Source organism: Schistocerca gregaria, chromosome 8 (assembly GCF_023897955.1).
Source record: "Schistocerca gregaria isolate iqSchGreg1 chromosome 8, iqSchGreg1.2, whole genome shotgun sequence".
In the NCBI taxonomy this organism is placed as follows: domain Eukaryota; kingdom Metazoa; phylum Arthropoda; class Insecta; order Orthoptera; family Acrididae; genus Schistocerca; species Schistocerca gregaria.
This window is the reverse complement of record NC_064927.1, coordinates 368,213,710-368,274,657: the sequence shown is the minus strand read 5'-3', so window position 1 is coordinate 368,274,657 and position 60,948 is coordinate 368,213,710. Positions and strand designations below refer to the sequence as shown.

General features: G+C 43.4%; 1 protein-coding gene across 1 annotated transcript; it reads right to left on the bottom strand.

The window, feature by feature from the left end:
* Positions 1–1,503: 1,503 nt before the first annotated feature.
* LOC126285426 (uncharacterized) lies at positions 1,504–29,641 on the bottom strand. The gene is made up of 5 exons (XM_049984794.1): positions 29,575–29,641; positions 26,203–26,275; positions 14,589–14,662; positions 8,293–8,455; positions 1,504–1,637 (listed from the first exon to the last, which is right to left on the bottom strand). The coding sequence occupies exons 1-5, from the start codon at positions 29,629–29,631 to the stop codon at positions 1,567–1,569; spliced, it is 438 nt and encodes a 145-aa protein (XP_049840751.1). The 5' UTR covers positions 29,632–29,641; the 3' UTR covers positions 1,504–1,566.
* Positions 29,642–60,948: the final 31,307 nt, after the last annotated feature.

Genomic DNA, 60,948 nt, shown 5'->3' with positions numbered 1-60,948 from the left:
TTTGTGTAGCACCGTACATAGAGTAGTGTAATTAGGACCGATCTTCATAACTGATTACGTAATTAGGACTGATCTTAACTTCAGTTTCGGATCCAAAATAAATAAAATACACTAACTGAAACTCCTTCTCCTGCATCTGGACAGTTTCCATGTGGTGGACGGTACACTTGGGCTTTCTCTTCAGAAGAGCCGGGGTTCAAGTCCCAGAAAGAGCGACGCCATTTTTATTTCCCATCAATTCTCGTTTGGGTTGGGGGGAAGAACGTCAGCACATCCGTGGGGCAAAGAAAGGGGTGGGGTTGAGATTGGTTCAAATGGCTCTGAGCACTATGGGACTTAACTTCTGAGGTCATCAGTCCCCTAGAACTTAGAACTACTTAAACCTAACAAACTAACCTAAGGACATCACAACACATCCATGCCCGAGGCAGGATTCGAACCTGCGACCGTAGCGGTCGCGCGATTCCAGACTGTAGCGCCTAGAACCGCTCGGACACCCCGGCCGGTATTGAGATTTGGGGTGAGGGGTAATTAATTGATCGATTTAATTAATCTGTGTATAATTTGATACTAAAATTGGGGTAGGAGTCCCAGTACTGTACTAGTGACAGCGAGAGGAGGAAAAATGAAATTATGACATACACTGACGAAAAGGAAATCGCAAGATCAAAAATTTATTAATGTATAGTAACAAAATTTAGGGAATAAATTTGTCTATGTAACAGATTTAAGTTAGTAACGTTGCAAACTCACAGGTTAATGTCAGCCCGAGGTATGCCGTTAGAAGTGTGAAATGCTGCTAGATTAATAACCAACCGGTGTAACGGCCAAAATGTTGAATGCAAGTATGTAGACGTGCATGCTTTGTGTTGTACAAATGACGGGTGTATGTTTGTGGGATGGGGTTCCATGCCTGTTGCATTTGGTCGGTCAATACAGGGACGCAGTCACACGCCAGCAGTAAATGTAATGTAACTGCAAATAGCTGTCGATAGGTTTACAATGTTTGGAAGTAAGTGCATCACCGACATCATCCATAAAAGCTGTTTCGGTTGTCAGGCTGCAGCATTTAGAGTTTGTTACGACGAAGTACGGATTGTGGTTTTATGTAAGTGATACAAAAGAATGTGGTGAGAACTATATGTAGTACAAGACATTACAAATGTAAGTAATGTTATTGCACTGTAAATCTGGTCACGTTAATGTGAATCATGGAATGCTTTATTTATGCATGACGATCTATGCAGACAAGTGATGCTCTTCTACGATGGTGCATTTCAGGTGCTTGATTATGGCTCGCGGCCGAAATTAGCTAATAGCACCATTTTAACGAAGCACAATACAGCCTACAACGGACAATATATTCTTTCATTAAACTCTTACAGGCTATGGAACTCTACGGAAGCACCTTCTTCAGTTGTTTGTTTGTGTGATTAGTAGATTATAGAGATATATCCAGATGAATATGACAAAGAAAATAAACAATGCAGTAGGCCACGAGTATTTATTGAGATTTTATGCGGAGAAGCAGCAGACGTCGTCGTAGCGAGGCTCGCAGGTGTCCAGTCATCCACCCACGCTGGCACTCAAGAGGTACCAGTACTTAACGACGAGGTACTCGGAGAGCAGCCTCAGCCCTGCGGACACACCGGGACGCAAGTATCGCCGTTCCTGTTCGCCAATCATTCTCACGACAAGTTTCGCAACTAACAGCGGAAACGATTTGTTGAAAGTCCTTGTAACTTAACAACACATCACATACGTATACACGGTGAGTAAAGTAAGGCGCAACACGTGTTTCATTCTGAACGGTTCAAGATACAGAGAACATGTATCGGAAAAATCACAGTATGCAGAGTCGTGTTAATTTTGATGCATTTTTAATCTTTTAAATTCTTTTATCAACCGAAACAGTGAAACAAGATTTTTTTTTTATGGAACAATATACTTCGTTCACCGTTTTATGAATTGATCCAACGTTTGTTAGTGTTGGCGTTGAAGTGTTTCGCCAAGGTTTCCGAGAAATGTGCTCGAATTGGAAGGCAAGCCGGCCTAAATTGGCTAAGGCGGTGTGGACTCCGCCAAATGGGATTCTCATGCCAGGCTCCGTCGCTATACGAAGTCTTTCTATTCGTTACTTGTTTCCACAAAAGCTTTTCACGTGAGTACGTACACGCACTTGATATAATTTCCTAAGAGCTTTTTGATACAATAGAAATTACCACACAGCTCCATTTACGAACATCGTAACTGACCTGCTTCAGCGTCGTGTAAAGTAGCGCCAAAAGGAAATGCGTTATGTCTTAGTTAGTAGGGTAGTCCTGTTATATGCAACGAAGTTAAATGTCATGTGGCTAGGGCCTCCCGTCGGGTAGACCGGTTGCCTGGTGCAAGTGTTTTGAGTGAAGCCACTTCGGCGACTTGCGCGTCAATTGCGGATGAGATGATGATAGCACAACACCCAGTCCATGAACGTAGAAAATCTCCTACTCAGCCGGGACTCGAACCCAGGGCTCTTTGTACGGCATTCCGTCACGCTAACCACTCAGATACGGGGGTGGACATCGTTATATTACTGCATAAAACGACCGGCTTGCCTTTCAGTTTGAGCACCTCCGTGGAACATTCCAACGCCAACATTATAAAGCGTCGTATCATTATACTCGTCTTTAGGAGCTTTTGATTGCCCTAAAAAGTATATCATTCAGTTAAAAAAAATTACAGCAGTATCCTCGGTTGATAAGAGTTAAGAAGACTGAACACACGACAAAATCACAAAATCACGTTCCCCTCTGCATACCATAATTCGCCAAAACCTTTGTTTCGGTATATTGAATATAAAAGAAATGACCAAGGGTTTTAAATTATACGTACTCAGCCTATATATCAGAGTTGTCTATTTCTATTAATTATACTGTGTTTAAACGTTATGTTCATGTGATTATTTACTATAGATTACACTATGTGTTCAAAAGTATCCGGACACCTGGCTGAAAATGACTTAAAAGCTCGTGGCGCACTCCATCTTAGCCTTGATGACAGCTCCCATTCTCGCATTCACACGTTCAATCAGGTGTCGGAAGGTTTATTGGGAAATGGCACCCCATTCTTCATGGAGTGCTGCACTGAGAAGTATCGACGTCGGTCGGCGAGGCGCGGCACGAAGCTGGCGTTCCAAAACGTCCCAAGATGTTGTATAAGATTCAGGTGACGCTTTTGTGCAGGCCAGTTCATTACAGGGATATTATTGCCGTGTAACCACTCCGCCACAGGCCGTGCATTATGAACAGGTGCTCGATCGTGTTAAAAGATGCAATCGCCATCCCCGAATTACTCTTCAACATTGGGAAGTAACCCCCCACCCCCACCCCCCCACCCCCACCCCCCATCCCCAACAAAAACACCATAACACCATAACACCACCGCCTCCGAATTTTACTGTTGGCATTAAACACGCTGGCAGATTATGTTCACCAGGCATTCACTGTACCCCACATCCTGCCATCGGATCGCCACATTGTGTACCGTGATTCGTCACTTCACACAGCGTTTTTCCACTGTTAAATCGTCCATTGTTTACGCTCCTTACACCAAGTGAGGCTTCGTTTGGCATTTACCAGCGTGATGTGTGGCTTATGAGCAGCCGCTCGACCATGAAATCAAAGTTTTCTCACCTCCCCCCTAGCTTTCATAGGACTTGCAGTGGATCCTGATGCAATTTGGAATTGCTGTGTGATAGTCTGGATAGAAGACTGCCTATCACACATTACGACTCTCTTCAACTGTCGGCGGTCTCTGTCAGCCAACAGACGAGATCGACCTGTATTCTTGTGTGCTGTACATGTCCCTTCACGTTTCATCTTCACTATCACATTGGAAACAGTGTACCTAGTCCACTTCACTGTCATATTGGAAAAGTGGACCTAGGGATGTTTAGGAGTGTGGAAATCTCGCGTACACGCGTATGACACAGGTGCCATCCAATCACCTGACCACGTTCGAAGTTCATGAGTTCCGCGGAGCTCCCCATTCTGCTCTTTCGCGATGTCTAATGACTACTGGTGCCGCTGATATAGAATACCGTGCAGTAGGTGTCAACACAATGCCCCTAATATGATAAACGTATGTTTTTGTGGGTGTCCGGATACTTTTGATTACATGGTGTACATGTCTTCTTAAGTATATTAATTACTGTACTGTAAAGAAAACATAAAAACTTTATAATTTAAGTTGTATACAAGTTGCTCTTTCCCTGAGGGTAAAATACCATTAGATTTTGAACGGGGTCGTCTACAGCGACTTGGGGGCACAGGGAGAGCGTAGGCATTCACTGTTTGGTCACCATCAAACACAGACCGTTTCGAACGGTTACAGTGGTACGAAGCATGAAAGCCCGACTGGCACGATTAAAATTTTCTCTGTTGGAAGAATGTTGAGGCAAGCAGGCAATACTGAAGCTCACTCCTCGATCTGGTAATGACAGTCGACAAGTATGTAATACGGTGTGAATGCTACGAGTTAGAAACTACCGAATTGTCTTGACTTGGTGGTATGGTTTACTTTGAGCGATATGAAGGTGCTGCAATCTGCTGATTGGAAATTGGACAGGTTTTTTTACCTGCAATATGGCAAGATTATTCACCGCTCCTTTTCGTTTTGTAAAGAGGGATCCGCTGTTTTCCTTTTTCCTTGTCGTGTTTGAGGAGGGCAGTGCATGTATTCATTGCAGTGCAGCTGTAGTCTCTGAAAGCGTTGTATTCCAATTAATCTTGCCTATCCTGCGTCTAGAGCGCTCCCTTTGATAGTAATGCCAGTTTTAATTATATTTGCAGTAAACTGAACAATATTTTGTTGTCATTATAATGATTTGGATCATACAATTTCGTTGTGGCCATTAAGTTCTGTTCTTTAGTGTTAAGATTGAACCACAACAGCGGTAACTTTCAGTGACTTCTTGTGTATAAGTTTCTTACACTTCGCTATTTCTCGTACACTTGCATGTAGGTTATATTGCAATGCCTAGGCCGTGACTGATTCTCACTTTGCTTCGAAGAAGACGGATATTAGGGCATTGAAACATGTAGGGTGGGCCGATGACGTTACAATTAAAATGTCCTCTAACATAGGACACGGGCGACCCCAGGGGAACTTGCAGTCTGAAGTTTGCTCTTAGCAATTTCGTGTACCTCTCTAACAGTATTTTTACGGGCCCTTCCTTCCTTCTTAGTGTATGTTCCGTCCCATTCCTTTCCCTTCTCTTTATTATATTCAAGTCTTTTCTCTACCTCTCCTTTCAGTGCCTCCTCATTTTTCACCCGATTCATACAATCTGTTCTTTCCATCGTCTGCTATGTGCACGTCTCAGAAGCCTCCAGAGTTGCTCTACGTTTCATCCTCATTGCCTGCGTTTCAGCATCATACAGGATAGGACAAGACTCCACAACAAATATTTTAGGAGTCTTTTTCTCAAATATTAGTACTTGTTGCAACACAAAACTCTCATTTTCTTTCTAAATGGCTCTTTTGCCGTTGCTGTCCTGAATTTAATTTCTGTGTTGGAATTGCAGTTAATTTCAACCTAGCTTTCTAGGTGTTTAAAGCTTTACACGTACTCCGATATTTCTCCATTCAGCATTATGCTTACCATTTTATTTCCTTCTAATACCACTAGTTTCGTTTTCATTTTATTGATTTTCCTTCCGCAATTGTTTCGTTTAGCTTCATTTGTATTCTTGATCATCTGTTTCTACAATCAACATGTCTGTAAACCTAAAACACCACATACGTGTTCCTCCAGTTTTTACCTGCTTGTGACCTAATGTCACATTTCCTAAGTACAATTCTAAAAGGGTACGAGACAGACAGCAGCCCAGCCTTTCTAGTTTCGTCCAGATGACTCTTTCTCTCACTTTGAAATACAATAAGTGTAAACGTCGTCTCCGTCATTGTAGTTTCAAGTTTATTCCAAGCCTTATTAGCAGATGCCTTTTTCAAGTCTGCAAAACGGATACTTAGGTCTCTTCTGTTTTCAGTATACTACTCTTACAAAATTCAAAAGTGCGCTGTAGCATCTCTTGCGTTTGTGTTCCCTCTAACACCAAACTAGAGCAATGTACGTCTACCAAAATCCGAACAAACTCGTTGGGCTTCCCGTATCTAGTCGGTATGCATTCGACGCCAAGCGCTATCTAATATGCTCCAAAACGCGGCACATAAAAGGAGGATTTTTCCGGTGCTCATACCTCAGATTCCGTATGTGCAACAGAAGTAGGGCCAAGTCACCTAAGGATCGTCTTATTTTAACCATCCTACAGTACAGGGTCGAAATATGAATACTACACACTTCCTCGAGATGAGGAAAGTGGAGCAAACGGGTTGGTTCTTTCTGCATTTGATGTGGTCTACGGTGTGATGGGACTTATGTAGGGACCATATTTCTTTTACTATATTCTTGCCATCACCAGCTGACCAAATCCCAGCTGAGGATTCCAAGACTGCTATGCACAACAAATGGCTGAAATTTTTAAGTTATATTCGTAAAATCCCGATCTCGAACAACTATGAAAATTTTTTTCTTATCTTTATCTGTTTCAGAGTTAGACATTTAGTTACCCTACTTCTACACGTAGAATAAGCGTGTAAAATTCAATAGCGGAGATATATATATATATATATATATATATATATATATATATATATATATATATATGTGTGTGTGTGTGTGTGTGTGTGTGTGTGTGTGTGTGTGTGTGTGTGTGTGTAATGCTGTAAAGTGTCTACGTAATCATCTGGAAACCCCATCTTACGTGCTCAAGCACATCCAATGTTTATTTGTATTTATTTATTTATTTTTTTTTCACGTGAGATCCGGTCTGCGGTGTAAAATTAATTTTGCGTTATTTAAATTTCATGTAAGTAAACTATCTGAAGTTTACTTAGAATTATATTTGTTTTAAAATGAGTTACATACCCTGCCGCAGCAGAGGAAAAAATGCGAATATGTTACGTTTACTTAAAAGACTTCGATTAAAAATTAGGGTAGCAGTCACCTCATACAATCATTAAAAATTTTGCCATTAGTTTTGGCATGCCAACATATTAGCACTTTTTGTGCTGAGAGGGAAGAAGACAGTGGCAGTGGCAAAGAGACGGAACATTAATAAATACTGGAAGATAGTGGAGAGTGGCTTGTGTTATAGAAAGAGCGAAGTAGACAATGGCAGTGTAAGAGAAATAGATGGAAACAGTGGTAGTGGGACATAGTTGACAGTGAAAAAAACAGTGCTAGGAAAGTAATGAAGGAGACAGTGCCAGGGAGCGAGCAATAAAGAGAAGGAGAGAGTGGAAGTGGGTGAGAGAAAGTGATAATGAGACACAGAGTATATGACAACCGCAACGAGGAAGAGAGAGATCGTGACAGTGAGAGGAGAAGAATGAATAACAGCAGTAAGAGGGAACAAGAGAGATACTTTGAAAGGGAGAAGACAGTAGTAGTAGGACGAAAAGAAGGCGACCTTGGCTGTGAGAACATAGCCAGTGACAACTGGCGAGCCACAAACATATAATGACAATGAGTCGCGCCGAACGAGTGAGCGAGAAAAGGCAACTGGGAGGACGTGGGTGTGAGATACTTACAGCGAGTGACTTGGACGTGAGCGATTGCAGTTAGGGGAACTATTGCAGTTAGGGGAGCTTTTGGGAGCCTGAAGCGAGTTGTATGTTTAAAAAAAAGTCCGTGTATGTTCGTATGCCAAAATTGTTGGGAAAATTTTTAAAGGTGCTGAGGAAGGTAGAATGAGTCAACTGGTACCCCACTTTTTAGACGGAGTGCTTTAAATAAATAAGAACAGAATCTCATTGTTTGTGCTCCGATAGCACACTTTTTCGCTGGTCACCTGTTACTGAGGGGCTGGATAGGTTGTTCAGTGAACGTTTTCACTTTTGTTTATGTTTGACCCACTGTCGAAAGTGAAGGTCGTCGTCGACGGAGCTTTTGACATCGGGGACTGGAATGCAAAGCACCGATTTTGAAGTCATCGACAGGACATTCAGATGATCGTGGCACCATGTGTCGAGCACATGTCGGTCGGAGTATCTCAGGGAAGTCAGACTGCAATTCTAACAAAGTTTATCGTTTTGCTACAGCATAATCACGCTTTACGTGATGACTAGTTACTGTACATGTTAAAACTGGTTCATGATGTGTGAGGTACAACTGCATAAAATCACAGTAACAGTGTTTATTACATACCACCTAATTACGATCGAAGTGCAGAAAAATGTAAGACTTACAGATGCTCATCAGGGTGAACGTAAGGAATTCCTCAAGATTCACCTCCTCGGGGGGGCCGCCATTGACCAGGGCGACGACAACCCTCACGATTAATTCTATTGTGTTATACACCAACAAGGCTATGTGCACTGGCGTCACTATCTCGAGGAACTTGGCACATTTCTGCAAGCCAACAATAACATACATCACCAAATAAGCTCAAAGAGAGAGAGAGAGAGAGAGAGAGAGAGAGAGAGAGAGAGAGAGAGAGAGAGAGAAACGGGCTTGTTACTATCTGTACGGACATGTATATTTGCTGTGTGGTGTTTGATGTGAGGTTGGATTTACATGGCGAGCAGTAGGGCAGCTGTATCAGGATAGGAATCAGAACAGAGTGGCGCAGGCTGAGCAAGCTACTCCTGCAGTGCGTGCACAACGAGAACTTAGCATCGAAAAGTGAACAGACTAGTAATCGTGAACGTGATGGCGCCAGCAGCACAGTGATGCGGAATGCGAGTCGTAGACAGCACTGTGAGTGCCATCTGAAGCTCCAGGTGGCGTATTCTTCGCTACTCGTGGTCGGAGACGAGGTATTCGCAGCCACCGCCCCTGTGCTGCAGGCAAAGTGCGACACGCGCGCGAATTCGCAACGAGGAGTATCTGCGTGACCATTGGCAATAGAAACTTTAATCGGAAGACTTGAATGAACTTGCTACACCCCGATAATTGTTACTATAAGGGTTGGCAGTCCTACAGTATTACACAAGCTTAAGTTACGTAGTTGCAACTCGTACTATAGTACTATGGAACCTGCAGCATTGTGACTACTCGTCAGAAAATACCCCAGATCCGAGCATCGGGCCGCAAGATGAAAGACCCTTGCTATGTCGGCATAGCCATCTACCTGTGATCGACTTGCAATGGGGTTAAGGCGCTGAGGCAAAATACGTCTTTTAGATAGTAGTTAACGTGTATGAGTCTAAGAGAGTCATTAAAAACACACATATTGCGTTTCCCATAAGCGACGCAGTTTATACACAATAATCTAAAAGCAACAAGCCCGTTTCGTCCGACCATTTCCTCTTATTACAATCTGCCACCTAAATGCGTCGTGCCCTTAGGCTAAACATAAACGAGCCTAACCCGGTGACTCCTCAAGTATCTCTGAGCTCTGGCAAGTGCCTGAAACCAATAATGATAAACTTATGAGCTTAGTAGTGTCGACATAGGGACCCTGACGACCACGTCTTGCGGAAATGTAGCCGCTGCCCTCCCACGTTTCAGTGACAAGCTCTTACAGTGCGCTCACACCCACAAGACTCGCAATATTAATTCTCCAAGAAGCTTCGATATGCTCAGTATGCACGCAAATGCACGATAATTAATTTTAAAGAAAGTGTATTGCTATTTCAACAGGCGTTGCAGCACCGCATTTGTGCTTCGTTTCAAGTAATTTTACTTCACGTTGACCGCTATGGCTGGTTAGAATTGTGAGCCAAAGCGTTACGACAACTACTCGCAGTAAGAGAGAATGTCACGTGATGGTTTTGCGGACCCGTGACTCGGCGAGGGAAGTTTGAAAGAGGAACGGGGCAAATCCACAAGCATTCTAGCGACCATACGGGCCGCAAATGGGAGAATCCACTGACATGCGCAACTCTGGCAAAGGAAAAATTGTCACGTCGCGGCACATGGAACGGGCATCTCATCTAGTCGGCTGTTTGCATGTCGTTGTCGTGAGCATCCATGGAAAGCTGGCGGACGGTAAGGGGTTAATATACGCGCCGCGTCACAGAATGGCGCAGTCGGGGGCTATGAAATGCAAGACAGGCAGTGAGCCGTGGCAAACCTAACGACAGAATGCAATGCTGGTGCAGCCACAAGTGTTTAGAAGCCCGCCGTTCATCAAAGATCGTTGAACGAGGGGCTCCGCGGCAGACGTTCCCGTGATGACCTATCGACATCGTCAGTCGCGATTGCAGTGGGCACGGCATTATCGAGACTGGACCATGGACCGGTGGAAACGTGTCGCCTTATCAGATAACCACTTTCCTTGTTACTCCAGGTCGGTGGCCGTGTGACGCCATAATCCAGGTGAGCCGCGCCATGGACGGAGGAGGTTGGGGGGCAGTATTATACACTCCTGGAAATGGAAAAAAGAACACATTGACACCGGTGTGTCAGACCCACTATACTTGCTCCGGACACTGCGAGAGGGCTGTACAAGCAATGATCACACGCACGGCACAGCGGACACACCAGGAACCGCGGTGTTGGCCGTCGAATGGCGCTAGCTGCGCAGCATTTGTGCACCGCCGCCGTCAGTGTCAGCCAGTTTGCCGTGGCATACGGAGCTCCATCGCAGTCTCTAACACTGGTAGCATGCCGCGACAGCGTGGGCGTGAAACGTATGTGCAGTTGACGGACTTTGAGCGAGGGCGTATAGTGGGCATGCGGGAGGCCGGGTGGACGTACCGCCGAATTGCTCAACACGTGGGGCGTGAGGTCTCCACAGTACATCGATGTTGTCGCCAGTGGTCGGCGGAAGGTGCACGTGCCCGTCGACCTGGGACCGGACCGCAGCGACGCACGGATGCACGCCAAGACCGCAGGATGCTACGCAGTGCCGTAGGGGACCGCACCGCCACTTCCCAGCAAATTAGGGACACTGTTGCTCCTGGGGTATCGGCGATGACCATTCGCAACCGTCTCCATGAAGCTGAAGCTGGGCTACGGTCCCGCACACCGTTAGGCCGTCTTCCGCTCACGCCCCAACATCGTGCAGCCCGCCTCCAGTGGTGGCGCGACAGGCGTGAATGGAGGGACGAATGAAGACGTGTCGTCTTCAGCGATGAGAGTCGCTTCTGCCTTGGTGCCAATGATGGTCGTATGCGTGTTTGGCGCCGTGCAGGTGAGCGCCACAATCAGGACTGCATACGACCGAGGCACACAGGGCCAACACCCGGCATCATGGTGTGGGGAGCGATCTCCTACACTGGCCGTACACCTCTGGTGATCGTCGAGGGGACACTGAATAGTGCACGGTACATCGAAACCGTCATCGAACCCATCGTTCTACCATTCCTAGACCGGCAAGGGAACTTGCTGTTCCAACAGGACAATGCACGTCCGCATGTATGCCGTGCCACCCAACGTGCTCTAGAAGGTGTAAGTCAACTACCCTGGCCAGCAAGATCTCCGGATCTGTCCCCCGTTGAGTATGTTTGGGACTGGATGAAGCGTCGTCTCACGCGGTCTGCACGTCCAGCACGAACGCTGGTCCAACTGAGGCGCCAGGTGGAAATGGCATGGCAAGCCGTTCCACAGGACTACATCCAGCATCTCTACGATCGTCTCCATGGGAGAATAGTAGCCTGCGTTGCTGCGAAAGGTGGATATACACTGTACTAGTGCCAACATTGTGCATGCTCTGTTGCCTGTGTCTATGTGCCTGTGGTTCTATCAGTGTGATCATGTGATGTATCTGACCCCAGGAATGTGTCAATAAAGTTTCCCCTTCCTGGTACAATGAATTCACGGTGTTCTTATTTCAATTTGCAGGAGTGTATTAAGGGGAACATTCACCTGGGCTTCCACGAGATCTAAGGTACCTGTAATGGTGTAGAAGTCGCCGTGAGAGCGATTGTTTACGTGAACAGTGATTTGGACGGCATGCCTCTCTTCGTGCTCGATGTCTCTCGCGACGGCGGGAATTGCGTCATCTGTGCGTACACATCTGGCGCCACATACCTCCGGAGACCTACTGATGACTGCTCTAATCCATGCCACAAATGAGCGCTACTGTACAGCGTTCCAAAGCTACATCAGACACTATCTATATGGGGTATTCCAGGAGAAATGATCAACATTCAGGAATATTCGAAGCCAAAAATCGTAGTAAGCATTGCTCTGCGACGCGTACCATCAAAGTTACGACTACTGTTTCATCTTCACTACTATGAAACACATCTCGCCTACTAAACAAGTGCGCATAGCTTTTAACGTATGCATCTTACAGCCAGTGTTTGCTAGGCTTTTATGCTCCGAATGATTGTACCTGTCATATCCCTGAAGACTGACAGCTCCTCCTGGAACACACTGTATAAATAAACAAAATTAAACTAAGTAGGATCGTTAGTGTAAGTATTGCAAAATTAAAATAGTACCCTAATTAATCGCGTTGTCCTGGCCATTCTTCCATGTACATTTACACATGTCTAGACTGCCTGTACAGAAAGGGATACACAGAGCGCACAAAAAAGATATAATAAATTTTAGAATGTTTCTCAGAAGACAAAAAGAAGCATCTTTTTCTGTGGCAAAAGATGTGTAATGTACGTGTTATGACCAGACAAAACCAAAATTGTCTGGTCATAACTCTGAGTTCTTTGATTGCTCATCTGAGCTACAACATACGAAATATTAGTTCATTTTATTATACGAATAAGTGAAATGATTTGTTTAACTTGATTCAGTCCTTTCCCACAGGATAGGCTGATCATTTACAACTGTCATTGATTCGTAAACCATCACTTGTTATGATAATTAATCAATTTTTCTCCTGAAGTACAATGTTTAACATTTACAAAAGTACATGTCCATCTGCGACTATAATAACTATTTAGTGCTACTGGATGATGTCTGCTTCAGCTTAGGTCACGAAAGGGGGAGAGCGCTTTCATGCTCGGTTCTATATTGACCTCAGTGAGAGGGTGATGCGTCGTTGAGAGAGAGGCGTAGTCTTCTGCAGTGCCTCCCATTGAGCGTTGCGGATTGCAGTAACAGCTGGTTAAAGTCTGCGGTATCGATCTCCGGTTCCGAATTTCGTGTGGCACCGCTACCTCTGAACGTTACCAAAGTACAATTTACTGACAGACATTCTAGAAGAGTAGTTGTTCCTTTGGTTGAAGGTACAGCTATTATTCGTGTAACACCTTGTTGCTTTTGAGTGCGTCAGGAATCATTAGCACATTAAAGTCAATTGTGTATTAACATAAACGGATGAAATTTTCAGCAACATTTCTATGAAGCGTTCATCATGCGGCAGTTTGAATATCCTGTGAACATTATTTACACTCAAAAACCTTCATGGTGGTCTAGCAGGGAAATGCTTCTCCTGTGAAATTTTCGTCACATAAAGTGCTTCTTTTTTTCTCTCCTCTAAACAATCTAACATTTTATATATGTAGCTTTTTTTTTACGCGGTGTATGTGAATGTTGATCATGCCTTGAAACATTTCTGTTTACGTCTGTATGTGCAAGAATTAATTTGATACGGATGTTGCATGTTAATGTAAATGAGATCAATGTTGTTGACTAATATAGAATTAATAAGAGATTTATTTAGAATTCAATAGTGCAGATGTTGGTAAAACAGTCTGAATTTGCGGTATTTGATCTTGGTCCTCACATTCCGGATAAGCACTAGAAATAAGAGGCAAGGAAAAGTGCCAGTGAAAACCACTATCAGAAGGAGAGGCAGGACTGTATTCCTGACTGTCAATTGCAATGACACAAGGGACGGAAACAGGAATTGGCATTTTCAACACACATCATCCAGTGAGTTGTGTGTGGCAGGTTTTTTTCGTGTCAGGCAACAAAATTTCCTAGGTTTCTTTTGGCTCTAATTACACAAAATAAGTAATACCTAAGAATAATAACATTCTTAAATGGACACATAGAAAATCGACATTATAAACGGACAATAAAAATGAAGTAAAGTACGGGAAAAAATTGTCCTCCTGTTTCGGTCCACATATACAGCGTTTTCGCTACCTGTCATATTAGCATAGCACGAGGAGTGCCGTGGACATCTTAGCATTTGGGAGACGGTCAGCTGCGCTCCACGCCAACAGAAGGTTGATAATCTGCTGAATTTCTTATAGTGGAAAGTAAGCGGGATTGGAATTTAACGTCCCGTCGACGAGAAGGTCATCAGAGACGGCGCAAACCTCCGACTTGGGGAAGTGGGGCAAGACATCGGACACTAATTTTCCAGTGCAGCACCTGTCATAAATAATTAAAGGAAACACGGCAAAATCTACACCCAGACTTCGAAAGGCGGTTTTTTAACCCCAGTCGTGAAGACAAGATCAGTTCTTAACCACTGTGGCTCGATGGTGACTGGTAGCTGACGAAAACGCTGTAGCCGTGGCCGTTTTCTGGAGAGCAAGATTTCTTTACTCACAGGAGCAGAAGGCGTTCGGAGATACGAGAAGCTCGAGACAGACAGACATGAGGAATGGAATGCAACAATCACAAGATGGACATACATTTGAAAGAGGTTAACACGGGATCAGTTACGGTGCTGGCTTACCAATGCAAGGGCAATCATGACCAGAAAGTTAGCTATGATGCCAATCCGTTTGGCTCTGTCGAACATTTTAATCACTGGAAAAGAACAAATATTAGTACGTTAGTAAATGTCAGACGTTCAAAAATGGCTCTGAGTACTATGGGACTTAACTTCTGAGGTCATCAGTCCCCTAGAACTTAGAACTACTCAAACCTAATTAACCTAAGGATCTTTGTATCTTAGAAACAATTAATAAAGGAACTGGAAGATATTACGTGAACATCCGTATAATATGGAGCGCAACCATCTTTGGAAAGCAAACCAACCAGCTCCTACTTACAGTCTATACTTACGAGTCCTAAATGGTTCCAAGCCTACCCCATTCATTCCTGTTATTAACACTAGTTCACATCAAGGCGTGAGTAATTTCAGCTGGTGGTGGCTTACAAGCAGTTCATTTAAGGATTGATAGAATTTATGGGGGGTCTGAATTCTCTATGACAGGCTTGTAGTTTACCTTGCCACAGTTTGATACCACTAAGGAAATTTTAAACGAAAAACGTTTATGAATGATTCTGTTTACTGTTCTAAACGGACGAGATATCACTCCTACCAAATTATTTCCCAGCCTCTCACGTATTCGTACATCGCGTGAGGTAATCCACTGTTTACCTCAGACAGAGACTACTGAAGCGCAGTGCGGTTGATATTACCGTCACCTGTGAGGCTAAGTACGTCCGCTCCACATTCTGGCGGTCTTCGCGCTCTTGCCGACAAGCAGCTGAATTGAATTTCACTGTTGATAATCAAACCCACATGACTTTTACATCATCGTACGCCGATTCTGAAGCTCACGGTAAAAAATAAAATAAATTGAACAGCACTAGAATAAACGAACGTGGTGCCACATTGCACCGGCATCATCAAAGTACTCCCTCATCGTATTGCTAGGGTGATCAACCGGTTTTTGAAATATTTATCCAATTTTTTCGAGAAGTTATTAGTTTAACGAAGTTGTTAATCGTCCATTCCTTCTGCCTAGTGATTGTCCTGGGTATCTACAACATTCTTGTATTCCTAAAATGACTGTTTTACATTTGCTACGACCACGTTCGCTACATTCCCTAATCATTTTAAAATGTTCCTTGTTAATAGTAGTGTTACAGAGCCTGCAGACGTTACTTTTATCCTATCGCAGAGAGGTTGTTTGGTAGTTCCCGTTGGTGAAGTTAAATCTTTAAAGCTGCTGGCCCTAAGCGTCATTCATCAGTTACCTATAATAGTCTATTTTCGTTTATCGCAAGCTAATCACTCCACGTGCCATGCGGTATTTAACACTGGCAGCCTAACGAGAGACAGTCAATAAATTCACACTGACTGACTCAATTCTTAAAACATTATTCCCAGGATCTAAGCCTCGCACATACCGAAAAGTTTGGAAAGTTCTACCAAGTATGAGGCAGAGTATTAGACAAATCGAGACTGTATAGATTGAGAAGCCTCCTTCATCGCCCAAACTTCCACGTCCCTTACAGATCAGCTAGGAAATTTATTTGAGCTGTATCACATCCAAGTCCGAGTGCAGTGTGACAAGACACAACTGTTCTGGCTGTCTCCAGAGGCAGATTTGGTCACAAGTGCGGGCGGCGTTGAGAACAGCCTGCCCTGATCACCTGCCGCGTTAGCTGCTTCTGTTAATAACATCCCATCTGAGTGTTATAGCTGATCCTAGCGCACGGATAAACTTTGTACTGATGGAGGATCTTTCTCTGCGTGAAGCCCAGTGTGAAGTTTCACCCTATCTACCAAGATAAACGTAGTAGACTGAGATCCCTTCAGATATCGATTGTAACTAAAATATTTATGTTACAATAGTCACAAGCCGCATCACATCGTAGCTCCTTAACATTATAACAGATTAATATTTCAAATTTTCCATGTTTAAATCCAAGTCACATATTCCACTAAAAGCTGTGCATCATTAGTTCTTGTTGAATATCCTCATTTCACACACTATACAGAGAAGACAAAACCTAATTCATGTGTTTTGTACGTCAAATGATTTGTTTGTACCATATTTGAACTTTCTGTTATAATTTCTAGAATTCTCCGTCATGTGTCAAATTCTCCACGATATGTCAGCGAACAAGTAGTTCCCGATTGCTACTGGTCTACTGAGGTCGGCGTCCTACATGCATAGATCGTTATCTTCTACTTCCGCTCCCGCTCCTGTCTTGTCTAATTAACAAGGATAGTGGCCTACAGCTGAGTCAGGCGTGAAACCCTACAGTGAGCCGAGAAAAAGCAAAGCGTTCCCGTCCAGCGTGGCCCTTTTCTGGTGGCGATTACAAAGAAACTGCGACCTCTAGTCGGTATTCTGCCGCGGCCACCCCCACCACTAAGACTACACGGATAGCAAGAGGAACAGAGTTGTGGAGGGGGTCACGCCGCCCCGTGCAGAGCAGCAGTCATATGGAACCTCCGGAAGATGGCAACAGCTCTGTTTGTTGAAAGGACGCGGCCTAGGAGGACAAATGAGAAAATTATAACTACTTGCTGGCCATAAAAAATATCCAAAAGCATACAAAATGTTTCAGGTAAGGTGCCTATGTCTGTGTTGTTGTTGTAGTCTTCAGTCCTGAGACTGGTTTGAAGCAGCTCTCCATGCTACCCTATCCTGTGCAGCCTTCTTCATCTCCCAGTACTTACTGCAACTTACATCCTTCTGAATCTGCTTAGTGCATTCATCTCTTGGTCTCCCTCTACGATTTTTACCCTCCACGCTGCCCTCCAATGCTAAATTTGTGACCCCTTGACGTCTAAAAACATGTCCTACCAGCCGATCCCTTCTTCTCGTCAATTTGTGCCACAAACTCCTCTTCTCCCCAATTCTATTCAATACCTCCTCATTAGTTATGTGATCTACCCATTTCGTCTTCAGCATTCTTCTGTAGCACCACATTTTGAAAGCTTCTATTCTCTTCTTGTATAAACTATTTATCGCCCATGTTTCACATCCATACATGGCTACACTCCATACACATACTTTCAGAAACGACTTCCTGACACTTTAATCTATACTCGATGTCAACAAATTTCTCTTCATCAGAAACGCTTTCCTCCCCATTGTCAGTCTACCTTTTATATCCTCTCCACTTCGACCATCATCAGTTAATCTAATACCCTCGGCATCACCCGACTTAATTCGACTACATTCCACTATTCTCGTTTTGCTTTTGTTGATGTTCATCTTATATCCTCCTCTCAAGAGACTGTCCATTCCGTTCAACTGCTCTTCCATGTCCTTTGCCCTCTCTGATAGAATTACAATGTCATCGGCGAACCTCAAAGTTTTTATTTCTTCTCCATGGATTTTAATACCTACTCCGAATTTTTCTTTTGTTTCCTTTACTGCTTGCTCAATATACAGATTGAATAACATCGGGGAGAGGCTACAGCCCTGTCTCACTCCCTTCCCAACCACTGCTTCCCTTTCATGTCCCTCGACTCTTATAACTGCCATCTTGTTTCTGTACAAATTGTAAATAGCCTTTCGCGCCCTGTATTTTACCCATGCCACCTTCAGAATTTGAAAGAGAGTATTCCAGTCAACATTCTCAAAAGCTTTCTCTAGGTCTGCAAACGCTAGAAACGTAGGTTTGCCTTTCCTTAATCTTTCTTCTAAGATAAGTCTTAGGATCAGTATTGTCTCACGTGTTCCAATATTTCTACGGAATCCAAATTGATCTTCCCCGAGGTCGGCTTCTACCAGTTTTTCCATTCGTCTGTAAAGAATTCGTGTTAGTGTTTTGCAGCCGTGACTTATTAAACTGATAGTTCGGTAATTTTCACATATGTCAACACCTGCTTTCTTTGGGATTGGAATTATTATATTCTTCCTGAAGTCTGAGGGTACTTCGCCTGTCTCATACATCTTGCTCACCAGATGGTAGAGTTTTGTCAGGACTGGCTCTCCCAAGACTGTCAGTAGTTCTAATGGAATGTTGTCTAATCTGGGGGCCTTGTTTCGACTCAGATCTTTCAGTGCTCTGTCAAACTCTTCACGCAGTATCATATCCCCCATTTCATCTTCATCTACATCCTCCTACATTCCCATAATATTGTCCTCAAGTACATCGGCCTTGTATAGACCCTCTACATACTCCTTCCACCTTTCTGCTTTCCCTTCTTTGCTTAGAACTGGGTTTCCATCTGAGCTCTTGATATTCATACAAGTGATTCTCCTTGCTCCAAAGGTCTCTTTAATTTTCCTGTAGGCAGTATCTAGCTTATCCCTAGTGAGATAAGCCTCTACATCCTTACATTTGTCCTCTAGCCATCCCTGCTTAGCCACTTCGCACTTCCTGTCGATCTCATTTTTGAAACGTTTGTATTCCTTTTTGCCTGCTTCATTTACTGCATTTTTATATTTTCTCCTTTCCTCAATTAAATTCAATATTTCTTCTGTTATGCAAGGAGTTCTACTAGCCCTCGTCTTTTTACCTACTTCATCCTCTGCTGCCTTCACTACTTCATCCCTCAAAGCTACCCATTCTTCTTCTACTGTATTTCTTTCCCCCATTCTTGTCAATTGTTCCCTTATGCTCTCCCTGAAACTCCGTACAACCTCTGGTTTAGTCAGTTTATCCATGTCCCATCTCCTTAAATTCCCACCTTTTTGCAGTTTATTCAGTTTTAATCTACAGTTCATAACCAATAGATTGTGGTCAGAGTCCACATCTGCCCCTGGAAATGTCTTACAATTTAAAACCTGGTTCCTAAATCTCTGTCTTACCATTATACAATCTGTCTGATACCTTCTAGTATCTCCAGGATTCTTCCATGTATACAGCCTTCTTTTATGATTCTTGAACCAAGTGTTAGCTATGATGAAGTTATGCTCTGTGCAAAACTCTACCAGGGGGCTTCCTCTTTCGTTTCTTAGCCGCAATCAATATTCACCTACTATGTTTCCTTCTCTCCCTTTTCCTACTCTCGAATTCCAGTCACCCATGACTATTAAATTTTCGTCTCCCTTCACTACCTGAATAATTTCTTTTATCTCATCATACATTTCTTCAATTTCTTCGTCAACTGCAGAGCTAGTTGGCATAAAAACTTGTACTACTGTACTAGACGTAGGCTTCGTGTCTATCTTGGCCATAATAATGCGTTCACTATGCTGTTCATAGTAGCTTACTCGCACTCCTATTTTTTCATTCATTATTAAACCTACTCCTGCATTACCCCTATTTGATTTTGTGTTTATAACCCTGTATTCACCTGACCAAAAGTCTTGTTCCTTCTGCCACCGAACTTCACTAATTCCCACTATATCTAACTTTAACCTATCCATTTCCCTTTTTAAATTTTCTAATCGACCTGCCCGGTTAAGGGATCTGACGTTCGAGGCTCCAATCCGTAGAACGCCAGTTTTCTTTCTCCTGATAAGGACATCCTCTTTAGTAGTCCCCGCCTGGAGATCCGAATGGGGGACTATTTTACCTCCGGAATATTTTACCCAAGAGGACGCCTTCATCATTTATCCATACAGTAAAGCTGCATGCCCTCGGGAAAAATTACGGCCGTAGTTTCCCCTTGCTTTCAGCCGTTCGCAGTAGCAGCACAGCAAGGCCGTTTTGGTTAATGTTGCAAGGCCAGATCAGTCAATCATCCAGACTGTTGCCCCTGCAACTACTGAAAAGGCTGCTGCCCCTCTTCAGAAACCACACGTTTGTCTGGCCTATCTACAGATACCCCTCCGTTGTGGTTGCACCTACGTTACAGCCATTTGTATCGCTGAGGCACGCAAGCCTCCCCACCAACGGCAAGATCCATGGTTCTTTTATAATACTGGAAAGTTCAAATTTTGGTGGAAAAAAGGTCAATTGGGCTTCCTCCACTAACCTGAGAAAATGGGAGGAAGAAGGTGTCTTGGGCTCTCTCCACTAACCAATGTCATCCGACCGCCACTTCTTCCATAGAACTGGCGGGAAAAAGACTCACCCTTTGCTGGATAGGAAAGATATAAGTCCTTTTTTGCATGCAGTCCTAATTTACACAATTTGAGGCAGTAGCTCCATCCAGTGTGTTCAACATGAGATTCAGAGTCCAAGTGACCTAGTACGCAGTACCGCCAACCAGAGGGCAGCGGCGTCTCTCCCATGACGTAATCCAAGATGGCAGTCTGTGGGGAAAAATGGCGGGACCCGTAATCCAGTAATGTGGTAGACTTGAGCTAGTAGGATGGTGGCATCTGGTATTGTCATTGGAGCGGGTATAGGGCAGGCTCAGCAGGTCTGGGACCTCAGTCAGCAGCAGAAGAAGAAGAAGAAGAAGAAGAACCATGAAGGGTCAACAGCAGTCGCAATCCAATACAGCCCTGCAGAACAGGAAGAAGCGGAAAAGTAAGTACTGCATATCACATCTTATTCTGCGGTTAGCATTATTATTATTATTATTATTATTATTATTATTATTATTATTATTATTATTATTATTATTCGTTGTTTTCGCATCTTGGACCTTAGGTAACACTTCCTCCTATTTGGTCAGCAGTAGCCCTAGACACGTCCAAGCCTGCAGGGTCGAGTGCCAACATGCCGACCTCTGCCACGTGTGGAACTGTAGCAACCTCAGGTGCTAACTTGTCAAGATTTGCAACTACCTCTGGATCTCAGGGAGCAACAACCTCCAGCATGCCTGAACCTTTATTAATCACGTGGGATCCTGTAGTGCACATAGCCCACTTGCTGCAGCAGGACAAGGAACTGTTATTGTCTGTCCCACCCATCGATTTGTGTGTTACGGACATGTGATCTGCTCCCAACACATCGAACACTGCTGGTGGTCCTAAACAACAGCAAGATGGAGGACAGTACTGGTGACAACCGTAAGACCTATCCCAGCAGAACATCCCTTTGCTAGTGCAGCCGCAGAGTGCAGACGCAGTGGATAAGAAGGTATCAAGTGTACCCATGTTTTTCAGTTCTATGTACAATCTAACTCCCAGTGGAACGAAACATGTAAAAACTGATATAGAAGCACATCATATCTGGGGCTTGCAAGCACGAATAGAAACTGAAAATGCATCGAAGGGTGTTAAAGTGCAACTTTCTGAGTTCGACTGGGACGAAATATGTCATGCAGAGCGCTACATCAATCATCAGATGACTACAGAGTATTATCCAACTCGTTCTCCCCCAGACATTCGCCTTACTGGTGAGACACTATCTATTACAACAGTGTATGAAAACTGTGCACAATGTGTGAAATTGAATGACAAGTGTGTTTATCTAAGGCACGGCTCAGTTTTGGTTGCCGAGCATAGAGTCTGCATACAATGATGTAAACTTCCTATGTGTGCATGGCGTACATGTTAATGATTGGGAGCAGTAGCTTTGTTTGCACATTACCGCTGAACAGAGTAAATGTTTATGTGAAAAACCCAAATTCTGTGAGATATCCATTGGCTTGAGGGAGATAAGTGCAGACTTTATTGCATATCAAAAATTTTTGTTTGGGAAATTCTGTGCAGGTGCACAGAAGAAGATAAAAAAAGAGTCTTACGATATCTTTGAAATACTGCATCCTATATATTTAAATAAATAATGTATGTATGTATATATAATCACAAACTGTGTTTGTGTTTTATTTCATACCTCTTTCATTATAATCCAAGTGTTACACTTAATAATATCATTATTTTTCAGTGCTACACCTATAAGGATGCAACAGCAGACAATTACTCCAAATCGCCTCACCAGTATTGATAAAATGAAAGATTAAGTTACTCTTCATGGGTCAAATACATATACCTCATTTCTCTGTGTAGCCAATATATGTCAGTCAGTTAAGTGATGGAGCTATAGTGCCTACACATACTATTACCGTCTCTACGTGTGTATCTTTTTATACATGCCAACTGCTTATCAGTACCTGGCGTAGTTGCTATCATGGCCGGGTGGATGAAACATCCTCATCACAAGAACTTTGTTGTCGGTGACTGGTCCTGTGAAGATGCAAAAAAAAGCATGAAGGAGAAGAAGAGGAAGAAGAAGAATGGAATTCTCCTTCCTGATAATATACGAGCAATTATTGTAGATCCATTCAATTATGGCAAGACTGATGTCCTGATGACGCTGCTAACATGTAGATGGAGTCTGATTTGAACATGTTCGTGTGTTCTCAAAAACACTGTTTCAACCCAAGTATCAGCTGTTACAGGAGATATTAAGCGGTGTAGGTGGTGTTACATACACGACATTCAGTGAACGCGGTGATATCATTCCACCTGAAACAGCAGAGCCAAACACTGTCTTTATATTTGACGATGTTGCTGTGGGAAAACCGAGGCCAAATTCGAAAATATTTCTGTTTCGGTCGTCGTATGGGTGCTGATGTATTTAATCAAAGCCAAACATATTCTAGAATCCCGAAATAGCTGGTTAGGGATAATGGAAGCCTCATTACAGCCTTCAAACAAAACAGTCTGAATTTTAAACACATTTACAAGGCACATGCAGGAACGGACCTGTTGTTCCATGATTTTGTAAGGATATGTGCTGATAGCTGGAATCATTCACAGTATGGGTTTATCGTTATTGATAAAACAAGAAAACTGAGTAGTGGTAGGTACAGGCGAAACTTTCAAGAATTTCTACATATACAGGGTGGTCCATTGATCATGACGGCCAAATATCTCACGAAATAAGCGTCAAACGAAAAGTCTATAAAGAACGAAACTTGTCTAACTTGAAGGGGGAAACCAGATGGCGCTATTGTTGGTCCGCTAGATGGCGCTGCCATAAGTCGAAAGGATATCAACTGTGTGTTTTTTTTAATAGGAAACCTCAACTTTTTATTACATATTCGTGTAGTACGTGAAGAAATATGAATGTTTTAGTTGCACCACTTTTGCGATTTCTGATAGATGGCGCTGTAATAGTCACAAACACATGCCTCACAATTTTAGACGAACAGTTGGCAACAGGTAGGGTTTTTAAGTTAAAATACAGAACGTATGTACGTTTGAATATTTTATTTCGGTTGTTCCATTGCGATACATGTACCTTTGTGAACTTATCATTTCTGAGAACGCATGCTGTTACAGCGAGATTACCTGTAAAGAACACATTAATGCAATAAATGCTCGAAATGATGTCCGTCAACCTCAATGCATTTGGCAATACGTATAACGACCTTCTTCTCAACAGCGAGTAGTTCGCCTTCCGTAATGTTTGCACATGCATTGACAATGTGCTGACGCATGTATTCAGTCGTTGTCGGTGGATCACCATAGCAAGTATCTTTCAACTTTCCCCACAGAAAGAAATCCGGGGACATCATATCCAGTGAACTTGTGAGCCATGGTATCGTGCTTAGATGACCAATCCACCTGTCATGAAATATGCTACTCAAAACCGCTTCAACCGCACGCGAGCTATGTGCCGGACATCCATCATGTTGGAAGTACATTGTCATTATGTCATGCAGTGAAACATTTTCTAGTAACATCGGTAGAACATAACGTAAGAAATCAGAATACATTGCACCATTTAGATTGCCATCGATAAAATGGGGGCCAATTATCCTTCCTCCCATAATGCCGCACCATACATTAATCCGCCAAGGTCGCTGATGTTCCACTAGTCGCAGCCATCGTGGATTTTCCGTTGCCCAATAGTGCATATTATGCCGGTTTACGTTACCGCTGTTGGTGAATGACGCTTCGTCGCTAAATAGAACGCGTGCAAAAAATCTGTCCTCGTCCCGTAATTTCTCTTGTGCCCCGTGGCAGAACTGTACACGACGTTCAAAAGTCGTCGCCGTGCAATTGCTGGTGCATAGATATATGGTACGGGTGCAATCGATGTTGATGTAGCATTCTCAACACCGACGTTTTTGAGATTCCCGATTCTCGCGCAATTTGTCTGCTACTGATGTCGTCCAGGATACCGAGCAGCATACATAGCACATGCCGTTGGGCATTTTGATCACAACAGCCATAAATCAACACGATATCGACCTTTTCCGCAATTGGTAAACGGCTCATTTTAACACGGGTAACGTATCACGAAGCAAATACCGTCCGCAATGGCGGAGTGTTACGTGTTACGACGTACTTACACGTTTGTGACTATTACAGCACCATCTATCACAAAGCGAAAAAAGTGGTCCAACTAAAACATTCATATTTCTTTACGTATTACACTAATATGTAATAAAAAATGGCGTGTTCCTATATAAAAAACGCAGTTGATATCCTTTTGGCCTATGGCAGCGCCATCTAGTGGGCCAACTATAGCGCCATCTGGTTTCCCCCTGCAAGCTTGACGAGTTTAGATCTTTGTAGTTTTTTTCGTTTGACGCTTATTTCGTGAGATATTTGGCCCGGTCACGATATGGGGTACTGTAAATCTGTAGGCTTCTAACTCGATAATAATAATAATAATAATAATAATAATAATAGTAATAATAGTAATAATAATAATAATAATAATAATAATAATAATAGTAATAATAATAATAGTAATAATTGGAAAAAGAAAACACTACATGGCAAGCACCCGTATCATCTAACACAGCCACACATTGATCAAGACGCATCCAACACACGGCTAAGAAAAGGCAATATATACAGTGAGACGGAAGGATTCATGATTGCAATACAGAATCAAACAATAAACACCAGATATTACAGCAAGCATGTTGTTAAAGATCCCAATACCACAACAGATAAATGCAGACTTTGCAAACAACAAATAGAAACAGTAGATCACATCACAAGCGGATGTACAATACTAGCAAATACAGAATACCCCAGAAGACATGACAATGTAGCAAAAATAATACATCAACAGCTTGCCTTACAACATAAACTTCTGAAACAACACGTTCCCACATACGAGTATGCACCACAAAATGTACTGGAGAATGATGAATACAAATTATACTGGAACAGAAACATTATAACAGATAAAACAACACCACATAACAAACCTGACATCATACTCACCAATAAAAAGAAGAAATTAACACAACTAATCGAAATATCCATACCCAATACAACAAATATACAAAAGAAAACAGGAGAAAAAATTGAAAAATACATCCAACTGGCTGAGGAAGTCAAGGATATGTGGCATCAGGATAAAGTTGACATTATACCAATTATACTATCAACTACAGGAGTCATACTACACAATATCCACCAGTACATCACTGCAATACAGCTACATCCAAACTTATATAGACAACTACAGAAATCCGTAATTATTGATACATGTTCAATTACCCGAAAGTTCCTAAATGCAAGATAACATATACCATACAGTTAAAAGGAAGTCACGGTTGAACAAGGTCCGCGTCACTTTTTACTTTTGACCAGACATAACATCTGAGATAAGAAAGAAATAATAATAATGGTAGTTTGTATCTTTAAGTGAGACAGCCATGTTGGGTACTTGTGGCTCAATCCGCAGTGTACCACTCTCGAGAATAACCACTGCATTTCATACCATGGTCAGGTAAGCTACTATATTTCTAACAAATATTTCTTCCAGCAAATCACCCTGCATTTTAGAGTAAATTCTTAATTGTAATAGCTCAGAAGTGCAACTCGCAAAAAACTCACCTTTTCTCGAGTAAATACGAAATTCCGTTTCCATGTCCTTCTCCACCAGGAGGCAGACTGCGGCGTAATCCAGCTGTGAACATGAGGGTTATGTGAGCTGTATTATAAAAGAAAATGAAATGGGACCAGAGCCAGTTCTACTTTAATGGGCAGAGAGCATTGTTTTTCTAATGTAAATAAACCAACCACTTGGTTCAGTGTTCTAACGTAAACAGAACACACACTTTATGACCGTATTTTAAAGAAAGTGCTCAATGAAGCTCTTAAACTTGTCTGCAGGAATGCTTCTAAAAGTGAAATGCTATTAGTCTAATTCCATAACTGCCCTCTTAAAGGCCATAATTTATGGTCTAAGGTCTCCCCCATTCACTTAGTGCATTCCTACTGGTTCCCCACCACCAGGGCCACGCCATCACTCTCCGTGGTATCCAGCACCGTGAGACGGATTAAGCATACATGCCCTGAATGTCTGCTGATCAGCAGGAGCAGTAGCAAATAAAGGTGATAGCTGCAAACTCGTTTTCCAGAATTTGCAGCAAAGTATGGGGTTCAATGGGATTTTCTAATGCTGTTTACAGTTTTGGGGCAGTTTTGTCGATTTTTTTTTTTGCTGGTTTTCCAAAGACAGAAATAAATGAGAGATTCTAAATGTTTAACAATTACCTCCACATTGTGATATTTTAACAAATGCACCGATTTCCGATGTTAAACAATTTGCACAATTTAATTATAAATACATTCCAGCTGCGTACCAGGTACATGTCTCGCTGTAAGGAACCGACCCTTGCTTTATTAGTGTGTTAAAATAAACAATTACACTACTGGTGCCTAAGATAAGATTATGATGGACTTACAAATACTGGCAAGACTGTTTCTACAGAACAGTGTGTACACTGCAAAATTCATTAACATCCCACACTTGTGCCACTAGCTTTGGGACGCGATTAATAATTAGCTATTATTTAGGAAATAGTAAAATACTGCATGTCTCCCCGGCTGTCTGCGTGAAGCCTCCCCAGAACAGCGCTCGAACAGTCACTCTGGCTCTGCACTGTATGCGTCACTGACCCCAGCCACCGCCAGTCACCTCGCACTCCTAGTGTCATGTTTCTTGCACCTAAGGATGCAGCCAGCATCCGACACCGTGGAGATGATTTTAACAGTGAGATGGAGGTAGAGGAAGGTCTCCACCGGACACACACAAGTGTAATAACGAGAGGTAATGGTAGCGGCCGCTTAGACAGAAAGCCTGTTGTCCTGTGAGTCCTTCCCACTGGCAACACACCAGGAGCCACAGGGTCCAACGGTCTTAAAGATGGACGATGACACACGGAGCGAACGCTTAATAAAACCTATTCCACAATTTGCTTGTATTTTAGCTGTATGCTACCGTATCTAAAGTATAAGGACAGCAACTAGCGCACATCAGTATGGCATGTTTCTGCTGATCGAGTAGTATGCTGTATTTAAAGAGAAAGTCGTGACTGGCAAGTTTGAGACTTGTGTGAGGAATATATGAATCACTGTGTGTTTTTTTTAATGTGTTCTGGTGCAAAGTCCACTCGGAATATAATCAAGATGCAACGTTTGATTACCGCTGCCTGCCACTACTGCCATGCAAGCAATAGCAGCTATGCCAGTGGGTACACCACCCTCATGTGTCCAGAGCATTGCTCATCTGTGTGTATAAATACTCATTCAGTGGCCAGCCAAAACGTGTCCCTGCATGCAGGCTACCAACCGGAAACTTTCGTGCTGTACTACACACACACACACACACACACACACACACACACACACACACACACACACACACACAACTTACTTAAACTTAAATAATTTTTCGTTGGAATCGTTTAGCGAGACGTATGTGGGAGGTAGTAATATATTACCTACAACGCTGGCAAAGAGATGACCTGTATTACTCCTATAACAATGTTACTCCACAGTCTAAAGAAAAAGAGCCGGTGTGTGACATAAACCAGTCCATTTAAAGATTTAGAGTATAAAACATGTATATAGCATGATTGTTGTAACTTAATTGACCTATAGCAGTAGAGATTTACATGTGACTCACTTACTAATAACACAGGTGTACCCGATGTCAGTATCCATACAACGGTGTAAGCCTAGTGTATGCAGTCTCTCTTTAGCAGATTTCCCACATCATATTCTAAGGCTGCTGATGGTACTCTGGGACATAAATATACACTAACCTACATGATACTTCAGTCATGGGAGAGACTTGCACTATGTGATCAAAAGTATCCGGACACCTCCAAAAATATACGTTTTTCATATTAGGTGCATTGTGCTGCCACCTTCTACCAGGACTTCGAACGAGGTCAGGTGATGGGATGTCACTTGCGTCATTCGTCTGTACGCTAGATTTCCACACTCCTAAACATCCCAGTGTTTCCGATGTGATAGTGAAGTGGAAAAGTGAAGGGACAGGTGCAGCACAAAAGCGCACAGGCCGAACTCCTCTTTTGACTGGCAGTGACCGCCGACAGTTGAAGAGGGTCCTAATCTGTAATAGGTAGACATCTATCCAGACCGCCACGCAGTAATTCCAAACTGCGTCAGGACCCACTGCAAGTACTAAGACAGCTAGGCGGGAGGCGAGAAAACTTGGATTTAATGGCCGAGTGGCTGCTCATAAAGCCACACATCACGCCAGTAAATGCCAAACGACGACTCGCTTGGTGTAAGGAGCGTAAACATAGGACGATTGCACAGTGGAAAAACGTTGTGTGGAGTGACGAATCACGGTGCACAGTGTGGCTATCCGATGGCAGGGTATGGGTATGACGAATGCCCGGTGAACGTCACTGCCAGCGTGTGTAGTGCCAGCAGTAAAATTCGGAGGCGGTCGTGTTATGGTGTGGTCGTGTTTTTCAAGAGGGTGCTTGCACCCCTTCTTGTTTTGCGTGGCACTATTACAGCACAGGCCTACATTGATGTTTCAACTCCCTTCTGAATCTTACATCCTGATGTAAGCGGCTAAAAGGTGAAGAAAATACTACAGCCGTCACTGATTTAAACCGAAATGATTATGCTGACAACGAAATGCCTTTGAGTAACTATATACAGTAATTAAAAATGATAATATGCTGTGATTAAAACAGCTTTGTGATTGACGTTTCAGTGATTCGACTGGCTGGGTTCAGCCGTCAGCTAATCTTGAGTTATTATGGTTTGCCATGGGCTCGCTGCGTTGTCTGTTTTATAGATATGTGCAAACCGTGTGAAGTGTGGCGGGCTCCGAAGCGACAAACAAACCATTGCAATCTGCCACTCACAAAGTAATTTTGTTGGAGCAATGTGAATTTAGACTTATCACCCGACAGATGATAACACAGTTAAACTCACCACTTGCATGCCGCAGAGGCAAACTGCGACCCGACGCAAGGCGCCCTCGCTCAACATTTTGACCGACCACTGCTCCGCTGGCTTTCGTTTCCATGGAAACAACGCTTTTGGAACCGACCCGTTTCCGTATTATATTATCGCTGACCGCTGTCACGTGACACCGTCGTTATCTCAAAAGCGAGTCTCACCAGCAAGCAATCTCGGTTTGTTGGTACGGATAAACACGATGGTCGATTGATAGAGACCGAGCCAAATATTTCACGAAATATGCATCAAACAAAAAAACTACAAAACTCGTCTAGCTCGAAGGGGGAAACCAGATGGCGCTATGGTTGGTGCACTAGATGGCGCTGCCGTAGGTCAAATGGATGTCAACTGCGTTTTTTTTAAATAGGAACCCCTATTTATTATTACATGTTCGTGTAGTACGTAAAGAAATATGAATGTTTTAGTTGGACCACTTTTTTCGCTTTGTGATAGATAGCACTGTAATAGTCACAAACGTATGAGTACGTCGTATCACGTAACATTCCGCCAGTGCGAACGGTATTTGCTTCGTGATACATTTTCCGTGTTAAAATGAACCGCTTACCAATTGCCGAAAAGGTCGATGTCGTGTCGTGTTGATGTATGGCTATTGTGATCAAAATGCCCAACGCGCGTGTACTATGAATGCTGCTCGGTATTCTGGACGACATCATCCAAGCGTCCGGACCGTTCGCCGGATAGTTACGTTATTTAAGGAAACAGGAAGTGTTCAGCCGCATGTGAAACGTCAACCACGAACTGCAACAAATGAAGACGCCCAAGTAGGTGTTATAGCTGGGTGTCGCGGCTAATCCGTACATCAGTAGCAGACAAATTGCGCGAGAATCACGAATCTTAAAAAGTTGGTGTTGAGAATGCTACATCATCAGTTGCACCCGTACCATATTTCTATGCACCAGGAATTGCAAGGCGACGACTTTGAACGTAGTGTACAGTTCTGCCACGGGGCACAACAGAAATTACGGGACGATGACAGATTTTTTGCAAGCGTACCATTTAGCGACGAAGCGTCATTCACCAACAGCGGTAACGTAATCCGGCATAATATCCCCTATTGGGCAACAGAAAATCCACGATGGCTGCGACCTTCGCGGTTTAATGTCTGGTGCGGTATTATGGGAGGAAGGATAATTGGCCCCCATTTTATCGATGGCAATCTAAATGGTGCAATGTGTGCTGATTTCTTACGTTACCATGGCCCGCACGTTCACCGGATATGACGTCCCCGGATTTGTTTCTGTGAGGAACGTTGAAGGATATTTGCTATGGTGATCCACCGACAACTACTGAATACATGCGTCAGCGCATTGTCAATGCGTGTGCAAACATTACGGAAGGCGAACTACTCGCTTTTGAGAGGAATGTCGTTATAGGTAATGCCAAATGCATTTAGGTTGATGGACATCATTTTGAGCATTTATTGCATTAATGTGTTCTTTACAGGAAATCTCACTGTAACTGCGTGCGTTCTCAGAAATGATAAGTTCACAAAGATACATGTATCGCATTGGAATAACCGAAATATAATGTTCAAACGTACCTACGATCTGTATTTTAATTTAAAAAAACCTACCTGTTGCCAACTGTTCGTTTAAAATTGTGTGCTATATGTTTGTGACTATTCCAGCGCAGTCTATCACAAATCGCAAAAAGTGGTCCAACTAAAACATTCATATTTCTTTAGGTATTACACGAACATGTAATAAAAAGTTGGGTTTTCCTATTAAAAAAAAAAACAAAAAACACAGTTGATATCCGTTTGACCTGTGGCACCCTCATCTAGCGGGCCAACCATAGCGCCATCTGGTTTCCCCCAACTGGATCTAGGAGCAGGCAAAATCGATCCAATAGAAATTGAAGACGGAAATGCATACAGAAACAAGATACAAAAGTGTAATGTGTGGTCACAGAATGAAGTTCCAAAGAAAGCAAGGACAAAGTGGACTGAAGATAGAGGCTCCATGGAGAATACAAAAATATATATCTCTTACCCGCATGCTGCCTCACATTGTGTTGATGTGGGTATTTCCTGTTCCACTCCTAAATAATGCCAGAGGATATCAAACGAATACCTTCAGATGTTAAGAAATTCTCTTCTGTCAGAAATGTTTTTCTTGTTACTACTAGTCTGTATTTTGTATCCTCTGTACTTCAAATGTCATTAGTTTTTTGTTGTCCAAATAACATAACTTACCTACTGCTTTTAACCCCTCATTTCCTAATTCAGTTCTCTCGTCGCCGTCCGATTTAATTCGAATACATTAGACACACCTGTTTTACATCTGTTGGTGTTCATTATGTGAACTCTTTCCGGGACACAATCGACTCCGTTCGACTGCGCTTTGAAGTCGTTTGCTGCCTCTCAGAGAATTTCAGTGTTGTTGACAAATAAGTTTTCATTTCTTCTACACGACCTTCAATTCTCTATCCAGATGTGTCCTTGGTTTTCCTTTACTACTTGTTCAATATATAGATTTAGTGACACTGAGGACAGACTCCAGCTTCAAATTGATTTTCCTTGAGGGTGGCTGCTACCAGTGTTTCCACTGTCCTGTAAATAATTCGTGAGAGTATTTTGCAACCATGAGTGATTAAACGGATATTTCGGTAGCGTTCACATTTGTCAGCACCTGCTCTATGCCACGGCTGGTTGTCCCAGTGAGCTCAATAATCCCGAGGAAATGTCGTATTCTCCAGGGGTTTGTTTCCACTTAGTGCCAGAAAGACCTCATAATTTTCCGATCTTCATGTCAGGATCCTTATGCTCGATGAATATTCGAACATGCGCTTACGAAATTATTAATAGTAAACTTATTGGTGACAAGCAACGTGTCGTTGGCAGCGTCAGCCATTTGATTTTGATAATCATCCACTCCCCTGCTTACTAAACGATCCCGTGGCGACACTTGCCGCTGCTGTTTAGGCCTTCTCTATCGTTGCTATTAATTATACCTGGCACGGTTGCCAGACAACGGTATAGGTTCGCTCAGGACATCCCTAGAGATGTCGGTCGATCACGATACACTTGAGACTTCAGGTAACCCCAAAGCCAATAATCGCACGGACTGAGGTCTGGGGACCTGGGAGGCCAAGCATGACGAAAGTGGCGGCTGAGCACACGATTATCACCAAACGACGCGCGCAAGAGATCTTTCACGCGTCTAGCAATACTTTGTTTTGTTTTTCTTTTGTTCTAATATAACCCCATGTCATTCCAAGCAAGTGTGTCAATTTTTACCTTTCTATCTACATTATTCCGTGTTTTATTAAGTTTTCAAATTTATACTGACTTTTTGATCGCCCGGTATATTGCTTCTGCAACAAATTTTGAATAAATTGTAAAGCTCTCAATAAGGCTTCTAATTTTTTTTCCTGCTGTGTATAAGACAGAAGTTCCTCACAACGCCATTCCTGTATAAAACATTCTCGGTATACTTGACTCATCAAAGGTGGATAAAATCTCTAGGTTTTGACTAAGCCTCCACCTTTTTCGTCAAGAACAATCAACTGCCATGGCTGCTGTTTTTGGTAACCATGTACAGACCAAAGACAGCTTGTGATGAGCGTACGTCATTATTACATCATGTAGCCAACGATTGTGTCAATATCTACACTGGTGGTGTCATCGCTCTCGTAGTAACGTAAACAATGCAGTGCATTTGTCTGTGTCTTCTCGACAGTGAATTTCCACTCACACATGCTCCTCAGGGTTATAAATGCTGTGCTGGTTGAAGCTATTCTCGCACATTCAAATTACCACTGTTCCTTATGTTACAAAATGCCAGTATGGAGAAGCATGGGGCAAGATTTTAGTTTCATTAGACATTATTCCGTCTTCATTTGTGAAACAGTGTCCAACAATTGATGGTTTCTCAAGCTCTCCATTGCTTAATGTGCCTCTGGTGCTCTGCACTTTGGTCCATAATGGTGAGGATATACTGACCAATACAGTTGATTCTGCAGTCGCAAAAATATTATAAATTCAACGGACTTGAGATTTATACACGGTGGAGAAAAATTTTGTCACGAAATTTTAATCCTGGATAGCTGATGCCAGGAGGAATCAAAATTACGAGGGCCACTCCAAAAGAAATGTACACTATGTGGTGTCACCGCCAGACACCACACTTGCTAGGTGGTAGCCTTTAAATCGGCCGCGGTCCGTTAGTATACGTCGGACCCGAGTGTCGCCACTATCAGTGATTGCAGACCGAGCGCCGCCACACGGCAGGTCTAGAGACTCCCTAGCACTCTCCCCAGTTGTACAGCCGACTTTGCTAGCGATGGTTCACTGTCTACATACGCTCTCATTTGCCGAGACGACAGTTTAGCATGGCCTTCAGCTACAACATTTGCTACGACCTAGCAAGGCGTCATATTCAGTTAGTATTGATATTGATATTGTGAATCATGTACCTTCAAGAGCGACGTTCATCATTAATGGATTAAAGTTAAGTATCAAACTAATTACATCCGCTTTCTGAATTGTCATTCTTTGTCATGTTCCAGACCTCACGTCAGTATAGTTCTTCCCCCTCACGGCAGCCTGCGTGAGCTAAAACGCGTGCATTTCGGCCTCCTCTAGTAACACGGTGTTGGCTCGTCACCCAACACAACACACTATTTTTGTAAAAATACAGTTTTCATTCTGAATGTGTGAAAGTTTTACAGTGTGTAGATACATCCTTCCCGCCTGTTTTCAAACTTAGTGCAACCTGTACCCGTGAGTGGCGCCGTCACAGCATGTCTTAAAGATAACTGCTGCACTTGACGTTCGTCAGAAGCAAAGTGCTGTCATGCAATTCCTGTGCTGTGAAAACGAGACAGTGGGAAACTGCCACAAGAGGTTGGCAAGCAGGTTACATTATGAAAGCGGGCACGGCAATATTGAGGATTGTCCTCGCAGCGGCAGGCCTCGTACTGCACACACTCCAGACAATGTGCAGAGTGTTAACGAATTGGGCCGGCCTGAGTGGCCGTGCGGTTCTAGGCGCTACAGTCTGGAAACGAGCGACCGCTACGGTCGCAGGTTCGAATCCTGCCTCGGGCATGGATGTGTGTGATGTCCTTAGGTTAGTTAGGTTTAAGTACTCGTGGTTCTAAGTTCTAGGCGACTGATGACCTCAGGAGTTAAGTTGCGTAGTGCTCAGAGTCATTTGAACCATGTAACGAATTGGTGACTGCCGACAGACGCATCACAGTGAACGAATTGTCACTCTACGTTGGGATAGGGGAAAGAAGTGTTTGAAAAATACTGAAAGTGTTGGCGTTAAGAAAGGTTTGTGCCAGGTGGTTTCCCAGGATGTTGACAGTGGCTAACAAAGTAACAAGAAAAACGCTACGCAGCGAACTTTTGGAACGGTACGAGAATGGTGGAGATGAATTTCTAGGAAGAATTGTGACAGGTTATGAAATATGGTTCCATCACTTTTCATCAGTGACGAAGAGGCAATCAATGGAATGGCATCATGCAAATTCACTCAAGGGGAAAAAAAAATCAAAATCACGCCTTCTGCTGGAAAAGTTATGGCTACGGTGTTTTTAGATTCCGAAAGACTCATGCCAAGTGGAACCACCATAAATTCTGATGCATATGTGACGACACTGAAGAAACTTAAAGCTCGACTGAGTCGTGTTCGACAATATCGTCAAAAGCAGGATGTTTTGCTGTTTCACGACAATGCACGGCCGCATGTCAGTGAAAAAACATGGAAGCGATCACAAAACTCGGATGGACAACACTGAAACACCCGCCTTACAGTCCTGACCTGGCTCCATGTGACTATCATCTCTTTGGGAAACTGAAAGACTCTCTTCGTGGAAAGAGGTTTGAGGATGACGACTCCCTTGTGCACGCTGCCAAACAGTGGCTCAAACAGGTTGGTTCAGAATTTTATCGTGCGCGTATACAGGCGCTGGCTCCAAGATGGCGTAAGGCAGCTGAGAAGGATGGAAATTATGTGGACAAATGAAAATATTGTTCCTAAAGGATGTATCTACACACTGTAAAACATTCAAACATATGGAATAAAAGAGGGATTTAAAAAAATCGTGTGCATTTCTTTTGGAGTGACCCTCGTACTGATGTTCTGTAGGTCGACAACGCACAATTTTTAAACTATGGAAATGGAGCCACGTGCTCAGATTGGCCGCGGGATTGCCCTGTTTCCAGATGCTCTGGACAAAGCGTGACCGCAAATGTTTTGCCTGCCAGAGATCACGATGTATCCAAGGCGGCCCGCACGCTCGGTGATAGCGCACCAGCCATCCACCGAGGGGGCCTTGCGGCGAATCCGCCAGGATCCCGACACATCTATTGTAGTTTCATGATAAGACGTACTTGGAAGAAACCCGTCAACAGCTGTTAGTTCGCGTACAGAAAGTCTTTTACAAATCGTGGCGACCCTGAAAAGGGCCTTTTTTTTTTTTTTGTAGCTAGAACATTGCTTACTTAAAGCAGGTGCTCGAACTGGCGACCCTCTGACGCGACACAAGCTCTCAACTCTTTCAAAGAGTTGTGGCATTGCCTTGATGTGAGTGGCGGCCGTGGAATGCGATTCATTAATTCCTCTTTGTTTCTAGGTGGTTCGCGTCCAGGTGAGTGAACTGTAACCGTGAAGAATCCCCACAGGGAAAAGTCCGGTGGCGTTGATGTCTGCTGATTCCAGGCGCCATTTCCTACGAGCACCTTTGCCAATTACCCGAACGTCAAAGAGTTCATTTAAAAATCCGCGCGCAGCACGACTGTTAAGTGCAGGCGTCCCATCATGCTGCAACCACATGCATAGCCGTATGTCCAGGGGAACATCTTCCAGCTGGCCGGGTAGAATTTCTTGCAAAAAGTGAAGATAATTTGCCCCGGTAAGTCAAGGAGGTAGACGGACTGGCCTAGCAATGCCTGCCCACGTTTTGAGCGAAAATCGTTCCTGGTGTCCGTGGACGTACGTGACGTGAGAATTTCCCCTTGCACAGTAATGAACGTCTCGAGTGTTGTAAAGGCCATCCAGATGGAAGGTGCACTCATTGGTAAACGACACAATGATGGGGAAGACGGGAACTCATGCGACACGTCGCTGCGTCTCGCAGCATCACCACGATATTCTGCTGATGAGCCTGTTTCGCCAAGTCGCTGATGAACTGATGTAAACGTTTGCGGGTATGGGTGGTATGTTGCTGTGTCCTTTCGTCTCACAACAGTCGAGCTTCATGCGCATTACCGTCGGTTAGTCCATAAACAATAACCATATCTCATTGTTACCTCATGGCTAAATCGCATGTGACGTGTGTGTGCTCCGAAGCGAAGCTTATGTGTTAATGCCTCTGACGTGAGGTGGAGAAAAACAGCAAGACCTATTCGACACGTGAGCTTATCATGTTGGGGTAGTGACGGGACGAGAGACGTATGTATGAGTGAACCGACAACATAGCACTGCCCATCAACCGACGAACGGCAACAGGGCAATCCCCCGGCCAATCGGAGCGCCTGGCGCGAAGTTTCCGTAGTTTAAAAATGGTGTGTTATCGACATACACAACATTAGTAATTTTGGTTCCTACTGGCATCAGCTATCTGGGGTTTGTGTCGGACTGCAGTTTTCAGTGTGACCGAGATTCTCTTGAAGGCAGTTAGTACGCTCCAGAAAGCAGTCACAACATTGGGCAGGAAATTATCTGCTCGTTTCCAAACTGCCAGAGGGAGGTGTGGTGATCCATGAGAACAATGTCTTTCAACTAAAACATCTGACAATGACAGCTTTCTGTAATGTAGGCAAGGGATTAGTGTGGCATTCGTGTCTTTCCGAAGTGCGTGCAGTAAATGCAGAGACGTAAACTATAGCGATGTTGTTACCAAATCCAGATGTTCCGATTCATACAGTTAATGTGACTGATGAACTGATTTATAACTTTGTCACCATTTGATCTGATCTTAAATGTATTGCCAACATGTCGATAAAATGAAATGTGAGAAATGGAGACAAATGTAGTTTGCATTCCTCAAAATGCTCGATTAGAAGTTGGCCATTGTTGGAGACAGTAGAAAACACCTGTGCGTTGCATTGAAAGCTTTAGAGTTAAATCAGATCTGACGCAACAAGTAAATCGGGTTTTATGTCAGTAAATATCTGAGGATGCCGTGTGCAATCAACATTTTTGTCAGACTGACACTGAAACCGAAAATACCTGTTTAACTCTGTGGCTTAATAAGTCATATATCAGCACCAGATCCATTCCCCCAGACTGCGATATGGAAGAACCACTGGTAATGGAGTTTCAAAAACAGAGGGGAGAACATAGGTGACACTGGAAGTTTTGCTCAGTCCTGCGGACATACTGTGGTAGCTTTGTGATCAAGATGACTGTTTGCCAAAACTATGTAAACAAAGGTTGGTGCACTGGTCGAATCCACATTTTCGTTAGTCATAAGAAGTTACATTGTAGGTTCAGAATTCCCAACCGTTTTCCATCAATATCATATTTTGGCATTGCATCTTCATCGAATTCACCCCCATCAAATCGTTCATTCCATTTCAATGAACATAATACAGTTGAAACATAGTTGGAAATTGAATAATACCCGGAGTGTGACGCACTAGGCTTCATCTTCCACCTTACCACTGCCCAGCCCACCTGCGGTGATGGAGAGAAAGATGTAACTGGGGTAACAAATGAGGCGAAATTGCGTTTACTGTTTAAATTAGATTCTGTCTCTTCACTGCAGTGGGTCGTTTGCGAATATGGATTGGACCTGCAATGTGCTAACCATCTGCGTGTATCCATAGCGATGTACAGAATCAACTACAGGATCGTAGTTTGTGCGCACTGTGTACAAGTAAGTATTGGAGCTAGGCTGCTACGGCCCCAAAGTACCATTATCCAATATGGTAGCGATGACGTCAATCAAGATGGCGGACGTTGGAGGGAAGTTTGAATTTTGGCGGGAAAGTCCACGTCCCCCTCACACACAAAAATGGCGCAAGTTCAAATTCCAGCATGATAATGCATCACAGCCGGGTTCTCCACTAAGCAAAGAAAATTGGAGGAAAAAGTACTTGTCTTTATTATTTAACCAATTTCAAGTACATATTTTCTCCACTGGGTCTGGACTCCAACTGGCTTAGCTCATATCAGTGCTACCAGAGTGCGCTCACCTAACGTCAGATCATGACGCAAGTACCGGTATTCAAAATGACGGCACCCACTGTGTTCACCGTGAACTCCAGAGCCCAACAGAATTAGTTCATATAGTGGCCACCAGAGAGCGCTACCGTGATGTCAGGTGATGACACAAGATCGTCTGCTCTCTCGCGTGCGTGCGTTATAACTGGACACGCCTGTGAGCGACGGCTTACATCACAGCCTCAAGCCCGCACCTTTATACTAGCGTCAAACATGGTCTTCTGTAAAAATCAAATGAGAAGTTCCACATTTTCCCACTATCAGCATGGTGTTCATTCATGACCTAGCACCCCCCACCCCTAGAAAGATGCACCCATATATGCTGCACCATTAGCCACGTGATTTGACTTCATAGAACCTAGGACTTGGATTCAATTTTCACCAACGCCACACCCACCTGAACTTGGAATCAAAAAGTTAAATCCTTGACCATGATCCTCAAACCACCACCATGCCGTCTTACCGACCCATGTTGGCAGGCCGATGTGGACTAACCTGTACTAACGTGCACAGCGCACGATGTCGTCCAAGATAGTGGGGCAAAATGGCAGAAAGACAGATCTGAATACAACTCTTTGTTTTGAAGGCAGTGTCTCCACCTCGAGGTTTACTGTCCAACTGACATAGTACACATTACTGCCATCAGATCGTACTGTCATCCCTCGAAAGTCCTAACAGTATACATCTTACGATAACGCTAAAAGGACCACACCAGCAGCAAGTTTCAGCGTGAGACTTTTTCGCGTCTCTGTTACGTTGCAAACGTTAAAAACATTGCCCCACCATGAAAAGTATAACGTTTCTCATTGGATAGACAGAATTTTTGTAGGCGGAGCTTAAGGTTAACACTGAGACCCTCATTGGTCAGATGAAAACACAGCCAGATAGTTTTTTTTTTTTTAAATCAACTTCGGTAAATTGTAGTAAGGAGAAGTTAGAGAGGAGTTGCATCCGAGATGGCGAGGTGAGCGGAGCTGAACTGCCCGCCGCCGCCCTGACGCTGCCTAAACACCGACAAGGTAATGAACGCACGCGATGCAGCATTTTTGAGCGCATAAGGGCTTCACTCCGAACTGCAGAAGTCTCATCTGTTACATCCGCATTTTGCGTAATACTAGTGTCGATCGTCAATTAAAGCTCATGGTGTTCACATTTGCCACTTGAAGTAAAAATCTGAAACGCGATGATTTTTCTGTGATATAGTTATTGAGAAGCCACATCATCCACTGTAATTTACAAGTTAGATAAGTAATTAAAGATAACTGAGGGTCATTGTAGACCATTTTGATAGTGTCCTCTTTTGTGAAACTTAATTTAAACCTAGATTATAGATGTGATACGGCATAGGTCATCCTTCGATCCATTGTAGAACTTGGAAACCCATTCAGGGAATGTGAATTTTAAAATTTTCCCGGCGAATTGACTGTTCAAACAAATTTCGGGCCTGCAGCCGGTCCTCGTTCAATACTTCGCACGATATTTCAACTGTTTACCTGTCAGTTATCTTCAGGTGAGTCTTCCGTTCCGCAATATATAGCGTACTGTAAGTATTCTGCGCATGCGTAGAAAACTTGATACTTGAACCACACTGTCCACCGGCAGCGCCCTCGCTGGTGGAACAGCGGAACTCAGTCGCCCTCTGCGTTGCTGTTTGTCACGGCCATCGACGCACTCTGTCGTCTTCGATTTGAGCAAATCGTTGAGATGATGGGATTCCATGCAGTGTCCAGCTGGTAGCCGCTGTCACGGTTTAACAGATTTTCCGCCAGTCGTATTTCTACTGATTCTTTAATAATGGAGTCCCAGAAAGACATTGCTGCGAACAAAATCATTGTTTTCTCATACTCCATTGAATGTCCAGTAGAAGTACAATGTTCAGCAATAGCGGACTTGGTTGGCTGCAAAAGGCGGGTGTAACGTTGAGCAATCTTCGATGGTGGGCGGAAAACCACTTTTATTTGAAATTTTCGGAGGATTCTTGCTATTTTAAACGAAGTGTTGCCAACGAAAGGAAGAAAAGCTAAAGATTGTTCCGGCATGTTCTCCTGTTTATCCACTTCCTGCTTCTTAGTTTTAACTGTTAGTGGCCTGTTAATCTGCCGGATGGAATACCCATTTTCGCTGAATACTGTCTTTAGATAGGCGAGTTCTTGAGGTAAGCTATCTAGATCTGAAACTATTCTACATGTCATGTGTGGTCTGGCGTCTCCTTACCAGCAACAGGTCCCAGGTTCAAACTAGCCATTTCCTTTACAAAAAATCACGCTCAGAGCGTCGTTGCGCGAAAGTGGTAGGGAGACACGATGTAGAACAGACAGATACCACGCAGAATGTTAGAAGTGGAATGCATTCTACAAGGCGCGTGGCTCCGAGTTGTCCTTCAAGTAACCCATTGGTAGTACTCCGTTGTGTCATTGCGGTGCCTCTCGCTGCTCAGGTTGCAGCTGCAGATGCAGAATGACGCGCCAGAGCCATACGCCACACACTATGGTCTTCCGTCCCGGTAGTGCCACTTGGCCGGCCGTCCGGAGCCCGCTCTTCTTGCCACCGTGGCCAAAGCTGCCAGAACGTACAGTGGCTACATTCCCGACAAGTCTTTCTGCAGTATCGCTTCCAGCTTCTCGTAGTCCACTTACACGACCTTGTTCACTCAGTGAGGAGTTGATAACTGAACTGTTTGTCTAAAACGTGTATATATTGCTTTGTAAAGTCACTATGGCTTACACTGTGTAAACTGTGTATATTGCATTATGAATATAGTATGATTTACTTTATGGCAAGACGAGAGAAGACGACTGTGTGTCCTATCGTGAGGGACGTATAGATTGAGCAGCTTGATAACAATGAGGGTATAAGTGAGAATTTTGAAGTGGTAAATTATATTCGCTGTAAATACTGAAGTACAGTCGTAAAGAGGAGAGATTATGTGTACATTGATTGGTGTCAGATTGTAGCAGGAATAGTAATATTTAATTGCAGTTACAGTGGTAAATATGTTCCTGGCTTGCAATATTCTTGTGAGTCTGGTATGTATTTGGTAATTGTGAGACAATTTTGCGGGTTTAACAGTGAATGCAATTTAGCGTTCTGTGTAATTTAACAGCTGAAAGCACGAGAAAGAATAGGTGGATCGTGCTTCTATACCGACTGCATAAGTAATTGGGCGTGTAAATTCGATAAGAGCAAATAAGAATGCTCCATCGTTTGTCCTGGGATATGGGAACGTTTGAGTGTGTTGAAATCTGGAGGGGTAATGGGTCTAGTGAAGGAGAAGACACAACCCGTCGGCTTTGACCAATGACGTCAGAATTGGTCAGAGATCATTTATTACACAGATGTAACAGTAGACAAGAGTGTTCAGAAACAAAGGAATACGAGAGACGAAAAATATAGTTTTTATATATATATATATATATATATATATATAAAGGCCAGTAGTATTTTCACTTTAAGGATATCGCGTCTTTGTATCGTATTATTTCTCTGGAAAATGAAAGGGAGGAAATGGATGGAAAATATTTGTAGCATAGTATACATCACGTCACATATATATGAGTTGGTATCTCGAACCTCATTCGAACTTGGTTCAAATGGTTCTGAGCACTATGGGACTGAACATCTATGGTCATCAGTCCCCTAGAACGTAGAACTACTTAAACCTAACTAACCTAAGGACATCACACAAGACCCAGTCATTCCCGCTGGGAATCGAACCCGGGAACCCGGCCCGTGGGAAGCGAGAACGCTCATTCGAACTGTTTTGCTTTAGTGCAGTATGGGATACAAGTTTGGCGTACGCCGATTTCTTCGTTTTCACTAGCATTAGTGTCCTGTTGTTCCGTTGAACTATGTATCCCCTGCTTCACTAAACCCTAAATGAAGCATGAGATACAAATTTTACATGTGTTGTTTATTTCGCCTTCGCTATAACCAACAGTCTGTTCTTACGTAGATATTAGTACTATCGATGACAGAACGAGTTACGTACATAATATTTGTATCGTATACTTCCGTTGATCTGTATCTGGACCTACTTGGAAATGGAGGTACGTTACATTTGCTACCTGTACCCCAGCTGAACTACGCGAAGAGGCAATAAGACGACACGTATAGAATTTGTATCCCGTACTTTTCTTTGGAGTACAGTTTTTTTTTTCGCCTTAGATGCTAATAGTATCCCATTCTTTACTTGAGCTATATAGCTATACACAACATTTGTATCCTGTTCTCCAGTTGACATATATTGGTAAATATCATTAATGTTACATATGTCGTTCTTTTCGAATAGGTAGTGCCAGTGAAAAGGTCCACTGCAGAGCGGGATACAAATTGTCGGCCGTTTCCCCTTCAATATTTTTAGTACATATTCGAAAAAATCGTACTGATACTAGTGCTGCGAAACGAAAGAAGAACGACAGCTGCAAAATTTCTATTACGTACTGGACTGCAAGAAAACATACGTATTGGTGGTGGTGGTGGTGGTGGTGGTGGTGGTGGTGGTGGTGGTGGTGGTGGTGGTGGTTAGTGTTTAACGTCCCGTCGACAACTAGGTCATTAGAGACGGAGCGCAAGCTCGGGGTAGAGAAGGATTGGGAAGGAAATCGGCCGTGCCCTTTCAAAGGAACCATCCCAGCATTTGCCTGAACATACGTATTGGTGTAATACAACAATGAAATACGTCAGAAGTCAAATGCAGTAAAAGAAGAAACTGAAAAAATGAACTTAGCAGACGGGAACTTCCTAAAAGAACGGAAGCTCATAACCATTTATGCTATTTGTACAATCCCCTGTGGATAATGATCAGAACTCAATATTGTGATTTACTACCAGATCCTGATAACCCTTTCCCCTAAATCCCTATATAAACAAAACCCGTCTGAAATTACAAAGGAACCCTCTGCAACGTGATCTTCAATTAAGCTGACCAAACCTTCTATCCTTCGACTGGGTACTACTTTGAACGTTACATCGTCACACTCCTGACCTGAAACTACTGCCCCCCAAAACCATAATCCCACTGGAGGATCCCCTCTGTTGTAGTTCCTTTTGCAAAAACGTGATTCGTCAGTTTTGACCGTAACACCCGACATCCCAACGGCCCCGTATATTTGATGTACTCCCCACACATTTCCCTGCAAAAAGAATACCAATCCACAACTGTGTGCTGATGCACACGACATCCATGCACATACAGCCACACAGGATATCTCAAACACCAACAATAAGTGATTTTCATAATGTCTCTAAGGGCGAGCTTGGATTTTTCGAACCAAGTTCCTGTTCTAATACACTCCTGGAAATTGAAATAATAACACCGTGAATTCATTGTCCCAGGATGGCAAGGATGGCTACTACTATGTTTGTGTGCCTACTGTACTTACGTAATAATCTCCAATTACCCTCGCGACAAGTCTGCGACTATCAACGGATATGGTTTGTTGAAAATCCTTGTAACGTAACAGCACTGCACGCACGTACGCAAGATATAGATGTAGAGAACAGGTGTTCGAAAAGTGACATTACGCAGAGAAGAGTATAAGTATGCTGTATTTCTAATACTCATAAATTTTTTATCAACTGAAATATTGTAGCAATTTTTTTTTCTTATATACAGTGAGATACTACTTTCAACGTCTTTCAGAAGCTCACGAAGACCGAGTACAGTGATGGAATGTTCGTTAATGTTAACTTTGAAACTTTCCGCAAAGGTATGCGAGAAATGTGCTCGAACCGAGAGGCAAGCCGGCCTGAATCATCTAACGGTGTATTAACTCCGCCAGTAGCACTAAGGCTGTAGGGCTCTTGGAGTTCGCGGTGAACACAGTGGGTGCCGTCATCTTAAATACCGGTACTTGCGTCATGATCTGACGTCAGGTGAGCCTCCTATGGTAGCAACGATATGAACTAAGCCAGTAGGAGTCCAGGCCCAGTGGAGAAAACATGTACTTGAAATTGGTTAAATAACAAAGACAAGTCCTTCTTCCCGCCATTTTCTTTGCTTAGTATAGATAACTGGGGTGTGATGAATAATCATATTGGAATTTGAACTTGCGTCATTGTCCTAGGCGAGGTGGGCGTGGCTCTTACCCGTCAAAATCTTGATTGACGTCATCGCCATCATCTTGGAGGACTTATCGCCGCAAAATTGGATAACGGTACTTTGGGGACCGTACAGGTCTAGATCCAATACTCTGGATTTTCTTGAAAGGTCGTCGAACACTCCAGGACGTTCGCTATTCAGGAGCTGGGCAAGCAGTTATGTGCCAAAGAGAAGTGTGGTCTCCCATGAGAACAGTAATCTTACACACACTTCGCACGTTACCAACACGGCCTGTAAGTCCTTTTACTGCTCACCTGGCTATCAGAATCACCTGACACGACACGTCACGTAATGAGGATGTATGAGACTTGATGGGACGGCGTCGAGTCCTGACGGTAGAACTGTCATCAACCCATGACCAGTTGAAGCAAAAGACGATAAAATCACGGTCCCTAATTTCACAGTACAAATTTTTGGACATATAGTTCCCAGATAGGTACAAATAGGTACAGATAGGTACAAATACTACCTTGGGGATGGTGACTCCAAAGGTTTCAAGACTATAGAGGAACTGAAACCATATGGAAATGAATTTGTAGTTCAATAGTTGGAATGCACTGAGCATGTGGAAAAGCGTATTGGTGCACGGCTTCGAAGGCTCAAACAAACTTTGGGGTCAAGTAATCTCAGTGATGGAAAGAAAATAGGAGGCAGAGACAGGCTTACTGATGCGGTGATTGAACGTCTACAGAGATACTATGGGTATGCTATAAGGCAAAATACTAGTAATGTTAGTGACATGCGAAAAGCAGTGTGGGCATTGTTCCTTCATACTGCCTCTTCCAATGAATACCCTCAACACAGCCTGTGCCCAAAAGATTCCAGTTGCAGATACAATGCAAAAAAGGACTATGACCAGAAACATGGTTTGCCAGCAGCTGTGATAAATGCAATAAAACCAATTTTTCATGACTTAGCACAGCCAGAATTGTTACACAAATGTCTACACGGAAAGACGCAGAATCCTAATGAGAGCGTAAACAATTTGATTTGGAAAGTGATTCCTAAAAGGGTGTTTGTAAGCATAAAAACACTGCACTTTGGCATTTATGATACAATAGCAACCTACAACCAAGGGAACAGTGTGAAATTCTGAAGGCATTAGGATTTACAGCTGGGGTGAACACTGTACGAGCACTAAGAAATATTGACAGAGAAAGGATAAGAGGAGCAGAAAGAAGAGAAAGGCATATGAAGTATGATGGGACAACAGGCCAGAAAAGAAGACAGAAGAGGAAGCATTTGGAGGATGAAGAAGAAGACCCTGATAATCCATCCTATAGTGCAGGAATGCATTGAGAAACTTCGATAGCCATTTCCAGTAAATTAGAATTTTTCGAATATAAGGAACATTTTCTCAAAATCCACTGAAGCTAGAGAGATGAAATTTTTATACAACACTCCTAGTGGTCAAACTTACATTGTAACACAGCCATTTGGCAATATGTTCAATAGTTTCATTTCAGTTTAATTATAAAGCAATTATTTGTAAAAAAAATTTGGGTCATTAATAAATAATTGGAAGGAAACTAGAAAAGATACTTCAAAATCCCTCTGTCATAACTGCAATACTAAACCACTCTATATGTAAGAAATATTCAAATTTTTCTATTTGGTAGTTTATTCATAAATGTTCCTCAAACTTAGTGATTTTTACATGGGCAGCATAGACACCTCCGGCTCCCCTTAAACTCCAGTATCTCGGTCGATAAAAGAGGTAAAAGGATTGAACAGACAACAAAGTTACCTATACTACCGGTCAAAAGTTTTCGATAACTCATGAGAAAAACTGTATACCTTATTTGAATGAAAAGACACATTGTACAAACTAAATAGACCAATAAATGAATATTCTCTATCTCTGTCATTAAGTATAATAAAACATGGCTCAGATTTTAGTCTCTTCAAAGTATCCACCCTTTGCCCTCAGAGCAGAAGCACAGACTTTTGGCATCTGACTAGGGGAGGCCACGACGTTTGGAACGCGGATTTACTGCAAACTTCGTACACTCGTAGTACTCCATGAGGACAACAAAATGTGTAAGCAGCAGCGCGTACTTACCAAGTGTTATTGAAAAAATTGCAAGATAATTTCGGTCGTCAAATATGTACCTGGGCGTGGCCGTTATTGTCACAAAGCGGCGGCCGTTGTAAACACGAAGCGACGGCGGCTAGGTGGTTGGAGTCAAAGCCCCGTAATTATAGGTCGTCGGTCGTCGGATCGCGTCCCGTTTGTCACTTTTTTTTTCAACACAGTCATATTCTTTACTATGATCCTTTAATATCTTTTTTGTGGAATCTAAAAATTTTTAAACCCTCTCACACACCGGCCTGATTTAGCTTCACTGATCAGGATAGTAAAAACATGCGAATGTTAAGGGAATTTTCATTCACAAAGCAGACTTTTCACATTCACACAGTTAAATACTGTTCTATCCTGATTAAATTCAGCTTAACTTAAATTCCTTAAGGCAGTGAAGCAATTTCGAAGTCTCGGTGCGACGAAAATTGTCAGTCGATCTCCTTCGGTGATCACATGGGGAAGACCAGAAATCTGCTGGTAAGACTGTGTTAGCCTAGTTATTTGAAGTAACTGGATATTTTGAGCATACAAAACGGCTGGTTGGTTGGTTGTTTGGGGAAGGAGACCAGACAGCGTGGTCATCGGTCTCATCGGATTAGGGAAGGATGGGGAAGGAAGTCGGCCGTGCCCTTTCAGAGGAACCATCCCGGCATTTGCCTGGAGTGATTTAGGGAAATAACGGAAAACCTAAATCAGGATGGCCGGACGCGGGATTGAACCGTCGTTCTCCCTAATGCGAGTCCATACAAAACGGCAGGTTCGTCCAGTGTAAATCCGACGTTCCCCACTGATCCCGTGCAACACAGCGTAGTAAGCAGACACTGTCAATAATAATCAGTTAAATAATACGCGAACACACTTACTTTAGTTTAGTTCATGTATTAAATTCCTTCTCATACAGAATCTTATAAAGATGGCGACCAGCTCAACAATACATACATATAAATCCTCCTCCTTTCACGACTAATCGGCAAGAATTCCTTCATTCTTTTCATAAGAGAAAACATAGATAGCAGAGAAGCTATTCCATGGAGTAAATGGACACTCCAAGGAATAATTGGGCTTGAAACTACTTTGCATTGATAATCGGTAAGATAAGAAGAGATATTTCGAGATATGTCTTGAGTTATATAATTTATAAAATTTCTGAAAACATCGCGGAGATACCGCTGCAAGAGACATTACAATCCCTATTCTACCCGGTTCGAGCCTGGCCCTCGCCTCGTTGGTCGTTTACTAGTCGGTAGTTATGAATATTATATAATTTGTGATAATAAAACTTTGCAGCTGCCAAATAGCATTGTAAATGTAATAAAAGTTCATCTAATTACACCAATTTTTCCCGTTAAATCAACTATAATATAAATAGTAAAGAATGTGACTTTGTTGAAGGAAAAAAAAAGTGACGAACAGGACTCGATGAATCGACCGACGACCTACGATGACGGGGCTTTGACGCTAACCACAAGGCCGCTACTTTTGATAATAACGGCCACGCGCAGGTACATATTTGACGACCGAAATTATCTTGCGATTTTCTCAATAAAGCTTGAGAAGTACGCGCTGCTGCTTACACATTTTGTCGTCCTCATGGAGTACTACGAGTGTACGAACTTTGCAGTAAATCTGCGTTCCAAACATCATGGCCTTCCATTGTGAGGTAAAACTTGGAATCTATCTTCGCAGTTATGCTTTCTAGCACATCTTTAAATTGTTCGCTCAACATTAGATGAGCGCAGTTTACTGGCCTCCCTGTCAGCTTCACCCCATGAGAGTCCAATGGCATTTAAATCTGGTGACTGTTTTTCTCAATAGTTTTCTTCACTTCCCCTACCTCATTTCTCCAGATCCCCCCCTTAGGGAAATAGCGGAATGGTCGGGGAAGAAGGCCAGTGTTCACTCTGTCTGCTTGCCTGGGGGTCTCACCCGAGATGTGGAGGAGGCCCTACCGGCGGCGATAGAGAGCACTGGGTGCACCCGACTGCAAATTGTTGCTCATGTCGCCACCAATGACTCCTGCCGCCTGGGTTCAGAGGTCATCCTCAGTTCGTACAGGCGGTTGGCGGAATTGGTGAAGGCGGAAAGCCTCGCTCGCGGGGTGGTATCAGAGCTAACTACACTCTTGGAAACTGAAATAAGAACACCGTGAATTCCTTGTCCCAGGAAGGGGAAACTTTATTGACACATTCCTGGGGTCAGATACATCACATGATCACACTGACAGAACCACAGGCACATAGACACAGGCAACACAGCATGCACAATGTCGGCACTAGTACAGTGTATATCCACCTTTCGCAGCAATGCAGGCTGCTATTCTCCCATGGAGACGATCGTAGAGATGCTGGATGTAGTCCTGTGGAACGGCTTGCCATGCCATTTCCACCTGGCGCCTCAGCTGGACCAGCGTTCGTGCTGGACGTGCAGACCGCGTGAGACGACGCTTCATCCAGTCCCAAACATGCTCAATGGGGGACACATCCGGAGATCTTGCTGGCCAGGGTAGTTGACTTAAACCTTCTAGAGCACGTTGGGTGGCATGGGATATGTGCGGACGTGCATTGTCCTGTTGGAACAGCAAGTTCCCTTACCGGTCTAGGAATGGTAGAACGATGGGTTCGATGACGGTTTGGATGTACCGTGCACTATTCAGTGTCCCCTCGACGATCACCAGAGGTGTACGGCCAGTGTAGGAGATCGCTCCCCACACCATGATGCCGGGTGTTGGTCCTGTGTGCCTCGGTCGTATGCAGTCCTGATTGTGGCGCTCACCTGCACGGCGCCAAACACGCATACGACCATCATTGGCACCAAGGCAGAAGCGACTCTCATCGCTGAAGACGACACGTCTCCATTCGTCCCTCCATTCATGCCTGTCGCGACACCACTGGAGGCGGGCTGCACCATGTTGGGGCGTGAGTGGAAGACGGCCTAACGGTGGAAGGGACCGTAGCCCAGCTTCATGGAGACGGTTGCGAATGTCCTCGCCGATACCCCAGGAGCAACAGTGTCCCTAATTTGCTGGGAAGTGGCGGTGCGGTCCCCTACGGCACTGCGTAGGATCCTACGGTCTTGGCGTGCATCCGTGCGTCGCTGCGGTCCGGTCCCAGGTCGACGGGCACGTGCACCTTCCGCCGACCACTGGCGACAACATCGATGTACTGTGGAGACCTCACGCCCCACGTGTTGAGCAATTCGGCGGTACGTCCACCCGGCCTCCCACATGCCCACTATACGCCCTCGCTCAAAGTCCGTCAACTGCACATATGGTTCACGTCCACGCTGTCGCGGCATGCTACCAGTGTTAAAGACTGCGATGGAGCTCCGTATGCCATGGCAAACTGGCTGACACTGACGGCCGCGGTGCACAAATGCTGCGCAGCTAGCGCCATTCGACGGCCAACACCGCGGTTCCTGGTGTGTCCGCTGTGCCGTGCGTGTGATCATTGCTTGTACAGCCCTCTCGCAGTGTCCGGAGCAAGTATGGTGGGTCTGACACACCGGTGTCAATGTGTTCTTTTTTCCATTTCCAGGAGTGTATTTGTAGTATCGTTCCGAGAACCGATCGCGGTCCTCTGGTTTGGAACCGAGTGGAAGGCTTAAACCAGAGGCTCAGACTATTCTGCGGAGAGCTGGGGTGCAAATTTTTCGACCTCCGCTGCCGGGTGGAGAAATGTAGGGTCCCCCTGAATAGGTCAGGGGTGCACTACACGCCGGAAGCAGCTACAAGGGTAGCGGAGTACGGTGTGGAGTGCACATGGGGGTTTTTTAGGTTAGAGAATTCCCTCCCTAGGCCCGACAAGACGCCTCCTGAGACGCGGTAAGGTAGGAGTAGGCAAAATGCAACAGCGAATAACAATATTAATGTGCTAATAGTAAACTGCAGGAGCGTCTATAGAAAGGTCCCACACTGCTCTCATTAATAAACGGTCACAACGCCCATATAGTACTAGGGACAGAAATTTGGCTGAAACCAGACGTAAACAGTAATGAAATCCTAATCTCAGATTGGAATGTATACCGCAGAGACAGGCTGGACAGTGAAGGGGGAGGCGTGTTTATAGCGATAAGAAGTGCAATAGTATCGAAGGAAATTGACAGAGATCCGAATTGTGAAATGGTTTGGGTGAAGGTCACGGCTAAAGCAGGCTCAGACATGGTAATTGGATGTCTCTATAGTCCCCCGGACTCAGCAGCTGTTGTGGCTCAGCACCTGAAGAATAATTTGGAAAATATTTCGAGTAGATTTCCCCACCATGTTGTAGTTCTGGGTGGAGATTTTAATTTGCCGGATATAGACTGGGAGACTCAAACGTTCATAACGGGTGGCAGGGGCGAAGAATCCAGTGAAATATTTTTAAGTGCTTTATCTGAAAACTACCTTTAGCAGTTAAACAGAGAACCGACTCGTGGCGATAACATATTAGACCTTCTGGTGACAAACAGACCCGAACTGCTTGAATCAGTTAATGCAGAACAGGGAATCAGCGATCATAAAGAGGTTACTGCATCGATGATTTCAGCCGTAAATGGAAATATTAAAAAAGGTAGGAAGATTTTTTTTGTTTAGCAAAAGTGACAAAAAGCAGATTACAAAGTACCTGATAGCTCAACACAAAAGTTTTTTCTCAAGTACAGATAGTGTTGAGGATCAGTGGACAAAGTTCAAAACCATCGTACAATATGCGTTAGATGAGTATGTGCCAAGCAAGATCGTAAGAGATGGAAAAGAGCCACCGTGGTACAACAACCGAGTTAGAAAACTGCTGCGGAAGCAAAGGGAACTTCACAGCAAACATAAACATAGCCAAAGCCTTGCAGACAAACAAAAATTACGCGAAGCGAAATGTAGTGTGAGGAGGGCTATGCGAGAGACGTTCATTGAATTCGAAAGTAAAGTTCTATGTACTGACTTGGCAGAAAATCCTAAGAAATTTTGGTCCTATGTCAAAGCGGTATTTTTTTTTTAAGTGGATCAAAACAAAATGTCCAGACACTCTGTGACCAAAATGGTACTGAAACAGAGGATGACAAACTTAAGGCCGAAATACTAAATGTCTTCTTCCAAAGCTGTTTCACAGAGGAAGACTGCACTGTACTTCCTTCTCTAGATTGTCGCACAGTTGACAAAATGGTAGATATAGAAATAGACGACAGAGGATACAGAAACAATTAAAATCGCTTAAAAGAGGAAAGGCAGCTGGTCCTGATGGGATACCAGTTCGATTTTACACAGAGTACGCGAAGGAACTTGCCCCCCTTCTTGCAGCGGTGCCGTAGGTCTCTAGAAGAGCGTAGCGTTCCAAAGGATTGGAAAAGGGCACAGGTCATCCCCGTTTTCAAGAAGGGACGTCGAACAGATGTGCAGTACTATAGACCTATAAGTCTAACGTCAATCAGTTGTAGAATTTTGGAACACGTATTATGTTCGACTATAATGTCTTTTCTGGAGACTAGAAATCTACTCTGTAGGAATCAGCATGGGTTTCGAAAAAGACGGTCGTGTGAAACCCAGGTCGCGCTATTCGTCCACGAGACTCAGAGGGCCTTAGACACGGGTTCACAGGTAGATGCCGTGTTTCTTGAGTTCCGCAAGGCGTTTGACACAGTTCCCCACAGTCGTTTAATGAACAAAGTAAGAGCATACAGACTATCAGATCAATTGTGTGATTGGATTGAGGATTTCCTACATAACAGAACGCAGCATGTCATTCTCAATGGAGAGAAGTGAAACCCGGAGTTTAGCAGACACAGAAGGGATAGTGTCACACAGTACAAATAGTCTGAGCTGGTAAACACGTCGAGGATACGAACAGCGCGTCTCCCGGACCTCGGACGGCGAGAAGGGACTTCCCGCCCTGGGACTGTGCCGGACATACCGAAACCAATATAGGTCCACAGCGACGAAATGTCCGGGAAGACCGAAAAATAATTTAGAGAAAGCGGATGCGGGGCTGCGTCTGAGCAGGGAAGACCTTCAAAATGGGTTTTTAAGGGCGTCCACGAGCAGCCAGAAGCAGAGTCGTCCCAGAAGTAGAGGAGGGCACAAGCAGACGAGGCCCGGCAGCATCGAGAAGGTAGCAGTCGCTATTGATGAGTCTATAAGAGCTGCAACTACGAGAAGACGGTGATGCTCTGGTGGAAGCAACGACAACTGTCAGTTACGTAGAAGTTTTGCATTGGAATAGTTTTGAACAGGGACAGTTTTTCTCTGTCTCAAGTAGCCTCTACAGTTAGTTTCAGCAATAGAAGGAACAAGCGACTGGCTGGCGCTTGTCTCCTGTGAGACAGGACAAGGGTCCATTATTTAAACGAAGAGTGAATTCAAAGGTGGTAGTCCTCGTGAGTTGTCGTTTCCGACATAGAGTGAGAGGGGGAGATTCTGGCTGAATCTGTAAAAGTGTACAGAGTAAGGGGAAGGGTCTGACCCTTCACATATCCTTTGTGATATTAGTTCAATAAATTACGTTAAACGAGGAATCTCACCTTACTGTTATGACAGTTCAGTGCTGCCAATTCTCTCCCCCCCCCCCCCCAACTTGTACCCGCTACCTATTGAAAATATTGTCTAATGTATCTACAACTCCTACACGACCTTAGACAGACCAGGAGATTCTACTCCCTCTCAACTCCGTAGTAAAGGCTAATTAAAGGAAACCACAAACCCATAATTGTCGATAACGTCCCGATTGCGCCACGCACGCTCGATCAACACTATATTGGTATCCAGGACCTGTGCTGGACCGCGACAATACTGTAGGGAAGCATCTCCGAATGAACGTTGAGTTTCTGACTTTAGTCATTCATCTATGCTATTGCATTTAAATTCATTCTAATTAGTATTCTGTTCTAAAGCCCTTGTAAAGTCTTATCGTTCTATGTGTGTGATTGATCTATTTCATTTACATATGACTTAATTGTCCAGTGGTCCTGCTTCTGCACCGTAGCTGTTCCAGGTTTAACGTGCCTATTAGGGCACAGTCCAGCACCATTATAACTATTTGACTCTCGTCTAAAGTCTTTCCTGCGATTTCCATTACTTTATCTAATGTACCCCTCTTTCGCCAGTACGTCGCAGTTCGCTGGTGGATTGTTATGTCTATTTGAACAGAGCTGCTGTAGAGGAGGACAGAGATTGGAATACATCCAGCAAGTAACTGAGGACATGCGTTGCAAGTGCTACTCTGAGATGAAAAGATTGGAGAATCTAACCAGACAACAGACTCAGAAAAGCTCTGTAGTTTAGCTTCATATATAGTACCCTCTATATCCCGTAATTCTTTTTCATCTCGTTCTAGAAGGACAATTCGTCTTTAAACCTAAAACACCATATTCTTCCTCCAGTTTTGATGTCCTTGTGATCTAAGGAGTATTGGGCATTTATACAGGATGTTGTAAGTATAGTTCGAAATTTGTTGGAGGCACACAACAGACTTGTCTTACCCCTTTTCCTTGACTTCCTCTCACTCTCAGGTATAATGAGTGTATATAGTTCGTCTGGTTTTCTAGTCCAATCTTTTTTCCCTCATTATGGTTTCAAGTGTATTGCGAGCCAATTTACAAATGCCGTTTTCAAGTCTATAAAACGCATACGTAGGTCACTTCCCTTTTCAATAAACTTTTCTTCCCAAATTCTCAAGAGTCGTAGTGTATCTCTTGCATCAATATTACGTGTAAAACCAAGCTGAAGCAGTGTACGCTTACCGAATCCAAACGAACTTCTTACATCCAGTCGCCTGTTTTCGATGGACTGGGTAGCTTCATCAATCAATGTTTAATTTTTGTTTATAATTGAGGCGCTGAAATGGGAAAGGTAATAAATACAAAAAACCGAAGTTTTTCAGGAGAAGCAAAACAATGATTTGTGGTGACTCTGACACTCACTTTATCGCAAAAAATGCTTCCAAATTGAAGAAATCCTCTCAGTCAATAGACTGTAAACTGAATTTTAAAAACTAGTCATAGTGTGACTGGCAAATTACTAGTTTTTACACTATCCGAGTAGAAAGTTCAACACGATCGTTACCCCTACAAGATGAAACTCTTTTTTTTGTTAGGCACAAATTTCACTGTAAGGCGTATGATGCTTTTCATCCAGAAAGTCTATCACTGATAAATAAGTTTTTCATTTTTGGCCTCATTAAAGACCACCCTTCTCCCAAGCGGCTGCAAACTTTGATGATTGACTATGGCCTTGAGTGACTCATGTCTTTTGAATATATCATACTCTTTCTACATTTCAAGTTGACGGAAGGACTGCATTGTTTTAATCACGTGGAAAGCTTCGCTTGAAGTTAGAAGCCAGCTGAGAATGCTTATTTTAGGAGAAGTCACTCTCAAATACTTACCAGCTTCAGCAGCAAAGTCAAAAAAATTCAGGTTTAATTGTAATTACCTCAATGAGCTTGAAGCCTCTTGCACTGTGAATCATTTCATCTACTTCTTCTGGGACTATAGTCTTGTTGTTGTTGTTGTTTTTGTTGTTGTGGTCTTCAGTCCTGAGACTGGTTTGTTACAGCTCTCCATGCTACTCTATCCTGTGCAAGCTTCTTCATCTCCCAGTACCTAGCGCAACCTACATCCTTCTGACTCTGCTTAGTGTATTCATCTCTTGGTCTCCCTCTACGATTTTTACCCTTCACGCTGCCCTCCAATACTAAATTGGTGATCCCTTGATGCCTCAGAACATGTCCTACCAACCGATCCCTTCTTCTGGTCAAGTTGTGCCACAAACTCCTCAATATCTCCTCATTAGTTATGTGATCTACCCATCTAATCTTCAGCATTCTTCTGTAGCACCATATTTCGAAAGCTTCTATGCTCTTCTTATCCAAACTATTTATCGTCCATGTTTCACTTCCATACATGGCTACACTCCATACAAATACTTTCAGAAATGACTTCCTGACACTTAAATCTATACTAGTTGTTAACAAATTTCTTTTCTTCAGAAACGCTTTCCTTGCCATTGACAGTCTACATTTTATATCCTCTCTACTTCGACCATCATCAGTTATTTTGCTCCTCAAATAGCAAAACTCCTTTACTACTTTAAGTGTCTCATTTACTAATCTAATTCCTTCAGCATCACCCGACTTAATTCGACTACACTCCATTATCCTCGTTTTGCTTTTGTTGATGTTCATCTTATATCCTCCTTTCAAGACACTGTCCATTCCGTTCAGCTGCTCTTGCAAGTCCTTTGCTGTCTCTGACAGAATTACAATGTCATCGGCGAACCTCAACATTTTTATTTCTTCTCCATGGATTTTAATACCTACTCCGAATTTTTCTTTTGTTTCCTTTACTGCTTGCTCAATATACAGATTGAACAACATCGGGGAGAGACTACAACCCTGTCTCACTCCATTCCCAACAACTGCTTCCCTTTCATGTCCCTCGACTCTTACAACTGCCTTCTGGTTTCTGTGCAAATTGTAAATAGCCTTTCGCTCTCTGTATTTTACCCCTTCCACCTTCAGAATTTGAAAGAGAGTATTACAGTCAATATTGTCAAAAGCTTTCTCTAAGTCTACAAATGTTAGAAACATAGGTTTGCCTTTCCTTCATATATTTTCTAAGATAAGTCGCAGGGTCAGTATTGCCTCACGTGTTCCAATATTTCTACGGAATCCAAACTGATCTTCCCCGAGGTCAGCTTCTACCAGTTTTTCCATTCGTCTGCAAAGAATTCGCGTTAGTATTTTGCAACTGTGGCTTATTAAACTGATTGTTTGGTAATTTTCACATCTGTCAACACCTGCTTTCTTTGGGATCGCAATTATTATATTCTTGTTGAAGTCTGAGGGTATTTCGCCTGTCTCATACATCTTGCTCACCAGATGGTAGAGTTTTGTCAAAACCGGCTCTCCCAAGGCCGTCAATAGTTCCAATGGAATGTTGTCTACTCCCGGTGCCTTGTTTCGGCTCAGGTCTTTAAGTTCTCTGTCAAACTCTTCACGCAATATCGTATCTCCCATTTCATCTTCATCTACATCCTCTTCCATTTCCATAATATTGTCCTCAAGTACATCAGCCTTGTATAGACCCTCTACATACTCCTTCCACATTTCTGCTTTCCCTTCTTTGCTTAGAACTGGGTTTCCATCTGATCTCTAGATATTCATACAAGTGGTTCTCTTTTCTCCAAAGGTCTATTTAGTTTCCTGTAGGCAGTATTTGTCTTAACCCTAGTGAGGTAAACCTCGAAATCCTTAAATTTGTCCTCTAGCCATTCCTGCTTAGCCATTTTGCACTTCCTGTCGATCTCATTTTTGAGACGTTTGTATTCCTTTTTGCCTGCTGCATTTACTGCGTTTTTCCTGACACTACTCTTTTCTCTTTTTGGTTATGGCAAATTCCCTGTCGCAGGGTGTATATGGATGTCCATAATCTGTGAAGTTTAATTCCACATAATCGAAATACTTTCTTACAGTGGCATAAATCGTAACCATCAACACTGTTCATCCCTTTATCTGCCCAATGCATTTATCACACTGTATTTGCAAATTTCGTCTCACGGTGATACAGGAGGAATTAAGTGATCATATAAAGGTACAAAAGACATTCTTAAATCTTATCATTTTAAAAGGAAATGACGTTGGAGACATAATGATTTGCAATTATACATTTACTGTCACTTATAAGGAATACACGTGGGAACTTGTTTGGCTTGAAGTCGAGTCACTACCTTTGCTCTGGCTTGAGCCTGGTTCTTTCTACAGGAACAATCTACATCTACATGACTACTCTGGAATTCACATTTAAGTGCTTGGCAGAGGGTTCATCGAACCACAATCATACTATCTCTCTACTATTCCACTCCCGAACAGCGAGCGGGGAAAACGAACACCTAAACCTTTCTGTTCGAGCTCTGATTTCTCTTATTTTATTTTGATGATCATTCCTACCTATGTAGGTTGGGCTCAACAAAATATTTTCGCATTCGGAAGAGAAAGTTGGTGACTGAAATTTCGTAAAAAGGGCTCGCCGCGACGAAAAACGTCTATGCTGTAGTGACTTCCATCCCAACTCGTGTATCATATCTGCCACACTCTCTCCCCTATTACGTGATAATACAAAACGAGCTGCCCTTGTTTGCACCCTTTCGATGTCCTCCATCAATCCCACCTGGTAAGGATGCCACATCGCGCAGCAATATTCTAACAGAGGACGAACGAGTGTAGTGTAAGCTGTCTCTTTAGTGGACTTGTTGCATCTTCTAAGTGTCCTGCCAATGAAACGCAACCTTTGGCTCGCCTTCCCGACAATATTATCTATGTGGTCCTTCCAACTGAAGTTGTTCGTAATTTTAACACCCAGGTACTTAGTTGAATTGACAGCCTTGAGAATTGTACTATTTATCGAGTAATCGAATTCCAACGGATTTCTTTTGGAACTCATGTGGATCATCTCACACTTTACGTTATTTAGCGTCAACTGCCACCTGACACACCATACAGCAATCTTTTCTAAATCGCTTTGCAACTGATACTGGTCTTCGGATGACCTTACTAGACGGTAAATCACAGCATCATCTGCGAACAATCTAAGAGAACTGTTCATATTGTCACCCAGGTCATTTATATAGATCAGGAATAGCAGAAGTCCCGGGACGCTTCCCTGGGGAACACCTGATATCACTTCAGTTTTATTCGATGATTTGCCGTCTATTACTACGAACTGCGACCTTCCTGACAGAAAATCACGAATCCAGTCGCACAACTGAGACGATACCCCATGGGCCCGCAGCTTGATTAGAAGTCGCTTGTGAGGAACGGTGTCAAAAGCTTTCTGGAAATCTAGAAATACGGAATCAACTTGAGATCCCCTGTCGATAGCGGCCATTACTTCGTGCGAATAAAGAGCTAGCTGCGTTGCACAAGAGCGATGTTTTCTGAAGCCATGCTGATTACGTGTCAATAGATCGTTCCCTTCGAGGTGATTCATAATGTTTGAATACAGTATATGCTCCAAAACCCTACTGCAAACCGACGTCAATGATATAGGTCTGTAGTTACTCCTACTACCCTTCTTGAACACTGGTGCGACCTGCGCAATTTTCCAATCTGTAGGTACAGATCTATCGGTGAGCGAGCGGTTGTATATGAGTGCTAAGTAGGGAGCTATAGTATCAGCGTAATCTGAAAGGAACCTAATCGGTATACTATCTGGACCTGAAGACTTGCCCGTATCAAGCGATTTGAGTTGCTTCGCAACACCTAAGGTATCTACTTCTAAGAAACTCATGCTAGCAGATGTTCGTGTTTCAAATTCTGAAGCAGAAGCGTTTTCTTGCTGGTCTAATTTTCATTGGACTAATAACTTTCTGTGTGCTGTCGGCCTTCGATGTTACTACCTTATCCAGCAAAACAAGGAAAAAATCAATTTTTACACTTAATACCTTATTCAAGTCAACACTCAATTAATCCGCGCTGCAATGTTAAGGTCGTCACTGACGGAGCTTTCGATCATTAGAGCTGCGGAACCTTCAGGTGGTTGCGGCACTGTGAGTAGGGAAGATCCAGATCGGAGTATCTCATGACAGTCAGATTGCAGTTCCAACTCAGTTACTCATTTTGTTACAGAATAATTTCAGCATAATCCCACTGCACATGAACTGTAGTTACAAAATATGCTAAAGTGGTTCATCATGTATAGGAAAAATTAATAGAAATCACAGCAGCAATTTCATTAAACACCAATGGATTAAGGTTGTAGTGTAGAAAAATGGAAGACTCACAGCTGGACATCAGCAGGACTACAGCGTATGAGAAACGTGGTATGCCCTGGCTGGCGTAGTTCTTCATGGAGATGATGGTCGTCACGGTTGTGTGTCCCATGTTATACAAGGTCATGGTAACGTGCACCGACGCCGTGCTCTCCAGCAACATCGGCCATTTCTGCAAACTCACAATAGTAGGCATCACCCCACTAGGGCAAAAAAAAGAAAGTAACAGGCTTGATAAGATCATTTCCGACATGTGTATGTTCTGTGTGGTGTGATGTAAGGATGGAGTTACAATGGCGAGAAGACGAGTACCAATAGCAGGATTTAACACTCCCGTACCGTTAGCAAGACCGGTCACGGAAACTATTGGTGATAAATCGTCGGAACTAGACTAGTTTTCTGGTAGAGTCCTGCACGTCCGTCGTATCTCGCTGTACGTACCTGAAATGTTCTGACCCGTGTCTTTCAGACTCTGCACGGTAGAAGCGCTGGCCGTGGATTCACAAGACTAAGGATCTGAATGAATGGGTGTAATGGTGCATGACGATGTGAAGTAGTGGTCGAATAATATCGCATAGTGGTTCACAAAACACTTTTACACGATCACGTATCATCTGTCTCTGTCGTACGAAGATTACTATGGTCTTACACTCGTGTATCATGGCAAAACAATGGCAGTTACATTTAATAAACTGTAAACAATGTCACGGTTTAACTGATGAGGCATATTCTACCGTGATGAGCGGGGCCTATGCCAGGGACGCAATCGCTCTCTTTTGCCTTTCCTTCCCCGTTCAAGCTTTGTTATCTTGACAGAGGGTAGGGGAGTGTTCTCCAGTGTTTTGTGCCAATCAGTGCCCTCCGTTTTCTTGCCTGTATGTATGTTGCCTTCTTGGATCGACCAATGGCCTTCTTCTTACCTGCCTGATGTAATGCCGTATCCCCAGGAACGCTATGCAGGATGCTCAGTTTATTTACCCTCTCGTTCACTCAGTCCAGTGGCAACAAATTGTCCAGCATTGCATAATCTTAGGTATCACCCACTGAATGCCCCCCGACAACATAATTATTATAAGAACAGCTATCAGAGCAGAATAGCGCACGCGAAGCAAACTAATGCTGGACCATGTGCACGGTGAGGAGCGAAGGTGAAAAAAAAACAAAAAAAAAAAGAGTTTCAAATTGCTCTGAGCACTATGGGACTTAACTGCTGTGGTCATCAGTCCCCTATAACTTA

Excerpts from the sequence above, each read along its gene's own strand:
- LOC126285426 (XM_049984794.1), bottom strand. The coding sequence starts at position 29,631 with ATGTTGAGCGAGGGCGCCTTGCGTCGGGTCGCAGTTTGCCTCTGCGGC. Across the intron at positions 14,663-26,202 it reads TCGTATTTACTCGAGAAAAG|TGATTAAAATGTTCGACAGA; the intron begins GTGAGTTTTTTG and ends GTTCTTTTCCAG. Across the intron at positions 1,638-8,292 it reads GTTCACCCTGATGAGCATCT|GGCTGAGGCTGCTCTCCGAG; the intron begins GTAAGTCTTACA and ends GTGTGTCCGCAG.